Source organism: Rhinoderma darwinii, unplaced genomic scaffold (genome assembly GCF_050947455.1).
Source record: "Rhinoderma darwinii isolate aRhiDar2 unplaced genomic scaffold, aRhiDar2.hap1 Scaffold_1588, whole genome shotgun sequence".
Classification (NCBI taxonomy): domain Eukaryota; kingdom Metazoa; phylum Chordata; class Amphibia; order Anura; family Rhinodermatidae; genus Rhinoderma; species Rhinoderma darwinii.
In genome coordinates, this window is record NW_027461991.1 from 164,710 (window position 1) to 236,798 (window position 72,089).

Sequence of the window (72,089 nt, forward strand, 5' to 3'; positions counted from 1 at the left end):
CTATTCACTAACCGCAAGCAGACATCTTGAAAATGGCGATGAATTGAAACACATAGAGGGGAATTTATAAAGCAGTGGAGGACACCCCTTCATGACAAATCCTTGCTGCCCTGGGGGTCTCCCTGCCTATAAACCACGTCTCTGCTGGACTGCACTGAAGTATATACTATAGATTATAATGTCCTCCATCGATATCATTCACATGCAGGGGCGTAGCTATAGGCGGTGCAGACGTTTGGTCCGGGCCCTGAGGAGCTCTTGACCCTTCTGCCTTGTAAATGGCCACTAGATGCTTATAACCCTAAATGTAGTAACATTTCCGCACTCCATGTTCCTATCTCATTACTGGTTCCCCCGGGAGCCCCCACAGATGCAGCTTTGTTACTGATGATAATTACATGGTGTAATTTATGTCATGGATTTACTTTGGAGTAACCTAGAGCTGTGTTAATCCTGAGCAAACAGAATGACAGAACTACAGTGAAGACTGACACAAGCAGCACAGAGGAATCAGTAAGATGTAACGCTTAATGTGGATGTATATACATCTCCGTGTGATCAGCTGCTGAACAGAATATTAATAAGACGGGATTCATAGCGGCTCCAGGTCAATGATTTGCTTTGTTGGGGGATACAGGACTTTGTAGAGCTGTGTGGTCGTCTCTATTACATCTGTCTGATTGCCAGCAGAGGGGAAATCTCTTTATTCATACATTCCTGATATAAACCAGTGAATCCTGCAAATCTAAAAACGAGGCCAAAGACGGTGGGAATGAAGTGCGATGTTCATATCACTGAGGAGCATGGGAGTGATGGGAGAAGAGAATCAGCTGCATCCAGAGGTCACTGCGGAGCCGCCATCCACACGTGGGTCATCGCAGGCTGCGTGCTAAAGATGAGAGGCCCTGCTGGGGGTTGTAGTGTTCTATGTATACAGTAAAATAGGATTGTGTAATGGTCCTGTCCAGTGGTCTTGCCATGTTGAGGGTTGTAGTGTTCTATGTATAGAGTATAACAGAATTTTACTTTGATCATGTCCAGTGGTCAGGTCATGTTGGGGGGGTCATAGTGTTCTGTGTATACAGCATAATACGACTGTATTGCTGTCATAGTGACGGGTGAGAGCTGCTGCTGCCAATGATGGGGATGTTTATAGCGTGAGGTCAATCACTCACTCCCCTGTGTAGGAAACATTCACCTGTATAGCGCGATTCCTCCAATTGTAACCAGAAAAGAAATGACCTAATCGTTTATTAGGTGATGAGGACTCTGCAAGTCACCCACAACTGGGCGGAAACAGACCGTATGGACAACAAGAAGTGGTGCGCACGTCCAATCCTTACATTGCCGCTAGGCAAAAATATAACAAATGTGCAGGAGCTTCTTAGTAGACATTCTGATCAAACCGCAAGCTCATTTAGGGGGCCCCAACTGTATTAGGTACAGCACTGCCTGACAGCCACCGCGATACAGTGCCTGCAAGGGAGATCTGTACGGTAGAAAAAAGGGAGATCGACCCAGAGACCCAACCACCCCTGCCGCCAGGTTAAGCCACCATGGATCTAGGGTATGTCCCCCCACAGAGCCACACCGACTCCTACGCAGCCACACCAACGTGAACTGATCAAAAAAGTGCGCAATTTTACTGCAACCCTCATATTCATGTTTATAGACTTTGCTTGGCAGCAATAGATGAATGTATAAAGAATGAACGTGCAAATCCAGGGATGACAATGGAAGTGGAGCGCCGAATGTGGAACTGGACCTAAAGGGCTTGTCCACTACTGAACTGATGACCTATCCACCGGATAGGTCATCCTTATATCATCGGTGCAGGTCAGACACCCGGACCCCGCACCGTTCAGCTACTCCGGCTATCTCCGGGCACCGGATGTTATGGCCCATTATGCGATGTACGGAGCTGGAAGCGATTGGCTCCGGTCATGGAATAGCGGCAGAACTGCAGCTCTGCTCCTATTCACTATTCCTATTCAAAGCTCGCTGCTATTCTATGACCGGAGCCAACTTCTTTCGGCATTTACGTCCGGTGCTCAGAGGCAGCCAGAGCGGCTTAACGGTGGCGGTGTCGGACCCCCACAGATCATGTACTGATGACTTATCGGTCATCAGTTCAATAGTGGACAGCCCATTTAACTATTAAAAAACCTTTGACATGTGAATAGGTTTGATCAGCGAGCGCTCTGACCCTTGGTTTCTGGTCGGCTCCCGGATTTTTGTCCGTCAGAGAGAAGCAAGAAAATCTAGAAGAAAGTGACAAGAGATCGGTGTTCTCAAGAGGATCTGATGGTGAGGAGCTTCATGAAGCGCTACCCAGCAGTGACCACTGTGGAGGACAATGTGGCTACAAGCAGATTGTGCCACTAGTGCTAGCACTTTTACACTGGCGCCAGCGATGACTTATTGTTGATCATTCTCCTCCTATTATCCTGATAACTGACCCATGTAACTGTGGATATGGAGAAGCCTCCAGCTCATCAAGGGGCAGACCAGAAGTGCGCAGGGTTTGATGCTTGTAGAATAAAGTGTACCCCCCCATCTTTTCCATCTGTCCTCACTGTATCTGGTCAAGGCCTCCTGCACGTGGGATGGAAATGCTGCAAAATTTGTACGGAATTTCCATGCCGAAATTCTGCAGCTTTTACGCCAGATAAATTGACGCGCTGCAGTTTGAGAATCTGCACCACAGGTCAATTTCTTCACGTGTTTTCTGTAATTTTTTCTGCAGCATCTAAACATGTGGCTGCGGACACGTGTCTAATGTCATCTGACGTTATTCTCCGATCCCGTTGTTCGTACAAGACTGGCGCTAAGACTGAGTTCAACGTGTACACCCGGAAAAATCTGACGCAACGGCCGGCCATTGACTCCCATTATAAAAAAATAATCAAAGTACAGAATGCCCTTGTATTTGACATTGTACACATATGCCAACGGAAACCAAAAGGACACGCTATTGGCGTCCATCTGGCCCATCATAATCTATGGATACGGTCGGTGAATACGCCAGGAGCATTTCCTGCTGAATATGCACATCAAGCGCAGTCTAAACAGAGCCTAAGCCACTTTTATTGGAAGATTTGCCGCGCATTAAGATACTTTCGGTTGCTCCTTAGCAGGTGGCGTTAATAACAAGTGTCATCTGCTGCTGCGGATCAACTGTCAGCATTTTAAGAAGCAGCAAATGTCAGTGATAGTGGAGCCACAATAAACCACCATACAAAATCCCTGCGTAAATATTCAGTGTAACTGCCGAGCCCCCAGCACAGTGTCAGTTACTCTGCAGCGCTCGCCCGTCACTAATCTGAAGTGATGAGAAGCTGCTCCGCAAACACCATGTCCGCGCTCAAGTGCAGAGCAAATATTTAACTATTGACATTTTTCTGCAGAGGCATCTCCGGTATGGAGGACGGACGCACCGGGACTACAGCGTCAACGCAGCCAAGAATCCCAGGAAGACGTGTATCACGGTAACTGTATGAACGGTTTTTTATTCTAAATTAGTCAAATTCTGTTCATTTGTGACGTTGTATATCTTTATAGGTGTCAGAGCTGATGAAGAGCTCCATCCCCCCTGCATCCCTCCACACAGCCATAGAGAAAGGTGATAACCTGCTGACTAGGGGGCGCTCACTGCAGACAGATCGTACGTTGGACTCCATAATACAGCTGTATGCAGTGAGCTCCCCCTAGTGGTGACGTTATCATGTCACTGTCTGCACAGGAGGTTTGGAGCTCTGTATAGCGGTCGGAGCTTTGAGTTTCTGATAAAGATATATTACATAATTAACCAGTTCATGACAGGGCTATTTTGAGCCTTCAGGACCTGACACCGTTTAGCCATTTTTAGCACACGTTAGTTAAATGGCTGTAACTTTTTTTATTTGTTGGGCCAGTGACGTGATTTTTGCGATGTTTTTTCCGTAGACAATGTAGGATTCTTTTTTTTTTTTTTTATTTTTTTTTTTTTATGCACATCCTTTTTGCTATTTTAGAATTTTTATTCTTAAGTTTGAAAATAGTAAAAAATAAAAAAAAATTTGGGTAATATGGTTTTACCCTAAAATAGACATTTTATTTGTGATCGTCTGTCTATCGTAAATTTTAATATTACATGTCTATATTGGGGTAATTGGGTCAGCGCTAGCGTTACAACAATGATTGGCGGAGGGAACGGGTTTTTTCGGATGGGTTTTTTTTTTTGTATTTTTTTTGCACTTTACTTTTATTTTTTTATTATTATGGTCTGTCCCTCAAAGGTCAAAAAAGACCTTTGGGGAACTTGATGTATTTTTTTTCTTTTACACCATCTTTTCCACGGTAACTGGAGCTGCACAGCAGGGAAATCAGGCCTCTCATAGTGACGATTGTCATTAATAGGGCTGTGCTGGGTCTAGTAAGCACAGCCCAGTCACATGATCACCGGGAGGAATAGAGACAGCGTCGCGGCCTCCATTCCTATACACAGCGTTCATAGAGCGCTGTGTAAAAGAGATCGGAGAAGACAGAAGCAGTGAAAGCTTCTATCCTCTCCTCAGGGTCCCCGGCAGGAACTGACAGCCGGAGACCCGACATTCAGCTGCCCGATCGCTCGGGCAGCAAATTAAAAGCCGAGCCGTAAAAAGTCTGTGGTGCGGGTTTTAAGGGCCCTGACCGTAAAAACACAGCCAGTGGTCGGGATCCAGTTAATCAGCGGATCGTGTTGAGCTTTTTTATATAATGGATCCGGTGTCACTGGGATGTTCTGAGCAGATATATAAACCTGCATTATGTGATCACGTGACTGCAGGCACAAAACTACGTCCATTTTTAAGGGGCAAATAAATTAGCCGGATTAAGGCCATGCACACGGCAGTATTTTCATTATCCAGAAAAAATTACCGGAAATACCTATTTCATCCATATATACGGGTCCTTACAAGAAGAGGGAGGTTGCAAATGTCATCAACATGTTGCCTAGGAATGCCTCCGTAAATACGGACCCACATCTGTATCCGTCCGTATTTAGGGGAGATCCCATAGACTTCTATGGGAGAGTCCGTGCCATAATTACTGACAAGAATAAGACGGGTTCTATCATTTTTTTTCAGCACGGACACCCGTCAGTAAAAATACAGGAAGGTGTCCGTGGCCAATAGAAATGAATGGGTCCGTAATTACTGATGAGAAATACTGTCGTGTGCATGGGGCCTTACTAAGTTATGTGTAATGTGCCCACGGAGGATGTGACTCCCTGTGCCATAGGCGTTGGGACATAAGGCAGTGGATCCTACCGATAGTCTGTCTTTGGAGCCGGGTAGACCCCCGTGCGGGTTTTGCTGTCAGGGTCAAGTGGATGGATTCTCTCTTTTTGACCAGTTTATTCCTGTGGAGATCAGTGGCACCTGATGCATGATGGCCACTTATCTCCCCTGGAATGACAAGCACATTAATGGGAGAATCATGGCTGATAACTGCAGACAATCATTCAGCGGACTGTCCTGTGTGTGCGGCCCCCACTATGAAGATTATAATTATTCTCACACAGCAGATCCTGAGACCCCAGATAATCTGTATCCCCCAGTTCTGTCTGCCGTCACCTTCACATCACATGTCTGCGGCAGATCTAGTGTTTTATACGTGGGAGGGGGCTGCCAGCACTTGGGCGCAATCAGATGCTCATCACGTCTAAAGTCCTAGATCTCCCGAAAGAGAAGCGTGACACGGACAAAACTACTCGGCTGTTTTTACATTTTAAACCTCCCTCTGAGAGGGTCCGTCTACCAAAGACCGGGGTCCTATGCCTGAGGCGACACCATTGTAGTCTATGCAGGCGCAGTCAGCCGTTCTCTGTAAATTCTACAACGATCAAATATTTAAATTCTTCACCGGTTTCAAGATCTCTGCTTGCTATCAGTGAATGGGAACATGTATTGTTTACAATAAAAAAACAACAACCAACTTTCTGATCATGTGAAACTGACACAAGTGCATGGACTCATTAAAAGGGAAAACTGATACAATGTAACAAGAGCTGCAGCTGTCAGGTGCCCTTGCTGCAGGTGTAGATTCATCTCTTTTTGAATCTACTACTCGTTTTTGGCAACAACCATTTTCAAGACCTCTGCTTGCTAAGAATAGAAACACAAAGTCTACTAGAAGGTGACAGAACTTTTTCCTGATACAATCATTCAGGCTAAAGGACGACATAATGGGGTTCACCCCCGTAGACTGATTATCGGGGGGCACAGAACAGAAAGAAGCGGTTGCGGCTCAGATATAAGAAAACCTTTTATTCCAACATTTAATGCTCAAAATAGAAATTCCCAAATCTATAAAGTCTGATATGAAATCTGTAGAAAACTCTCCGGTTACAGCAGGTTGCGTCATCCGCCCGTCAGGGTTTAACTATTGCATCACCGCGGCCACAAAACCGATAATAATAATAATAATAATATAATAAGTGTTCACTGTAGAGAAGGTGCAGAGTGCTGTAAACAAGCGCCCTCCAGGGGATAAGTGCTGAGCGCCCCCGACAACCGCGCTCCCACGACCCTCCCGACAACGTAGCCAGCTCCTCAGTGTCCATAGTCACCAGTGTCCGGCAGCTGATATATTCCACCAGGGAAGTTCATGGGAGGGTCTAGGGGTCAGCAGTCTCCTCTGTACCCTTCGCTGGCTCCTGAGTGGCCCCCGGGGCCCCTGTGATTGTCTCTCTAGCACCTCCCCGTGGCCTCGGGCGGCAGCTGCTTGAAGAGGTTGCGCAGGGTGCCGAGCTCCCGGGACAGCTGCTCCACCCGCTTCTGTAGCCGCTCGTTCTCCGCCGTCAGCTCCAGGACCTTGTGCTGCGTCTCCATGTTGCGGATCTTCGCCTTGTCCCGGCTCTTGCGCACGGCGATGTTGTTGCGCTCTCGGCGCTGCTTGTACTCGTCACTGTGTTTGTCCAGCGACTTCTTGTGTTTGGATCCGGACGCTGAAGCTTGTCCCCGGGGTGCGGGGCTGGGGGTGCCCGGGGGGCTGCAGGACGAGCCGCTGCTGAGGTTGCCGCTGCTCCCGGACGGTACAGCGTGGAAGGATAAGAAGGAGCGCATGGCCGGCGGCTCGTCCTTCCCGGGGGAGTCTCGGTACGTGTCCAGTGGGTGTAGCACCGGCTCCGCTTTGGGCTCTCCCGGGTACCGGTAGTGGGAGGCCCCCAGCTCGCACAGCAGCTCCCCGCACTCCGCTTCCAGGTACGGGCTGAAGTCTATGGCTCGCTCGTGTTCCGGCAGGGGCCCCCGGCGCTGCGCTTTGGCCCCCAGGCTTTCGTCGTAGTAGAAGTTGGCAGCTTCCATGGGTCTAATAGCCGCACATCCTGGCAGATCCCAGGGCGGCAGCAGGCGGTGCATGAGGCGGCGGGGATCTGTCTTCTCCCCGGACTCTGCTCGCTCGCTGTTGGTTCTGATCTGAGGCAGCGGCCGCCGGGAGCCGCCTTTATAGCCTCACTGAAGTCCCGGAGATTGTAGCGACCTGCTGTCATGGCAACGCGTGACGTCATCGCTGTTTATACTGAAACTTTATTGAAGTGACAGTTCTGAGGAGGAAACAAAGTAACGATATGTGAAGAGAGCCGGCTGAGTCACTACCACTCCCAGCATGGGGTGACACTACTACTCTCAACATGGGGTGACACTACTACTCCCAGTATGGGGTGACACTACTACTCCCAGCATGGGGTGACGCTACTACTCCCAGTATGGGGTGATGCTACTACTCTCAGCATGGGGTGACGCTACTACTCCCAGCATGGGGTGACGCTACTACTCTCAGCATGGGGTGACGCTACTAGTCCCAGCATGGGGTTGACGCGACTACTAGTCCCAGCATGGGGGTGACGCTACTACTAGTCCCAGCATGGGGGTGACGCTACTACTAGTCCCAGCATGGGGGTGACGCGACTACTAGTCCCAGCATGGGGGTGACGCTACTACTAGTCCCAGCATGGGGGTGACGCGACTACTAGTCCCAGCATGGGGGTGACGCGACTACTAGTCCCAGCATGGGGGTGACGCGACTACTAGTCCCAGCATGGGGTTGACGCGACTACTAGTTCCAGCATGGGGGTGACGCGACTACTAGTCCCAGCATGGGGGTGACGCGACTACTAGTCCCAGCATGGGGGTGACGCGACTACTACTCCCAGCATGGGGGTGACGCCACTAGTCCCAGCATGGGGGTGACACTACTAACCCAGCTAAGGCCGGCCTTAGCATAAATGGCGCCCCGTGCGAAATTATCTTTCGGCGCCCCACCCCCATCCTAAAAAAAAAAGCCCCATTAAAAAAAAAGTATAATGCCCCCCACAGCAAATGCCCTTTATAATGCCCCCACACAGTATAATATTTAATAATAGAATATATTATAACCCCCGCAGGGACACAATATCTTGTCCTCGAATTGTGCCCCCTATGTGCAACACACAGTATAATGTCCGCTTGGTGGCCTCCACACAGTATAATGCCCCCCTCCTCTTGCTGCCACACACAGCCCCCCTTTGTAGATTTTGCCATAATCCCCCACCTTTCTCATGTAGACAGTGCCCCCCCCCCCCCAAACAAACAAAAAAAATTGTACTCACCTAGGCCCCGTTCCCAAGAAGAACTGAGCTGCTCCACGCCTAGTACAGAGTTTCCCAACCTTTTTCGGACTCGAGGCAGCACTGGAAAAACAACATTTCCTTAAGTCCCCAACCAAAAATTGTTTCCAGAAAGACCGAAAACAGCTAAAAACAAGCACTACACTCGTAGGGTACGTTCACACAGCGTTTTTGGTAAGCCAAAAAAAAAATGACTCAAAATTCCTTCAGGAATGGTCAGCGGTGTTTGACCTTTTTTTCAGGTTTTTTTTAAGCCGTTGAAACGAATGCAAAAGACGCAGGAAAAAAAGCTCCAAACGGGTGACGCAGGTGTTTCTGCCTATTATTAATAATTTCAATTGGAACTCAGAGGAGGAAACCGCTTGAAGACCATCAGCCCCCCCCCCCCCCCCCCCCGTCACAGTAAAATTACCATCAGCCCCCCCGTCACAGTAAAATGAACATCAGCCCCCCCACTCACAGTAAAATGACCATCAGCCCCCCCACTCACAGTAAAATTACCATCAGCCCCCCCACTCACAGTAAAATTACCATCAGCCCCCCCACTCACAGTAAAATTACCATCAGCCCCCCGTCACAGTAAAATGAGCATCAGCCCCCCCCGTCACAGTAAAATGAGCATCAGCCCCCCCCACTCACAGTAAAATGACCATCAGCCCCCCCACTCACAGTAAAATTACCATCAGCCCCCCCACTCACAGTAAAATTACCATCAGCCCCCCCACTCACAGTAAAATGACCATCAGCCCCCCCCCCCCCGTCACAGTAAAATTACCATCAGCCCCCCGTCACAGTAAAATGAGCATCAGCCCCCCCGTCACAGTAAAATGACCATCAGCCCCCCCGTCACAGTAAAATGACCATCAGCCCCCCCGTCACAGTAAAATGACCATCAGCCCCCCCACTCACAGTAAAATGACCATCAGCCCCCCCACTCACAGTAAAATTACCATCAGCCCCCCCACTCACAGTAAAATTACCATCAGCCCCCCCACTCACAGTAAAATTACCATCAGCCCCCCGTCACAGTAAAATGAGCATCAGCCCCCCCGTCACAGTAAAATTACCATCAGCCCCCCCCACTCACAGTAAAATGACCATCAGCCCCCCCACTCACAGTAAAATTACCATCAGCCCCCCCACTCACAGTAAAATTACCATCAGCCCCCCCAGCCACATTAAAATGACCATCAGCCTCCCCCAGCCACATTAAAATTACCATCAGCCCCCCGTCACAGTAAAATGACCATCAGCCCCCCCGTCACAGTAAAATGACCATCAGCCCCCCCACTCACAGTAAAATGACCATCAGCCCCCCCACTCACAGTAAAATTACCATCAGCCCCCCCAGCCACATTAAAATGACCATCAGCCCCCCCCCCCAGTCACAGTAAAATGACCATCAGCCCCCCCCCCCGTCACAGTAAAATGACCATCAGCCCCCCCCCCCCAGCCACATTAAAATGACCATCAGCCCCCCCCTCCGTCACAGTAAAATGACCATCAGCCCCCCCCCCGTCACAGTAAAATGACCATCAGCCCCCCCCAGCCACATTAAAATGACCATCAGCCCCCCCACTCACAGTAAAATGACCATCAGCCCCCCCACTCACAGTAAAATTACCATCAGCCCCCCCACTCACAGTAAAATTACCATCAGCCCCCCCAGCCACATTAAAATGACCATCAGCCCCCCCCGTCACAGTAAAATGACCATCAGCCCCCCCCCCCGTCACAGTAAAATGACCATCAGCCCCCCCCAGCCACATTAAAATGACCATCAGCCCCCCCCAGCCACATTAAAATGACCATCAGCCCCCCCAGTCACAGTAAAATGACCATCAGCCCCCCCACTCACAGTAAAATTACCATCAGCCCCCCCACTCACAGTAAAATTACCATCAGCCCCCCCACTCACAGTAACATTACCATCAGCCCCCCCAGCCACAGTAACATTACCATCAGCCCCCCCCCCCAGCCACATTAAACTGACCATCAGCCCCCCCAGTCACAGTAAAATGACCATCAGCCCCCCCCCCCAGTCACAGTAAAATGACCATCAGCCCCCCCCCCAGCCACATTAAACTGACCATCAGCCCCCCCAGTCACAGTAAAATGACCATCAGCCCCCCCCCCCAGTCACAGTAAAATGACCATCAGCCCCCCCCCCGTCACAGTAAAATGACCATCAGCCCCCCCCCAGCCACATTAAAATGACCATCAGCCCCCCCACTCACAGTAAAATGACCATCAGCCCCCCCACTCACAGTAAAATGACCATCAGCCCCCCCACTCACAGTAAAATGACCATCAGCCCCCCCACTCACAGTAAAATGACCATCAGCCCCCCCACTCACAGTAAAATGACCATCAGCCCCCCCACTCACAGTAAAATGACCATCAGCCCCCCCACTCACAGTAAAATGACCATCAGCCCCCCCCCAGTCACAGTAAAATGACCATCAGCCCCCCCCCCAGTCACAGTAAAATGACCATCAGCCCCCCCCCCAGTCACAGTAAAATGACCATCAGCCCCCCCCCCCAGTCACAGTAAAATGACCATCAGCCCCCCCCCCAGTCACAGTAAAATGACCATCAGCCCCCCCCCCAGCCACATTAAAATGACCATCAGCCCCCCCGTCACGGTAAAATGACCATCAGCCCCCCCCCAGCCACATTAAAATGACCATCAGCCCCCCCCCCGTCACAGTAAAATGACCATCAGCCCCCCCGTCACAGTAAAATTACCATCAGCCCCCCCCCAGCCACATTAAAATGACCATCAGCCCCCCCCCAGTCACAGTAAAATGACCATCAGCCCCCCCCCAGCCACAGTAAAATGACCATCAGCCGCCCCCCGTCACAGTAAAATGACCATCAGCCCCCCCCCAGTCACAGTAAAATGACCATCAGCCCCCCCAGTCACAGTAAAATGACCATCAGCCCCCCCAGTCACAGTAAAATGACCATCAGCCCCCCCAGTCACAGTAAAATGACCATCAGCCCCCCCAGTCACAGTAAAATGACCATCAGCCCCCCCCAGTCACAGTAAAATGACCATCAGCCCCCCCCCAGTCACAGTAAAATGACCATCAGCCCCCCCCCCAGTCACAGTAAAATGACCATCAGCCCCCCCCCCAGTCACAGTAAAATGACCATCAGCCCCCCCCCCCCGTCACAGTAAAATGACCATCAGCCCCCCCCCCCGTCACAGTAAAATGACCATCAGCCCCCCCCCCCCGTCACAGTAAAATGACAATCAGCCCCCCCCCCCGTCACAGTAAAATGACCATCAGCCCCCCCCCAGTCACAGTAAAATGACCATCAGCCTCCCCCCCCCCCCGTCACAGTAAAATGACCATCAGCCCCCCCCCCCCAGTCACAGTAAAATGACCATCAGCCCCCCCCCCCCGTCACAGTAAAATGACCATCAGCCCCCCCCCCCCCCGTCACAGTAAAATGACCATCAGCCCGCCACTCAGATTCCCCGTTGTAGGTAGTGCGACATTCCCTTGATGTCTCTGTCCATATATGGAGGGTCGGCAACGCTGTGGCCTGGGATTCTGCTTCAGGAGCTGCCCCTGATGTCACTGTCCATATATGGACAGAGATATCAAGCAGAGCGCTCCAGGAGCGGAATCCCCGGCCACACGGGGATTCCGCTCATTCGGGGAGCTACAGTGGCGCTAGTAGATAGCAGAGCAGTGAGATGCCTCCCTGCTCTGCTAAAGTGGCATCGGTACCGCCGTAGCAGCCATGGGGAGGGCACCACGGGCACCCTCATGCCCGGTGTCGTCGCTATGGCTACTACCCATGGTAGCGACCCCACTGAGTGAAGTAGCACCCGGGCGGAAAAGCGGCTGCTGAATCGCCGGGCCTGGGCGCTTTTGAAACCAGCAGGGGAAGGGAGCCAGCGCAGCACCCCCTTCCACCTGCTTGAGTGATGCGCCCTGTGCAATGGCACAGGTCGCACACCCGAGGCCGGCCCTGGTCCCAGCACGGGGTGACACTACGTCTCTCTTTGATTCCTGTGACACTTTAAGCTGTTCTGTAAAGAGACTGGTGCCCAGATGTAGCAGAGCTCATCTGAATCCCAGGATGTGTTCTACTCGAGTCACATCCAAAGCTGCACTCTCACTTCTGCTGTTTTCTGTACAATATTCTCGTGACTGCATTGTATAAATGACATGAGGTCACCAGTCATTGTATACGAGGTGTGGCGGGGACAGCAGTATAATGCGGTTTTGATACATGTGGGGGGATATAATTATAATGTTCGCCTCTTGGAATAGTTGAAGCAATAACTTTCCCTAGATAAATAGTCAGCTACGTTTTTTGAATAGATTTGTCGGTTGTTGCAGCGGATGTCAGGAATCTCTGAAGGTGACGAGAATCTCAGGATTATTCCAGGATCCACAATGTAAGAAGACCTGTGAAATGTTTCTATGCACCAGATGGATAAGGCGGCGTTCACATCTGCATTAGAGGCTCCGTTGCAGATTTAGGCAAAAATACCAGAAACTATAGCGCAGCATGCCACGGCCTCCAGGATAGAAAGTCAACGGAGCCCATTAAAGTCAATGGGTTCTGTCGGCTGTCGATGTTGTTCGTGATGTAACAGAATTGGCGCTTCCAATTATTCCCTTGTTCTGCTCCTCTGATAGCAGAATACCGACATGTACTAGCCCGACAGGGGCCACACGGGCTCTCTAATGGCCTCCATCAGGAGAATGACGCCGTATGGATGTGTTTGGCGTACATGACTGGAAAACCTCCCAGCGAATACGTCAAACATAGGGCTCAAATACGATGTAAACAAACCCGTGTGGGTGGGTGTCCCTTATATCGATCACCCTAAGAAATACGCAGATTTAAACCCAAAATACTAAATGTTCTAGCATAGGGAGAATTAAACAAAATACTTTTATACGAGCCGCTGATGCATTATAACACCTCCAGCTATGTACAGACCCAGCCAGATATAACCGTTCTCCTACAAGTGCAGAGCCGTATATGTCTCCATTGGGGGCAGTATTAGATTATTGTCTGTAGGGGGCAGTATTAGATTGTCTATAGGGGGCAGTATTATAGTAGTTATATTCTTGTCTATGGGGGGCAGTAATATATTCTTGTCTATAGGGGGCAGTATTATAGTAGTTGTATTCTTGTCTATAGGGGGCAGTATTATATTTGTCTATAGGGGGCAGTATTATAGTAGTTATATTCTTGTCTATGGGGGGCAGTAATATATTGTCTATAGGGGGCAGTATTATATTAGTTGTATTGTCTATAGGGGGCAGTATTATATTCTTGTCTATAGGGGGCAGTATTATATTGTCGTCTCTAGGGGGCAGTATTATATTGTCGTCTCTAGGGGGCAGTATTATAGTAGTTGTATTCTTGTCTCTAGGGGGCCGTATTATAGTAGTTGTATTCTTGTCTCTAGGGGGCCGTATTATATTAGTTGTATTCTTGTCTCTAGGGGGCAGTATTATAGTAGTTATATTCTTGTATATAGGGGGCAGTATTATAGTAGTTATATTCTTGTATATAGGGGGCAGTATTATAGTAGTTATATTCTTGTATATAGGGGGCAGTATTATAGTAGTTATTTTCTTGTATATAGGGGGCAGTATTATAGTAGTTATTTTCTTGTATATAGGGGGCAGTATTATAGTAGTTATATTCTTGTATATAGGGGGCAGTATTATAGTAGTTATATTCTTGTATATAGGGGCAGTATTATAGTAGTTATATTCTTGTATATAGGGGGCAGTATTATAGTAGTTATTTTCTTGTATATAGGGGGCAGTATTATAGTAGTTATATTCTTGTATATAGGGGGCAGTATTATAGTAGTTATATTCTTGTCTATGGGGGGCAGTAATATATTCTTGTCTATAGGGGGCAGTATTATAGTAGTTATATTCTTGAATCTAGGGGGCAGTATTATAGTAGTTATATTCTTGAATCTAGGGGGCAGTATTATAGTAGTTATATTCTTGTATATACGAGCAGTATTATAGTAGATATATTCTTGTATATAGGGGGCAGTATTATAGTAATTATTTTCTTGTATATAACTACTATAATACAGCCCTCTATATACAAGAATATAACTACTATAATACTGCCTCCTATATCCAAGAATATATCTACTATCATACTGCCCCTATATACAAGAATATAACTACTATAATACTGCCCCCTATATACAGGAATATAACTACTATAATATTGCTCCTATATACAAGAATATAACTACTATAATACTGCCCCCTATATACAGGAATATAACTACTATAATACTGCTCCTATATACAAGAATATAACTACTATAATACTGTTCCCTATATACAAGAATACAACTACTATAATACTGTTCCCTATATACAAGAATACAACTACTATAATACTGTCCCTATATACAAGAATACAACTACTACAATACTGCCCCTATATACAAGAATACAACTACTATAATACTGCCCCCTATATACAAGAATATAACTACTATAATACTGCTCCTATATACAAGAATATAACTACTATAATACTGCCCCTATATACAAGAATATAACTACTATAATACTGCCCCCTATATACAAGAATATAACTACTATAATACTGCCCCCTATATACAAGAATATAACTACTATAATACTGCCCCCTATATACAAGAATATAACTATTATAATACTGCCCCCTATATACAAGAATATAACTACTATAATACTGCCCCTATATACAAGAATATATCTACTATAATACTGCTCCCTATATACAAGAATATAACTACTATAATACTGCCCTCTATATACAAGAATATAACTACTATAATACTGCCCTCTATATACAAGAATATAACTACTATAATACTGCCCCTATATACAAGAATATAACTACTATAATACTGCTCCCTATATACAAGAATATAACTACTATAATACTGCTCCCTATATACAAGAATATAACTACTATAATACTGCCCCTATATACAAGAATATAACTACTATAATACTGCCCTCTATATACAAGAATATAACTACTATAATACTGCCTCCTATATACAAGAATAGAACTACTATAATACTGCCCTCTATATACAAGAATATAACTACTATAATACTGCCCCTATATACAAGAATATAACTACTATAATACTGCCCTCTATATACAAGAATATAACTACTATAATACTGCCCCTATATACAAGAATATAACTACTATAATACTGCCCTCTATATACAAGAATATAACTACTATAATACTGCCCCTATATACAAGAATATAACTACTATAATACTGCCCCCTATATACAAGAATATACCTACTATAATACTGCCCTCTATATACAAGAATATAACTACTATAATACTGCCTCCTATATACAAGAATATAACTACTATAATACTGCTCCTTATATACAAGAATATAACTACTATAATACTACCCCTATATACAAGAATATAACTACTATAATACTGCCCCTATATACAAGAATATAACTACTATAATACTGCCCCTATATACAAGAATATAACTACTATAATACTGCTCCCTATATACAAGAATATAACTACTATAATACTGCCCCTATATACAAGAATATAACTACTATAATACTGCCCCTATATACAAGAATATAACTACTATAATACTGCCCCCTATATACAAGAATATATCTACTATAATAATGCCCCCTATATACAAGAATATAACTACTATAATACTGCCCCCTATATACAAGAATATATCTACTATAATACTGCCCCCTATATACAAGAATATAACTACTATAATACTGCCCCTATATACAATATAACTACTATAATACTGCCCCTATATACAAGAATATAACTACTATAATACTGCCCCTATATACAAGAATAGAACTACTATAATACTGCCCCCTATATACAAGAATATAACTACTATAATACTGCTCCTATATACAAGAATATAACTACTATAATACTGCCCCCTATATACAAGAATATAACTACTATAATACTGCTCCTATATACAAGATTATAACTACTATAATACTGCTCCTATATACAAGAATATAACTACTATAATACTGCTCCTATGTACAAGAATATAACTACTATAATACTGCCCCCTATATACAAGAATATAACTACTATAATACTGCTCCTATATACAAGATTATAACTACTATAATACTGCTCCTATATACAAGAATATAACTACTATAATACTGCTCCTATATACAAGAATATAACTACTATAATACTGCCCCCTATATACAAGAATATAACTACTATAATACTGCCCCCTATATACAAGAATATAACTACTATAATACTGCCCCCTATATACAAGAATATAACTACTATAATACTGCCCCCTATATACAAGAATATAACTACTATAATACTGCTCCTATATACAAGATTATAACTACTATAATACTGCTCCTATATACAAGAATATAACTACTATAATACTGCTCCTATGTACAAGAATATAACTACTATAATACTGCTCCTATATACAAGAATATAACTACTATAATACTGCTCCTATATACAAGAATATAACTACTATAATACTGCCCCTATATACAAGAATATAACTACTATAATACTGCCCCCTATATACAAGAATATAACTACTATAATACTGCCCCCTATATACAAGAATATAACTACTATAATACTGCCCCTATATACAAGAATATAACTACTATAATACTGCTCCTATATACAAGAATATAACTACTATAATACTGCCCCTATATACAAGAATATAACTACTATAATACTGCCCCCTATATACAAGAATATAACTACTATAATAGTTTGGAATGAATAATACAAAACATTGTAGTTTATAAACTAAGTCAATGCCTATATATCTGCAGTCAGCAGTGTGGTTTTACATAGGACTGCAGCTGTTCTCTTACTATATAATTTGTACTCTGGATATATAAGCTTTGTAGCCCCAAAATGTTACTTTACCAATTCAGCTCTGCTAATCTGTACCTGCATTTGTTTATGTGACCAAGTGTATAACAGGTGATGGTGGGAGGTGTCAACCTTATGCTGCCAGAATGACCGTTGTCTGAACTGTCAGCACTGGATTTCAGTAGTAATGTAATTACCTTAACAATGCTGCCACCTGGTGGATGACTGAGCACTGAGTGGTCTGGGGCTCGGGTGTAAATTACTCATGTTGGAGGTTTTTGTTTTTTTAAATACTTAGAGGAGCTATGAATTCTGAGAGAACCCACAAACTGAGGATTGTCGGTATATGCCAGCTCCAGACACACTATTGTACCATAAATTATTTAATGAGCCATTCGCAGTTGCACTGTACCGGCCGTATCGAGGCGGCGGACGGATCCAATTTTAACAATGCGCATGTGTGGGATGAGCACTGCTGTTCTGAGGGTCTACAGACTAGAGAATTTAGCGCGCGCGCGTTTGCCACCAGATCGCATTGGTAAAAAATGAACACACCAAGCGGCCTGCACTTTTAATGAGGCGTCAGACTTGGTGTTAATTGATAAAATGCTTGAAATGTTTTCTAACCGATTTAAATATAAAAGCAATGACTGCAGAATGATGAGAAGCGTTTCCTTTACATATCAGCCCCTGGATATTGATGGCCTAATCTTAGGATAGTTCAACAACATCAGACCGGTAGGGGGTCCAACTCTCCCACGATCAGTGGAACAGAGCCCTGAGGCCCCTCCACTGTTGATCAGGCACAGCGCAGTACATTTTGTTAACTTTGTGTCGAGTATTGCAGCTCAGTCCTATTCACCCCCGCAGCTGATAAGTGGGGGTGCTGGGACTCTGACCCCCTGACCTCTGACCCCCATCGATCTATTGATTTGCCTATCCTTAGGACAGAGAAATCCCTTTAATTTACTAGGGAAGGAAGAGTAGAATGCTGCTTGTAAAGGGTTATTGTGCAAGAGGAGGAGAAGACTGCTGCAGTCACTGAAGAGAAAGTTGTGGCAGAATATACTTCTGCCTCCTCCACCTCCATAACTCACAGAAATCCGTCTCACAGGGCGGCTAACCCTACTACATCCAGCATGAAGTCAGATATCCTCAGAGCTCTCTCCTGTACACATGGGGCACTCTAACTCCCCCGCACACTGCACTCACAATGTCAGGAGACTGTTCACTCCTGTATGCGGAGAGAGTTCAGCTGACGTTGTCTCCCTCTCTGAAAGAGACTAAGCTTTTATTACTAAACTAGAGAGGATAGAAATATTTTTTTAGAGGTTTTATTATATCTATGAACACTTTGGATGTTAGAGGGGCTCTTTGTGTGAATGATCAATTTTCTTATTCATATCTCTTGAATAGTTTTCACAAAAATTATCTGAATAAATATTTAGGGTATGGTCACACTGGCCGGATATGCTGTGCAAAAATACACAGCGTATCCAACCTAGAACCTGCAGGGAATCCTGTCCAAAAAAAAACACTAATTGTGGTGCAGATTTTAGGCCAGAGCAGGGAAAATCTACTCGCCTCTGGGAGTGGCCATACCGTCTCGTCCTTCCGCTGCAGCAGTCACATGGGAAGACGCATCATCCCTGGAGGCCAGGCTGCACAGGGAACAGCCCGGGGGACCAAGAGCCGTCACTGTTCTTGTTTTTTTTTAAATTTTTATTAATTCAGAGTTGCGATTTTTGCAGCAGAATCGCGTCTTTTTTGACCAAATCGCAACCTTTGTTATTTGTTGTAGCTCTTACCTTCCCAATGAATTCAATGAGGAAACCCCACAACAGACGTGCAGCAATTCCACAACATAAATTGACGTTCTGTGGCTTAAAAAACGCACCGAGGGTCAATTTCTGAACGTTTCTCAGCTGACTTGTCCCGCAGTGTGGATGAGATTTGTTTTAGATCTGATCCACTTTACTACTACTGGAACACGCTGCAGATTTTTCACTATGAAATCAGTTGAGGAACATTCACAGCTAATCCGCCCAGTGTGAACAAACCCTCAAGGTCTCAATTACAGTAAATCCTGAACACGAGTTGGGACCTAATATTCTGTTAGGAACAAGAGACACTTCCTGGAGCAATGTACAACGTTTATTACTACAAATCTATCAACTCGTACAGGAGGAGTCAAAAGGAGGAACCGTCCCTCTAAACGGCGGACACTTGGCAGCTGTGGTTTTATAGTTTGGTCTCCCAGGAAGTGATGGAATATACAAGAAGCAGAGCGTCAGCGCAGTGACCTCCTGATTATATAGTCGTCTCTAATGTACACACTGCACAGGTGAAAATAGATCACAGGTCTTGTTTGGTCTCACACGAAAAAAAGTCAGTTCTTAACAATTTCAAGAGCTATTTTTGCAGTCAGTGAATAAAAACATTGAAGAGCTCTTGCGAGAGATCTGATACACAGTTGTGAGCAGGACAGGGATGTGGCAGGTATTCAGCTTCTGAATGCAGACAAGAATGTTCCCATTCACTGACAGCAAGCAGAGATTTATAATACAAAGTCTATTAAAAAGTTGCAGAATGTTTCAGTATGGCAGGACCACCCAATACGACTGGAGGAGCCCAATCTGCGCTGTGGAGAGGGAGCGCTGCAGTACTGATACACTGTCTGCTCTTTGAGCGTATCCCATCCGTATAGGGCAGACTTGATCAATGGACCTGGCAGGGACCGCTGGTGAACAATCACTTTTGGGGTGAACGTTGCAGCCTGATGATCTTCGGTCACGTTGGCTCGGCATTTCTTTAATGTGCACATTTAGATCCATCATACGATCGTCTCTCATTATAGTTCAGGACATGAGGACTCCTCTAAGACACGTAACCAGCAGAGCCAAGCCAAGAACCACACCGGACACATGACCCAATCCTACAAATCAGAGGACGTTTTCCATGAGTCTGGCAGCAGTGACCCGGATGTGGCCTCTGTTTTGGATTTAGTTCTGGAGGCGCAAACGACAAGATGCATTGAGGTCGGTGATTCCACGTCTCCCGCTAGATTCTTTACCAGAGAGAGGTGCACCGGTTGGTCGGCATCTGTAGGATCCAAATTGCAGCATTGTAAATAATTACTATACAAAAAATATGGTGAAATCCTGTTCCATGTAAAACCCCCTCAAAAAACAAGGGGGCACTCCCTCCGTCTGGAGAAAAAAAGGTTCAACCTGCAGAGGCGACAAGCCTTCTTTACTGTGAGAACGGTGAATCTATGGAATAGTCACCGCAGGAGCCGTCACAGCAGGGACAGTAGACACCGCAGGAGCCGTCACAGCAGGGACAGGAGACACCGCAGGAGCCGTCACAGCAGGGACAGTAGACACCGCAGGAGCTGGTCACAGCAGGGACAGTAGACACCGCAGGAGCAGTCACAGCAGGGACAGGAGACACCACAGGAGCCGTCACAGCAGGGACAGTAGACACCGCAGGAGCTGGTCACAGCAGGGACAGTAGATGGCTTTAAAAAAGGCTTAGATAATTTCCTAGAACAAAAAAATATTAGCTCCTATGTGTAGAAATTTTTTACTTCCCCTTTCCCATCCCTTGGTTGAACTTGATGGACATGTGTCTTTTTTCAACCGTACAAACTATGTAACTATGTAACTAAAATATTCAAAAGCGTCCACACCGCCGCAGCACGTCCCTGGCTTCCCCATGAAGGGACTGGAGCGCTTGGTCTGGTCGCTGTCTTTGTCCTGCAAACACTGCATCCTACAGCTGCTGCACAACACGGCGCACACGGCCTGGAACATGGACAAGTCTTTACTTATCACATGTAGGAAGTTTGGCTTCAGCAGCAGATATACCATGGGGTTGTAAAGAGTGGACGACTTGGCAAACATGGCTGCCAGGGCAAATGCTATAGGTGGCACATCCCTGGCATCACCAAAAGCTGCCAACATTGCATACGGTGTCCAAGCCAAGAGGAATCCAATGAAGACGGCAACGCTGAGCTGCAGAGACAAGAGGGAAATATACAACAAGCATCTGTTATATTATCGGTCGGACTCTTATGTCAAGTGCCATCAATATCTGTAGCGGCTGGATTCTTACATGCAGTGGAAAAATGTAAAGAAACTCCACTAAATAGATTCATTCTGTAACCTGCTGATCAGAGGTGGCCAGAAACCATAAGGGTCTATTCGCACGGACATCGGAAGTAAATTTCAGGAGGATTTCCTGACATCCACACGTCAAATGTATGTGAACGTATAGGTAAACAATGACATATGCCAACCATAGGCTTCTACTGTCAACACAAAAAAACATGGCTGCCTCTTATGGACTAGTTTAGTCTACAATGCTATTCCATTTACATAAGACTATGTATACCAACACAAAAAATGCTAATTGGACACTCGTGGCATCAGTCCGGTGAATGGGGCGGTGTATACATTCGGCTTATGCCCCAAGAAAATGGCAACATTGTCAAAGCAACAAATTCATAAACTCTGTCTCCAGTATGAAAAATAATGCAGAATCTAGAATCACTCGTTACAGCAAAATAAATTACCTTTAAATGTTCTACGCAGTACAGACATGGATCACTGGCGCTTTTTTCAGTTCTAATTACTTTTTGCTGAAATTCTAATGAGATCTGGATTGTAAGAAGCCATGTCCAGGGTCAGATCCTTTATGTGGCTTCTCATTATTAGATATGAGACTCTAACGGAGTGGACGCAGAACATGAGAAACACTCACCTACAATCATGAGGAGAATCATTGATCCTCAGTTACATCCTGTATAATACTCCAGAGCTGCACTCACTATTCTGCTGGAGTCACTATGTACATACATTACTTATCCTGTACTGATCCTGAGTTATATCCTGTATTATACTCCAGAGCTGCACTCACTATTCTGCTGGTGGAGTCACTGTGTACATACATTACCTTACTTATCCTGAGGTACATCCTGTATTATACTCCAGAGCTGCACTCCCTATTCTGCTGGTGGAGTCAGTGTATACACAGTGTTCCAAATTATTATGCACATTGGATTTAAGTGTCAAACATTTAATTATTAGTTTTTCAATGAAACTCATGGATGGTCTTGTGTCTTAGGGCTCTTTGGATCATTGTAATCAGTCTGACACCTGTGATAATTAGTTTGCCAGGCGTGCCCAATCAAAGGAAAACTACTTAAGAAGGACGTTCCACATTATTAAGGAGCCACAGGTTTCAAGAAATATGGGAAAGAAAAAGGATCTTTCTGCTGCCGAAAAGCGTGAAATAGTGCAATACCTTGGACAAGGTATGAAAACATTGGATATTTCAAGAAAACTTAAGCGTGATCATCGTACTGTGAAAAGATTTGTGGCTGATTCAGAGCACAGACGGGTTCGTTCAGATAAAGGCATAATGAGGAAGGTTTCTGCCAGACAAATTAATAGAATTAGGAGAGCAATGGCTAAAATGCCATTGCAAAGCAGCAAAGCGGTATTTGAAGCTGCTGGTGCCTCTGGAGTTCCGCGAACCTAAAGGTGTGGGATCCTCCAGAGGTTTGCAAGTGTGCATAAAGCTATTATTCGGCCACCCCTAAACAATGCTCACAAGCAGAAACGGTTGCAGTCGGCTCAGAAATACATGAAGACTAATTTTCAAACCGTGTTGTTTACTGATGAGTGTCGTGCAACCCTGGATGGTCCAGATGGATGGAGTAGTGAATGGTTGGTGAATGGCCACCATGTCCCAACCAGGCTGCGACGTCAGCAAGGAGGTGGCGGATGCATGTTTTGGGCTGGAATCATGGGGAGAGAGCTGGTAGGCCCCTTTAGGGTCCCGGACGGTGTGAAAATGACCTCTGCAAAGTATGTAGAGTTCATGACTGACCACTTTCTTCCGTGGTACAAAAAGAACCGTGCCTTCCGTAGAAAAATTATCTTCATGCATGACAATGCACCATCTCATGCTGCAAAGAATACCTCTGTGTCATTGGCTGCTATGGGCATAAAAGGACCCCCATGTTCCCCTGACCTCAACCCTATTGAGAACCTTTAGAGCATCCTCAACCAAAATATCTATGAGGGTGGGAGGCACTGGTAGGTGATATCAAAACAGAAGCTCTGGGAGGCGATTCTGACATCCTGCAAAGATATTCAAGCAGAAACTGTCCAAATACTAACAAATTCAATGGATGCAAGAATTGTGCAGGTGATATCAGAGAAGGGTCCTGTGTAACATGTAACTTGTCCTGTGCAGGTGATAGAGAAGGGTCCTGTGTAACATGTAACTTGTGCTGTGCAGGTGATATCAGAGAAGGGTCCTGTGTAACATGTAACTTGTGCTGTGCAGGTGATATCAGAGGAGGGTCCTGTGTAACATGTAACTTGTCCTGTGCAGGTGATATCAGAGAAGGGTCCTGTGTAACATGTAACTTGTGCTGTGCAGGTGATATCAGAGGAGGGTCCTGTGTAACATGTAACTTGTGCTGTGCAGGTGATATCAGAGAAGGGTCCTGTGTAACATGTAACTTGTGCTGTGCAGGTGATATCAGAGAAGGGTCCTGTGTAACATGTAACTTGTGCTGTGCAGGTGATATCAGAGAAGGGTCCTGTGTAACATGTAACTTGTCCTGTGCAGGTGATATCAGAGAAGGGTCCTGTGTAACATGTAACTTGTGCTGTGCAGGTGATATCAGAGAAGGGTCCTGTGTAACATGTAACTTGTGCTGTGCAGGTGATATCAGAGAAGGGTCCTGCGTAACATGTAACTTGTGCTGTGCAGGTGATATCAGAGAAGGGTCCTGCGTAACATGTAACTTGTGCTGTGCAGGTGATATCAGAGGAGGGTCCTGTGTAACATGTAACTTGTCCTGTGCAGGTGATATCAGAGGAGGGTCCTGTGTAACATGTAACTTGTGCTGTGCAGGTGATATCAGAGAAGGGTCCTGTGTAACATGTAACTTGTCCTGTGCAGGTGATATCAGAGAAGGGTCCTGTGTAACATGTAACTTGTCCTGTGCAGGTGATATCAGAGGAGGGTCCTGTGTAACATGTAACTTGTCCTGTGCAGGTGATATCAGAGAAGGGTCCTGTGTAACATGTAACTTGTGCTGTGCAGGTGATATCAGAGAAGGGTCCTGTGTGACATGTAACTTGTCCTGTGCAGGTGATATCAGAGAAGGGTCCTGTGTAACATGTAACTTGTGCTGTGCAGGTGATATCAGAGAAGGGTCCTGTGTGACATGTAACTTGTGCTGTGCAGGTGATATCAGAGAAGGGTTCTGTGTAACATGTAACTTGTCCTGTGCAGGTGATATCAGAGAAGGGTCCTGTGTAACATGTAACTTGTGCTGTGCAGGTGATATCAGAGAAGGGTCCTGTGTAACATGTAACTTGTCCTGTGCAGGTGATATCAGAGGAGGGTCCTGTGTAACATGTAACTTGTGCTGTGCAGGTGATATCAGAGAAGGGTCCTGTGTAACATGTAACTTGTGCTGTGCAGGTGATATCAGAGGAGGGTCCTGTGTAACATGTAACTTGTCCTGTGCAGGTGATATCAGAGGAGGGTCCTGTGTAACATGTAACTTGTGCTGTGGTGATATCAGAGAAGGGTCCTGTGTAACATGTAACTTGTGCTGTGCAGGTGATATCAGAGAAGGGTCCTGTGTAACATGTAACTTGTGCTGTGCAGGTGATATCAGAGAAGGGTCCTGTGTAACATGTAACTTGTGCTGTGCAGGTGATATCAGAGGAGGGTCCTGTGTAACATGTAACTTGTCCTGTGCAGGTGATATCAGAGGAGGGTCCTGTGTAACATGTAACTTGTCCTGTGCAGGTGATATCAGAGAAGGGTCCTGTGTAACATGTAACTTGTGCTGTGCAGGTGATATCAGAGGAGGGTCCTGTGTAACATGTAACTTGTCCTGTGCAGGTGATATCAGAGGAGGGTCCTGTGTAACATGTAACTTGTCCTGTGCAGGTGATATCAGAGAAGGGTCCTGTGTAACATGTAACTTGTGCTGTGCAGGTGATATCAGAGGAGGGTCCTGTGTAACATGTAACTTGTGCTGTGCAGGTGATATCAGAGAAGGGTCCTGTGTAACATGTAACTTGTGCTGTGCAGGTGATATCAGAGAAGGGTCCTGTGTAACATGTAACTTGTGCTGTGCAGGTGATATCAGAGAAGGGTCCTGTGTAACATGTAACTTGTCCTGTGCAGGTGATATCAGAGAAGGGTCCTGTGTAACATGTAACTTGTGCTGTGCAGGTGATATCAGAGAAGGGTCCTGTGTAACATGTAACTTGTGCTGTGCAGGTGATATCAGAGAAGGGTCCTGCGTAACATGTAACTTGTGCTGTGCAGGTGATATCAGAGAAGGGTCCTGCGTAACATGTAACTTGTGCTGTGCAGGTGATATCAGAGGAGGGTCCTGTGTAACATGTAACTTGTCCTGTGCAGGTGATATCAGAGGAGGGTCCTGTGTAACATGTAACTTGTGCTGTGCAGGTGATATCAGAGAAGGGTCCTGTGTAACATGTAACTTGTCCTGTGCAGGTGATATCAGAGAAGGGTCCTGTGTAACATGTAACTTGTCCTGTGCAGGTGATATCAGAGGAGGGTCCTGTGTAACATGTAACTTGTCCTGTGCAGGTGATATCAGAGAAGGGTCCTGTGTAACATGTAACTTGTGCTGTGCAGGTGATATCAGAGAAGGGTCCTGTGTGACATGTAACTTGTCCTGTGCAGGTGATATCAGAGAAGGGTCCTGTGTAACATGTAACTTGTGCTGTGCAGGTGATATCAGAGAAGGGTCCTGTGTGACATGTAACTTGTGCTGTGCAGGTGATATCAGAGAAGGGTTCTGTGTAACATGTAACTTGTCCTGTGCAGGTGATATCAGAGAAGGGTCCTGTGTAACATGTAACTTGTGCTGTGCAGGTGATATCAGAGAAGGGTCCTGTGTAACATGTAACTTGTCCTGTGCAGGTGATATCAGAGGAGGGTCCTGTGTAACATGTAACTTGTGCTGTGCAGGTGATATCAGAGAAGGGTCCTGTGTAACATGTAACTTGTGCTGTGCAGGTGATATCAGAGGAGGGTCCTGTGTAACATGTAACTTGTCCTGTGCAGGTGATATCAGAGGAGGGTCCTGTGTAACATGTAACTTGTGCTGTGGTGATATCAGAGAAGGGTCCTGTGTAACATGTAACTTGTGCTGTGCAGGTGATATCAGAGAAGGGTCCTGTGTAACATGTAACTTGTGCTGTGCAGGTGATATCAGAGAAGGGTCCTGTGTAACATGTAACTTGTGCTGTGCAGGTGATATCAGAGGAGGGTCCTGTGTAACATGTAACTTGTCCTGTGCAGGTGATATCAGAGGAGGGTCCTGTGTAACATGTAACTTGTCCTGTGCAGGTGATATCAGAGAAGGGTCCTGTGTAACATGTAACTTGTGCTGTGCAGGTGATATCAGAGGAGGGTCCTGTGTAACATGTAACTTGTCCTGTGCAGGTGATATCAGAGGAGGGTCCTGTGTAACATGTAACTTGTGCTGTGCAGGTGATATCAGAGGAGGGTCCTGTGTAACATGTAACTTGTGCTGTGCAGGTGATATCAGAGAAGGGTCCTGTGTGACATGTAACTTGTCCTGTGCAGGTGATATCAGAGAAGGGTCCTGTGTGACATGTAACTTGTGCTGTGCAGGTGATATCAGAGGAGGGTCCTGTGTAACATGTAACTTGTGCTGTGGTGATATCAGAGAAGGGTCCTGTGTAACATGTAACTTGTGCTGTGCAGGTGATATCAGAGAAGGGTCCTGTGTGACATGTAACTTGTGCTGTGCAGGTGATATCAGAGAAGGGTCCTGTGTAACATGTAACTTGTGCTGTGCAGGTGATATCAGAGGAGGGTCCTGTGTAACATGTAACTTGTGCTGTGCAGGTGATATCAGAGAAGGGTCCTGTGTAACATGTAACTTGTGCTGTGCAGGTGATATCAGAGAAGGGTCCTGTGTGACATGTAACTTGGCCTCGTAAGTTTCTTTTGATTGAAAGAGCTTTTGATGTCTGTAAATAGGACCTCCTGATGCTGCAAATTCAACAAATGACCATTTTAGTCTCTTTACAACCTTTACAATGTTTTGATCTTTGTTGTGTATAATAATTAGAAACAAAAAAATCTGTTATCATTAGGAGATTTGTTCAATAAAATTCTCATTATACTCCAACGGTTGATGCTGAAGATTATACTGACTGTCATTTGCATCGACTATTTAGGAAAGTCAGCGAAAAATAACATTTGCATAACAATTTGGAATGCGGTGTAGATATAATTTTAAAAGGCACAAGAAATAGGAAAGCAGCACTGCTCCAGTGGCTGGGAATCCCCCCAGGCTCAGGCTAAGAGCCATTGGTAATACAGCAAGCAAAAGAATTGAGGCAGTACTCCAGGCTTGACAAAAGATCTCATTAAGCTGGATCGAAACGTTGCCCGCCTGTGCGGTTATTAAACACATCACCGTTGTCATCCACTACTTTGAAGTGCTGCCTCAATTCTTTCGCTTGAGAGATGGTGTGTGTGTGTATATATATCACACTTTTTTTATTGCATTGTATCTCTCATATGACATTAGATTTTATTCTGTACTCTCTAGGTCGTGCACCTATTTGAATTCTCTCTTGTACTTATTTAGGTATTTTTACTTCTATTGAGACCAGTGATTTTACCAACTTGGTATTTAGCCGCTGACCCCATGTTCATACCGGCCAGCGGATCACAGTCCACCTGCGCACAGACAGTCTTTGGCGCTATTACGGAGCAGCTTCTGCGACACACTGTCCCATCTGTGGCCCCTATGACCCTATTTTAAGTACAATTCGCTCTGTACGTTTAGACATTTTTACATCTATTATCTTATCCGGTATTTATAAACCATAGTCTATCAGTCCACCAGACCCACTAACATTGGTGGAGCGTCTTCATCACCATGACCAGCAGTGCGTGATATTAGTGACCTCTTTATTAGTGCAGTTTGTGACATTACTGGTTTATCCACTATTTAACCCGACCACAGGGAATCTGCCTTTATAGCAGGGCATCCTATTGCCATGGCGATCAGCCCTATCTGGTCATTAATACTCACTATACTATACATGGACACTAACAGCTCTAAGGCCTCATGCACACTACCGTATTTTAATGTATCCCAAAATACTGCCCAAATATACGGATTCGTATATAGAGGGATGTCCGTAAATAGGGTCCGTATTGCATCCGTAAAAAAAAGGGAGGACGCAAATATTGTAATCCGCACGTTGCGCAGCAATGCTGACGTAAATATGGACGGTTTACGGATGCACATCAGTAGCAGTCTGCATTTACGGAAGCTCCCATAGACTTCTAGTCCTTGCTGTAATTACTGACAAGAATAGGACGGGTTCTGTAATTTTTTCAGCACGGACACCGATCAGCAAAAATACAGGAAGGGGTCAATAGAAATGAATGGGTCCGTAATTACTGATGAAAAATACGGTCGCGTGCATGAATTCTCTGCCTCACCCCTGAGGCAAAGTCTATGCCCTTTAAAGTCATGAACAGCATTTTGACACCCAGCAATCCCCGATCACACCAACAGGCCGTCATCCAGTTGCGCAGAGCGTCCCGTTGCCATGGCAATCAACCCTGATCAAATTTTAATACTCACTACCCCGTGCTCCTGCGGTGTTCTTGTCATGCCAATGTGCCGGCTGTGAAACCACGCGCAGCTTCCCGTTGCATGGCAACCATTAGCGATCAGGTAGTGGCAGCCGCTGCCTCATACACAGACAGATGTAAGCAACAGAGTCGTCTGTCCTCAGTTTCCCTAAAATATCTGGCACAGAAAGTAATTCAAGGTGGCCCGTCTGTTCTACATGGAGCGCAGCCCCCCAGCCCCGATGTATAACATACCCAGCACCCGCTTACAGCCCGTGTCCCTGTGTTGTAGTATTTGGCCACTCGCTTTATACTTTACTTTGCAGAGACTTCCATCATTTAGAATCCCCGATGCAGCGTTTTGCTCATGTCCACATGGCTCTTTTTTGCTTGGTTTCTGCTCGGCCTTCATATTATGCACACACTGTCGTTTTATTCTCCGGGGTTGTCTCTTATGTAACCCTCTGCTGTCCAGTACACCCTAATCTGGTGACGTCATGTTTAACCCCGCTCCAACCGCTCGTCCTGCACGTTTCCATTGTAATAGTTCCTCACTCATGTAACGCGGAGTGTTCTTCCAAGTGAAGCCTGTCTAGCTGATCTGCCAAGCTGCGTTTACTTTATTCCGTAGCGCTGATATACCTGTAATTTTATTATCTTGTACTGCCAGTCCTGATCCGCAACAGGTCCAGCAGCAGCAAAAGTCCATTTGCACCAAACTACCCTTCACGTCAGGGTCTCCATGAGGAATTTCAGGGCCCCATACAGCCAAATTATCTGGGGGCCACCACCCATTAACGGTACTCCATCCAGCACCACATCACACTCTGTGTGTGATACATAAAAAAACAAAACACTACTACAAATGCTACAGAACCAGCTACCTATTTAGAGACAGGTGGGAGCTTCAGGAGCACATCATAAGGGTAGGAACACACTAGGTGGATATAATGCGTAAAACCACAGCGTATCCGCCTTGGTAGCCACAGGGAATTCCGCCAGAAAAACCTGCATCAAATAGTGGTGCAGTTTTTCGGGCGGCATGTATACTTACCCCGGCCATAGTGCCTCTCTTCTGAGCGTAGCCCGGCCTCCTGTGATGATACTGTAGTCCATGTGACCGCTGCAGCCTTCGTCTTGCTGTAGCAATCACATGGGATGAAACGTCCTGACAGGAGGCCGGGCTGCGCTCAGACTAGAGGATCGCCTTGTCTAGACTACGGCCGGGGTAAGTATAAACTTTTTCTCATTTGTGACTTTTAGTGGCAGGATGGCAGCATTTCCGCTGCAAAAGTCACAGCACTTTTTTGCAAATTTTAAATCCCCATTGAATTCAATGGGGAAAACCTGCTACAGAGAAGCGATTCAGCAGCATAAATGGACATTCTGCGGCTTAAAACAAAAAACCACCGCAGGTCAAGGGCGTTTTTTTGGGCAGATTCTTTTCTGCTGTGTGTGGATGAAATTTGTTCAAGTCTCATCCACTCTGCGGCTACTGGACTGCGCTGTGGATTTTCCGCAATTAAATTTGTTGCATAAAATCTGCAGTGTTCACGCCTAGCGTGTTCCTATTCTAACAAGGCCCAGTTCACAGTATTCTGGCATTTATTTTGATGCTGAAACTGCGTTGGAATGTGCGCCAAAAAACTTCCTAAACCGCCTTACATTGATTTAATCTGAAATCAAAAGGAGCCATTCGCGGAGAAAAAAAAAAGTGCCATGTTCTTACTTGCAGTGGATCTGACCTCCCATTGACTTCAATGGGAGGCAGAAAAATAGTTTTTCACTGCAATTTTTGCAATCACTGCGGCCGAAAAACGCAAGAAAGTGCAGGCAGGTCAAAATCTGCTCAAAATTCCTTAAGGAGTTGAGGTAGATTTTTTTATTCTGTGTGAACAGGGCCTAATACTTATTCAGCACTTTACTTACGGTGTCAGAAGAGCTGCTGGCTCCCACTCCAGTCCTCGCTGTCCCACGACCAGTCCTTGTCAGGCAATGAATTTGGGCTCACAGGTCTTCCAGGTCGAGTCCTCTTCGCCCCAGAAAATGGTGGGGATTGGAGAACGCCCGCCGCCACTTTATAACTCTCCTTACGCAGCTACGCTATTATATTGACATGGGGGTCAGTAGAAGAGGGGGTGGGCAGGATGTATACCAACATGGGGGGGTGGGGTGGCGGCCCACGACTTTACTTTGGTGAAAAGAACGGGCCCTAGTGGGGCCTGTTATTTCTACCAAAGGCAAGCCGGTTGGGCAGGAAGGCTGTAGTAAGTGGCGGCAGTAGCAGCTGGTGGGCCCCCTTTGTTAGGTTTGTTCTAAGCCCCTTACAGCAGTACCGCTAGTACTGCCCTGATGGCGGCCAAGCTTCACGTTACGGTGTCTGGCCGACACAATCTCCCTAGGTGAGCGCACACATCGCCTCTGCACTTTATTCTTTTCTACATACTATTACGCCTTGGGGCGCTGTTTCTGTTTTAGTCCCTCAATAGTCACGTGGCGACCTCCATGGCGTGTGCAGGCGGCGGATCCAGCACAAGACACAATCCGTTAAAACGTAGCAATTCATCAGATACAACAAAGTATAACAGCAGCCACATTACCAAAACTTGAGGGAGAGGCAAATCCATAATGAAGACGCCCTCCACCCAGATCAAGTGTCAGAGAATCCCAGACATCCGTAAAGAGAAAATAGAAAGCCGATTGATACCTGGTAAATAATAATCATGAGAAGCGGTTAACGATAAGAGTTAAACTTATTTATACCCCTGAGACTCCGCGTCTCCATGACAACACAAAGTTACTTAACCACCGCGCAAAACAGAGGAAAACTATGGAGATAACCAGTATGGGCTATAGTCAAATCTCCTGTTTCAATTCCTCAACATTTCAAAAATCTCTGCTTGCAGTCAGTGAATGTAAAAGTTCTTGTTTACATTCAAAGGCTACTAACCTGGGCACAAGAAGTGGAGATCATTGTATCCAGTCAATGCTGTTAGGTAAATGCATCATCAACAGCTACACAAGTCTCCTAGTTGGTAGTTTGCTACAATGTATCAGTCTGGAGTACAGGCAGTTTAGCTCACATTGCTTAGACAGAATGCAATAGTATTCACTTCAGCTGAGAGCAGGACTAGGTCTAAATGTCATTATTCACGGACTGCAGGCGGAAAGTTTGAAAGCGGGTGCATAATTGAAACACTGTATATTAAAACATTACATACTTTTCAATTTGGATAAACCCCCATTAATCTGCTTGGTAATAGATATAGGGAGCAAGGAATGCATGACTACATAGAGGGGTATTCCCATATTATAATCTGGAGGTCCGGACTGCACGCTGCACAGCAACACTTATTTTAGGCTACTAAAGAGGGTTCTTGCGTTCCTTTTTCATGCCAAGTAGGCCTGAACGTTTTTCTGTGTTTCCAGGGGAGTAGCTCTGTACATATGGTAAAGCAGCACACGGCGGCTGTACACCAGTCCTTAAAGAGATTGTCCAGGCAAATTAAAAAAAAATTGTCGCACCCAATTTGGAAATTCTGGGTAATAGAGGGGGGGTCCTCTGTTCAGGATCCTCATCTCTTGGCCAGATTGGAGAGCGGTTATATAGATAGTCCGTCTCTCTCTCTGGAGGGAGGACCTGTCCTATATTACACAGACAACACATGGATATGAATGGACACTGTATACTTTTTCTCCTGTGGTGGCGCTGCAGGGAAACTGAGCACTTACTGCCAAGTTTCTCCATCAATCACAGCTGATTGCTGCAGGTCCCAGCAGAGAAGACATTGTGATCTGCCGATTGTCATGGGACCCTTCTAATAAGTAAAGATTATCCAAAGCTGAGGAACCCTTTTAAAGCTATTAATGCAGATTACAGAACACCCTACGGGTGCAGGGCTCGTTACAGTGTATTAGAACTCCGTTTAGTAATAAACCTTAAAAATTGTGTTGGACATAATATCTAGAGGCTGAAGACCGGGCCTAAAAAATTTAAATGTATCCAATCACTGACAACAAGCAGAGGAGATGTTCTATTGGTGAGGAATTGAAAAAGTATTTGACAAAGTTTCAGAACTTTATACAAGGATTAAGATGTTGTCATAACACTGGACATTGGGCCTTTATTAGGGTGAGCATGAAGTACAACTTTACATACAATTTGGAAACCGGAGCAGATTATTAGAAATATTGTAATTCATAAGTTCATCAGCAAATATGAGGCGACGTGGAGCGCAATGTAGCGGAAGCACCGCAATGGCAAATGCATCAGGCTCTAGGAATATGTGAAGTCACAGATAGTTGTCCCTCCCAAAAGGCAACTTTTAGAAGCTAAAACTTTAGCCAAACTTTTTTTTTTCTTTGCATATTGTATTGTACTGCGTCAATAATGAAGACGTGTCTTTGGCCAGATAATAGCGGGCTGTTCACTTTACACAATCCCCTATAAAGGGGTCAGAGATAATGGTGTTCCCCAGATAACCAGAACAGAAATAACCGTTCAATATGCAAATACAGTATAACACATTTCTAAAATCAACAAATCTTACCTGTCCGGCCTGTAATATACTCCATTTACCTGCCTGGTGCCGTTTCTGTTAGTCATTGTAGCCGCGCTGAGTTCTGGGGGTTCGAGGCTTAATAACTCTTCTTTGCTTGGTTTGTCTCCCCCTAGTGGCTGTACGCAGTTGAAATGCAGCTGACGTTTTGGCTCCTGTTCAGATGAACCGTTGCGTTCCAACTGCATATGGATTTAACGTGCAGACTAAAAGGGTTAAAAAGTAGGCTGCGACTTGGCAAGCATCCACACACACACAGATAAAACACCCATATGTACATCCTCGCTTCTATCGAGGGTCCCCTCCTCTGGACTGCTTCATTTGATGCCTTGTGAGAAAACTTTAAGGCCGGGTTCACGTGGGGTGGAATTGGATGCGATGTGTCATTTTTCACAAAGAAATCAGAGACTGCTGCTGCCTTTGCTCATACGGCCTCTGCCACGTGGGGGGTTTTCCCCTTTTAATTATTTTTTTTTTAGATCATTTTAATTTGCAAAAAACGGAACATATTTAATTAAATTTGTTTTCAATATATTAACAGATCAATAGCGGTCACGTGACCCAAACTCCCATCTTGCAGACGTGTATATCCAGCATGCTTATTTCGTCCTAAAATATACGTGCCGTGATCACAGAGGTCAAGAGCAGCGCGCTTTGCCATAGTGCGTGCGTGTGAACAGTGGAATATCCAATGCAAGTGTGGATGTCCACGGATTGCAAAGAGATATCAGAAGAAGTTTCATGGGTGATGTATTTCATGCTCGGGCTCCACGACACGACAATCACTTTTTGTTGCAGGTTAGTCATTGTTCCGTGAAATAAAACCCAAAACAGCCCAATCTTAAATGAGTTTATATTTACGGCCATCACAGCAAACCCATACAACGGATATTCACAAAAATAGCATGGATAGAACTGGAAACTCAACACAGGTCATCGCCTAGTCCTCTGTATGGCACTAGATATGCACGCCGTCCTGATCACTGGCGGATACGTGGCATCGCGGGCTCCACTGTGTGGTGCTGGATTTTCAGGTGGAGGGTCGGCTGCTAGAAGTAACATCACGCGTGATCAGCGCTGTACAGGTTATAAATGACATTCCTTATATACACGTCACATATGTACATCTATCCAATAAGTGCCATCATTTGGTATTCACATTATAAATTTACACACGGGGAGGTCGTCCGCTGCTGGTTTATAGTCCTTGTGCACACTCTGAAATGTCGCACCTGCAAAGAGACGCCCAATGTCACTGCAAGAGTTCAGTACTGGAGCGCAAATACAGAAGACGCCAAATGCAAAGTACAGGCCGGCCATGAGTCACTGGTGGATCTACGGCCCGAGTCCAGTGGAAGTGATTCTGTGGGGGGAGGGGCTGGCTGATTTACTGTAAACAAAACGTTATTGTATGATGAAAAGTCCGGCTTCTGTCGAATACTTTGTCACTCCATGAGTAATGTACAACATCACTGCTTGCTGTCAGGGGACTGGGATATTCATTTTCTGTATCCAACAGTTCAGTGTTTCAGGCTGGACTTTGAATAGAGATCTTGGCGGCTGCTGTGTTCAGCTCACAGAGTATTGTCTAAACTCACAATCCATAAGCTGTGTGAACAGGACTAGGTAAGGAAAGCCTTTACATGTAAATGAGAATTGTTCTAGTCAACGACAGTAAGCAGAGATCTTGAAAATGATGCGATATTGCTAAACAGTCTATGCATTGTAATTGATTAAGCGTCATTAACTGGACGAGGACTTTTAACTCACGGGCTCAGGTAAAGGACGAGCTCTCCAGCCTCCCCAGCAGTTACACAGGTATCTATAGATATTTGAGTACAGTTTTATTTTATGTTTCTTAGGTTTTTCTTCGGCCACTTTAAAAATTCTATATATAAATTAGGATATTTACATGTTGACCACCAAATCCCACCATACCATACACTGTGCGCTCACCTCAGGGGTCGGGGTACCATTTACACCTGTTCTACAGAGTGGGGGTCTGCAGGGTCTCCTAACAGTCTGGAGCTGCTGCTCAGCCTGTATATCTCTGGCAGTAACGTGTAAGGCGGCATGACTGACGGACGACACAGACGCAGCATGAGAAGAGATGATTATTTTTTTTCCCCAAGGGATCCAAGTGACACCTTAAACTGCTTGTTATAAAAAAAAAAAAAAAGGAAAAAAATCCTCCGTACACTCTGCACCGTAGACGCGAATGTTGTCAGGTTGGGGATTATTGCAGCAGTGACAGTTCAGCTCCTCCGATAATACACAGTGCCCCCTGTTGTCAGACCATAAACATGATACAGTTTATAATTCCATATATACAGTATATAATTCCTACAAGAAATATTTAGTTTAAAAGTACTTTTACATACAAAAAAATAATACGAATGAGTTTTTTCTTTGAATGCTGGTTAGATTTTTGGATGGATAGAAAAGGTGCAAATCGATAATGTATTTTGTGTGGGGGAAAAAAAAAAATACCCAAAACAACCCTATAAGCTTTATAAACAGTCTATATAGTGAGGATACACAGCACGTACCAGGACTGTAATGCTGACACCTACAGGTGGGGCAGGGGATTACAGCCTTAACCCTAATAATATAACAGATCACTTTATCTGCTGATCTACGAACTGAAGATTGAGATTTTAGGCTGATCATACAGGGAGCCATGTTGTAACCTCAGACAATTGTGCAGACATATCAGGCTCATTATTATGTGCATGTAGGAAAGTCTCCGCCATTAAGACAGAGTAGGAATTCATTTTAGGTTACACAACCTATCCCAGGGAGGACAGATCCCAGCTTTAATTTAAAGGGCAACGCTGCTGAAATGCATTTTTTTTTTTTTCTCGCCAGAAGATTTTGGGTTTAGTGTACACAGAGTTCGAGACCTATAGAGGACAACAGTCCTAATAACTCAGTAATCAGTGGGGGTCCCAGTTCATAAACCCCCAGAGAGGTCGTCATCTGCCTTGAAATTAAGGGAAATTTTCAAAACACACTCCCTACAGATTATTTATTAGACATGCCATAAAAAGGTGTAAGCAGAGGGGTCCAACTCCTGGGAGACACATTGATGCCAATACTATGGGACCTAAGCAGAGGTGGCCTCATGCATGTTCACTCTGTATTAGACAGGACATATCGGAAATCTCCCATTCACTTAATGAGCAGGTAAGGCCACCTCTCCCCAGGAAACAGGAAACCTGCATTCTTGAGATATGTGCGGGATCCCAGTAGTCAGACCCCCCCCCCCCCAATCTCACTTTTATAGTATATCCAGATAAATAGGAAAGCGTATGGAGGAAAAATATTGAATTCGTTAAGCTTTAAAGTGAATCATGTTATTTTTTGGTCCAAAATTCCATGCCAATTAGTTTCTAAATATATCTTTATAGCAGTTGGAGCTCAGTTTCTCTGATACAAAGCTCCAAATCCCCTGCATAAACAGCTACATAATAAAATCATATCTGCCTGCAGCCACCACTAGAGGGAGCTCACTGTATAAAGATGTAGTTTAGAGTTCAATAGATAAACAGTATGCAGTGAGCGCCCTCTAGTGGTGGCTGCAAGCAGATATGGGGTCTCTGTGGTGGACTCAACACAGACCTGTAATATCCTGTTTTTCAGAATGTGCAAGACTGCATTTTTGACTGCCTACTATAGACATTGATTGCTCCCCATCTGTCTCCCCCTATCCTTACTAGCTTTTATGCACATGGGATTTTAGAGGACACTAGGGTGCATCATATTGAAACCCATTGGGGCTAAGAAAGTGTATTTAATCTATGTGGGTAGCAAATATAGTCTGTATCCTACCTTCTATACTCTTTATTCAGTACTTTCCGTGTTGAGTGCTATATAACCACAGTGTTAGTACTAGAGTCTTATATCTAGATGTTTTTAAATGTATGTCATTTTTTGTAATAAAGTTGTTATATTCTTATATACTCTGACTATGAGCTCTATTCTTTTGGTATGGTTCTTATGATTTTATCATGTAACTATGTAGGGGATCTGGAGCTCTATATTAGAAAAAGAAGGCTCGGACATTAAGAAACTAATCAGCACAGAATTTGGAATCTGATTGGTCCAAGGCCGGACATTCACTTGAAGGTCTAACTATACACTAAAAAAAAATGTAAGAAAGAAATTGCAACTTAACACAAAGCACTAGCACAGAGGAGCAGCTTAATGCATCGGCAAAGAAATCTTAATCCGATTTTATTTAGGATTTTCAATACGTTGATAAATTTCTCTGAAACAAAAGTCCGAACACGACATAAATAACCATTTTATAGAGGAATCTTGAAATTCACACACCGTCCTTTTCTGCGATGTAACAAACGTCCTGCATTTACTGGAAAAATAAAATATATACTTCTAACCCCACTTACCTACAGTATACACAGTAACACTGCCATAGATCAGAGAACAGGGCACCACCTTCTCAGGACAAACAGCCACGCACTGAATCTGGCAGGGTCACTGCATGCAAACCAGACATGAACTACTGAGTAAAAGAACTGGATCAAGAAATTTAACAAATTTAGAATTTGGTTTGTACAGTTCTAAAAAATTTCTGGGAACCCCCCCAAAAAAAAAAAGTAAGAAATTTGCATTGCGGGTGGAGACGATTTGTCAGACTTTCAAATACAAATTTGCAAAATGAAAGCCAATTTGTACCGGTTAGAATAAAGCATCGTTTCACGCGACGTTCTAACCGGACGAATCCTCGGAATTACTCGCTTGCTCTAGACATTGGCATTTGGAGCTGCGCGGGGGAGGGCTAAGAGCTTTTTGTTTTGATGGTTCAACCAACAAACTTCTATTCTCAGAATCCAGACCATACAATGGCTTTTTGTATATACAGAGATCGCTCTTTCTGAACAGATTTCATCTCCTGCTTTTAAGGATTTTAATTTCATCAGCAAGCCTAAGGATTTATTGCACCATGGTATAGCAGCAACGTCTGTGTGTAACCACAAAACACTGATTGAATCTCCGCCATCAACCCTTCCTTGTGGTGTTTGTTCTAGCGGTCAGTGGGATATACCAGTTCAGAGGTCCTGTCCTTTAGCCCTTTATTCAAAAGAAAGGGGGGGGGGGGGGGATGAATAAAAATAAAAATGTGCACGTTTATCTGTACACCAGGTGGGACAGTTGAGAGGATTTATAGTTTAGCTGATTGTTTGGTGCAAACCTGTGGAAATCGCTTTTTCGACAGCAATATTCATGGGAGTAAGCAACAATGCAGGCATCGCACGAAACTTTGGAGCACACTGCACAGGTGTTGGACGCTCCGGCTCGGTTGCAGAAGCCGCAGCGCAGCGCGGTGGAAGGTTTCATTTTAGCGGTCTGCTGAGAAGCGCGGTCCTGGGACGGTGTCCCGTATGAAGACTTCTCTCGCAGCGCTGAGCCAGAGGAGTAGCTGTCGTTCTGTACGGTAGTTTTGATTGACAGGTTGTTCTGTTTGAGCAGAGAGCCGTCAGGTCTGTAGATGAGCATACTGTCACACTTATGGCATACGGAGCTGCCGGAGGATACGCCGCAGTTTTGGCACTTCATGAATACGGTCTCTTTGGCTACGTGCGAACGCTTGTGATAAGATGGGGTCATCTTGTTATCAAACTGCCAAGAATCGGGCTTGACCAGCTCCTGCCTCTTGACATTTAGTAATCTAGAATCCATGTCCGTGTACAAGTCTACATCATCTTCATTGGGGAAGTAGCCGTATGTAGCGCTGGCTCGTAAAAGCCCATTGGGGTTAGAGGAAAGATTCAAAAACTCGTCAGAGCAGCCGTGCAGAGAGCTGGACATGGACTGCAGGGAGTGTGGGGGACGTATGATTTCGTCTTTGAGGTCATCTTCCGCGTCTACCAGGATGGGCTCCTTGCGCAGGCTCAGAGAGACGGGAAGCAGCGGCGGCGGCGGTTTGTTCTTGCTGTCCCAGTAGCTCTCGTAGGTGTCTACGGACTTGGACGGTTTTGTTACTTTCTGCTTGAAGTAATCCTTGGATGGAGCCCTCTCGCTGGCAGATTTCTGAAGCACCATCCTCGACATGGATATGTTCAGGGTTTCCTTGCATTCCACGCGTCTCTTCATTTCGTCCGTGCAGCCCCTGACGTCTTCGTTGCTGTTCTTACGCTCGTTTACCACATCCACTTCTAAGTAACCTTTATCCTTTACCTGCAGGTAGATTTCCAGGAGAAGTTCACATTCAACTCGTGCTAGAAAAAGTTCAAAAGACACTCTCTTGACTTGTGTGGTGTCCACATGGTCTTTCAGTCTGTAGACAGTCCCTTGTTCTTGTAAATAACCCATATGGTTCAATATGTGCCGGATGTCGTCATCTATTAAAGCAGCTCTGACATAATATACAAATGGCCCAGTGTATGTCTGGTAAGGAGACAAAAGACAAGCGTTAGTGCTGGACAGAATAATGATATAAGGCTCTGTTCACATTACATCAGAGGAAAACGTTGAGGATTTTCCTAAATGACGGAAGGCTGTGACGTATCCCATTGTATTAGCACCACAAAAAAAAAAAAAGTTACTGTGAAAAAGTAGATTAAAAAAAAAAAAACTATACAAATTTGGTATTGCTATAATTTTATAAGCCTATAGATGATCTGTCGGCTCTCCCGTGTGGTGTAGTATAGAGGAGCCGTCGGCTCTCCCGTGTGGTGTAGTATAGAGGAGCCGTCGGCTCTCCCGTGTGGTGTAGTATAGAGGAGCCGTCGGCTCTCCCGTGTGGTGTAGTATAGAGGAGCCGTCGGCTCTCCCGTGTGGTGTAGTATAGAGGAGCCGTCGGCTCTCCCGTGTGGTGTAGTATAGAGGAGCCGTCGGCTCTCCCGTGTGGTGTAGTATAGAGGAGCCGTCGGCTCTCCCGTGTGGTGTAGTATAGAGGAGCCGTCGGCTCTCCCGTGTGGTGTAGTATAGAGGAGCCGTCGGCTCTCCCGTGTGGTGTAGTATAGAGGAGCCGTCGGCTCTCCCGTGTGGTGTAGTATAGAGGAGCCGTCGGCTCTCCCGTGTGGTGTAGTATAGAGGAGCCGTCGGCTCTCCCGTGTGGTGTAGTATAGAGGAGCCGTCGGCTCTCCCGTGTGGTGTAGTATAGAGGAGCCGTCGGCTCTCCCGTGTGGTGTAGTATAGAGGAGCCGTCGGCTCTCCCGTGTGGTGTAGTATAGAGGAGCCGTCGGCTCTCCCGTGTGGTGTAGTATAGAGGAGCCGTCGGCTCTCCCGTGTGGTGTAGTATAGAGGAGCCGTCGGCTCTCCCGTGTGGTGTAGTATAGAGGAGCCGTCGGCTCTCCCGTGTGGTGTAGTATAGAGGAGCCGTCGGCTCTCCCGTGTGGTGTAGTATAGAGGAGCCGTCGGCTCTCCCGTGTGGTGTAGTATAGAGGAGCCGTCGGCTCTCCCGTGTGGTGTAGTATAGAGGAGCCGTCGGCTCTCCCGTGTGGTGTAGTATAGAGGAGCCGTCGGCTCTCCCGTGTGGTGTAGTATAGAGGAGCCGTCGGCTCTCCCGTGTGGTGTAGTATAGAGGAGCCGTCGGCTCTCCCGTGTGGTGTAGTATAGAGGAGCCGTCGGCTCTCCCGTGTGGTGTAGTATAGAGGAGCCGTCGGCTCTCCCGTGTGGTGTAGTATAGAGGAGCCGTCGGCTCTCCCGTGTGGTGTAGTATAGAGGAGCCGTCGGCTCTCCCGTGTGGTGTAGTATAGAGGAGCCGTCGGCTCTCCCGTGTGGTGTAGTATAGAGGAGCCGTCGGCTCTCCCGTGTGGTGTAGTATAGAGGAGCCGTCGGCTCTCCCGTGTGGTGTAGTATAGAGGAGCCGTCGGCTCTCCCGTGTGGTGTAGTATAGAGGAGCCGTCGGCTCTCCCGTGTGGTGTAGTATAGAGGAGCCGTCGGCTCTCCCGTGTGGTGTAGTATAGAGGAGCCGTCGGCTCTCCCGTGTGGTGTAGTATAGAGGAGCCGTCGGCTCTCCCGTGTGGTGTAGTATAGAGGAGCCGTCGGCTCTCCCGTGTGGTGTAGTATAGAGGAGCCGTCGGCTCTCCCGTGTGGTGTAGTATAGAGGAGCCGTCGGCTCTCCCGTGTGGTGTAGTATAGAGGAGCCGTCGGCTCTCCCGTGTGGTGTAGTATAGAGGAGCCGTCGGCTCTCCCGTGTGGTGTAGTATAGAGGAGCCGTCGGCTCTCCCGTGTGGTGTAGTATAGAGGAGCCGTCGGCTCTCCCGTGTGGTGTAGTATAGAGGAGCCGTCGGCTCTCCCGTGTGGTGTAGTATAGAGGAGCAGTCGGCTCTCCCGTGTGGTGTAGTATAGAGGAGCAGTCGGCTCTCCCGTGTGGTGTAGTATAGAGGAGCAGTCGGCTCTCCCGTGTGGTGTAGTATAGAGGAGCAGTCGGCTCTCCCGTGTGGTGTAGTATAGAGGAGCAGTCGGCTCTCCCGTGTGGTGTAGTATAGAGGAGCAGTCGGCTCTCCCGTGTGGTGTAGTATAGAGGAGCAGTCGGCTCTCCCGTGTGGTGTAGTATAGAGGAGCAGTCGGCTCTCCCGTGTGGTGTAGTATAGAGGAGCAGTCGGCTCTCCCGTGTGGTGTAGTATAGAGGAGCAGTCGGCTCTCCCGTGTGGTGTAGTATAGAGGAGCAGTCGGCTCTCCCGTGTGGTGTAGTATAGAGGAGCAGTCGGCTCTCCCGTGTGGTGTAGTATAGAGGAGCAGTCGGCTCTCCTTTGTGGTGTAGTATAGAGGAGCCGTCGGCTCTCCCGTGTGGTGTAGTATAGAGGAGCCGTCGGCTCTCCCGTGTGGTGTAGTATAGAGGAGCCGTCGGCTCTCCCGTGTGGTGTAGTATAGAGGAGCCGTCGGCTCTCCCGTGTGGTGTAGTATAGAGGAGCCGTCGGCTCTCCCGTGTGGTGTAGTATAGAGGAGCCGTCGGTTCTCCCGTGTGGTGTAGTATAGAGGAGATGTCGGCTCTCCCGTGTAGTATAGAGGAGATGTCGGCTCTCCCGTGTAGTATAGAGGAGCTGTCGGCTCTCCCGTGTAGTATAGAGGAGCTGTCGGCTCTCCCGTGTAGTATAGAGGAGCTGTCGGCTCTCCCGTGTAGTATAGAGGAGCTGTCGGCTCTCCCGTGTAGTATAGAGGAGCTGTCGGCTCTCCCGTGTAGTATAGAGGAGCTGTCGGCTCTCCCGTGTAGTATAGAGGAGCTGTCGGCTCTCCCGTGTAGTATAGAGGAGCTGTCAGTTCTCCTGTGTGGTGTAGTATAGAGGCTCTGTCAGCTCTCCTGTGTGGTGTAGTATAGAGGCTCTGTCAGCTCTCCTGTGTGGTGTAGTATAGAGGCTCTGTCAGCTCTCCTGTGTGGTGTAGTATAGAGGATCTGTCAGCTCTCCTGTGTGGTGTAGTATAGAGGATCTGTCAGCTCTCCTGTGTGGTGTAGTGTAGAGGAGCTGTCAGTTCTCCTGTGTGGTGTAGTATAGAGGATCTGTCAGCTCTCCTGTGTGGTGTAGTATAGAGGATCTGTCAGCTCTCCTGTGTGGTGTAGTATAGAGGATCTGTCCGCTCTCCTGTGTGGTGTAGTATAGAGGCTCTGTCAGCTCTCCTGTGTGGTGTAGTATAGAGGATCTGTCGGCTCTCCTGTGTGGTGTAGTATAGAGGATCTGTCGGCTCTCCTGTGTGGTGTAGTATAGAGCATCTGTCAGCTCTCCTGTGTGGTGTAGTATAGAGCATCTGTCAGCTCTCCTGTGTGGTGTAGTATAGAGGATCTGTCCGCTCTCCTGTGTGGTGTAGTATAGAGCATCTGTCAGCTCTCCTGTGTGGTGTAGTATAGAGGATCTGTCAGCTCTCCTGTGTGGTGTAGTATAGAGGATCTGTCAGCTCTCCTGTGTGGTGTAGTATAGAGGATCTGTCAGCTCTCCTGTGTGGTGTAGTATAGAGCATCTGTCAGTTCTCCTGTGTGGTGTAGTATAGATGATCTGTCAGCTCTCCTGTGTGGTGTAGTATAGAGGATCTGTCCGCTCTCCTGTGTGGTAGTGATTTGATTAATTTGCTTACCCTTGTGGTGTCCTCTCTGCCCAGTTCTTACCTTAATATTTTTGTACTCTTTCTTCCAAGGGTAAAGGAAGAGGTTAATGCCAATAGTCTCCAGCATAGCTGCCGCATTGTGTAGGGAGCGCAGATTGGATGTCCGCAGGGCTTTCAGGGAGTTCTCACAGACTTCGTAAAACCTGATCAGCCGGAATCTATAAATGGGATCAATTTTCGGCAAGCTGAGTAAGGCCGATGCGGCGGTGCGGAGATACTCATCGCTGATGGCTCGCTGTTTAGTATCAGAAGCTTCCAGTTTGGATTCGTGGAACTGTACATATTTTCTAAAGAGATCTTCCTTGTACTTTGTATCCATTGAAATGTGGCTCTGGTCGCAGGTCTGTAGTTACCTCATCCCATCCATGGCTTTTCTGTGGCGTCGGGATTCGTGAGGTGATGATCAGTCATTCCGCTGATAGTCAGGAATCTACAACACAGAGATTATCAGCATCAATAACGTCCATCATAACAAGCTTTATGCCCAGAATAGAAGAAGACGACTGCAGGCACATCCAGAGGACGGACCATGTTGTGCGACTCCAGAGATGATCAAAACTTGCAGTTTGCTGCATATCTGACATCTCCCAACAGTTGCATTGCAATGGGAACCATTGAAATCCAGCAACATTTCCCACTCATCTATTGGATCTAGAGTCAAACAGGGGAAATGCTACCAAATAAAACACAACAGCCGCATCATGTGACATATCTAAATTACATAACTGAAGTCATAGTCTATTCCTGGCCTTATACAGGCAAACATGATCCGCTCAAACAGCATTTCCCCTAAAATAAAACATCCCCAGTAAACAGAAAACATTGTACGCTGGAGATGTACTTCATTAAAATTACCTTCCTGTCGTAATCCACCGGTGTCTCCATGGTTACAGACTACAAACAAACGGTGTAGTCTGATTCGTAGTCATACTTCCTTTCATCTGTCCACTACTTTTTGCTAATCTTAAAAATGTAGAAGACTCTCTGATGAAAGGGGATCAGACTACGGGGTTTGTTTGTAGTCTAACTGTGGAAACACAGTCCTGCACAGGAGATTGGTTATGCAATTTTAGATGCATTGGATTCAAAAAAGAAAAAAAGTAGTTACAATGGTGGACATAACTTTTATATATAGTGTAATACAAAAAAGATTAAAAAAAACTTCCAACCACAACAGCATTCCATAAATGACCAGCAGAAAATGGACCCGAACATGGGGAGATATAAATCCTGGCGTGTAAACATTGTGGGCAGCACTAAGGTCCTGGGTTCGAATCTAGGACAAAAACTGCGTGAAGTTAGTATATTCTTGTGTGTGGGTTTTTCTCTGAATTCTCGCCTTTCCTCAAAAACAGAGATAGGGAATTTAGATCGGGAGTCCCAATGGGTTCAGTGATAACTAATGTACAGCGCCGCAGAATATGCTGGTGCTATATAAGCAATAGAAATAGAGATCAGACAGAAGTCCAGGTAACCGCGGGACTTCTACATGATTGCACCTTATATCCCTATATGTACAGCAGCCGAACCCTGAAGCTAGAATCCACTGAACCAGAACACAATAGTCTTTCCTGAATCACACGCCGGGGGTGTAAACCACCTGAAAATCCCCAACTGCTGCTCCAAACATCTGTCAAAGCAAAACCTCTGATAAGGTCATACAGCAAGGAAACACATAGAAGAACATGGCCCCCACATCATAACTACCACGCTGCCCTTACCTAACATGCTGCCCCAAAAGCAGTTATCAGAAAATAGTGCAATCGTCTTCATATAACCCGGCCAGTCGGTGCAGGGACGGACAGGGCAGGTGGAGACAGGGCAGGACAAAATAGAATATTACATCACGTTCTGATTGCTGCCTATGGATCTGCATTTTAGGGCAGTAGGCAGTATAATCATACATCTATCATTATATATCATTATTATACACCAGTGCAGAGTCTATAGGGAATAATGTACAGTACAGGGGTATAATCATCCATTATATATAGTTATTATACACCAGTGCTGAGTCTATAGGGTATAATGTACAGTACAGCAGTATAATCATCCATCTATCCATTATATATCATTATTATATACCAGTGCTGAGTCTATAGGATATAATGTGCAGTACAGCAGTATAATCATCCATCTATCCATTATATATCATTATTATATACCAGTGCCGAGTCTATAGGATATAATGTGCAGTATAATCATCTATCCATTATATATCATTATTATATACCAGTGCTGAGTCTATAGGATATAATGTACAGTAGTATAATCATCCATATATCCATTATTAAATACCAGTGCGGAGTCTACAGGATATAATGTGCAGCACAGCAGTATAATCATCCATCTATCCATTATATATCATTATTATATACCAGTGCTTAGTCTATAGGGTATAATGTGCAGCACAGCAGTATAATCATCCATATATCCATTATATATCATTATTATATACCAGTGCTTAGTCTATAGGGTATAATTTACAGTACAGGGGTATAATCATCCATATATCCATTATTATATACCACTGCGGAGTCTATAGGATATAATGTAAATTACAGCAGTATAATCATCCATCTATCATTATTATATACCAGTGCTGAATCTATAGGATATAATGTGCAGTATAATCATCCATATATCCATTATTATATACCACTGCGGAGTCTATAGGATATAATGTACATTACAGCAGTATAATCATCCATCTATCCATTATTATATACCAGTGCTTAGTCTATAGGGTATAATGCACAGTACAGCAGTATAATCATCCATCTATCCATTATATATCATTATTATACACCAGTGCTGAGTCTATAGGATATAATGTACAGTACAGCAGTATAATCCTCCATATATCCATTATATATCATTATTATACACCAGTGCTGAGTCTATAGGATATAATGTGCAGTACAGCAGTATAATCATCCATATATCCATTATATATCATTATTATATACCAGTGCTGAATCTATAGGATATAAAAGTACAGTGCAGCAGTATAAACATCCATATATCCATTATTATATACCAGTGCTGAGTCTATAGGGCATAATGTGAAGTACAGCAGTATAATCATCCATATATTCATTATATATCATTATTATATACCAGTGCTGAATCTATAGGATATAATGTGCAGTACAGCAGTATAATCATCCATATATTCATTATATATCATTATTATATACCAGTGCTGAGTCTATAGGGTATAATGTGCAGTACAGCAGTATAATCATCCATCTATCCATTATATATAATTATTATATACCAGTGCTGAGTCTATAGGGTATAATGTACAGTACAGGAGTATAATCCTCCATATTTCTATTATATATCATTATATACCAGTGCTGAGTCTATAGTTTATAATGTACAGTACAGTATAATCATCCATATATCCATTATTATACACCAGTGCAGAGTCTATAGGGTATAATGTACAGTACAGCAGTATAATTATCCATCTATCCATTATATATCATTATTATATACCAGTGCCTAGTCTATAGGATATAATGTGCAATACAGCAGTATAATCCTCCATATATCCATTATATATCATTATTATATACCAGTGCTGAGTCTATAGGATATAATGTACAGTACAGTAGTATAATCATCCATCTATCCATTATTATATACCAGTGCTGAGTCTATAGGGTATAATGTACAGTACAGCAGTATAATCCATATATCCATTATATACCAGTGCTGAGTCTATAGGGTATAATTTACAGTACGGCAATATAATCATCCATTATATATCATTATTATATACCAGTGCTGGGTCTATAGGGTATAATGTACAGTACAGTAGTATAATCATCCATCTATCCATTATTTTATACCAGTGATAACTCTATAGGATATAATGTGCAGTATAATCCTCCTTATATCCATTATATATCATTATTATATACCAGTGCTGAGTCTATAGGATATAATGTACATTACAGCAGTATAATCATCCATCTATCCATTATTATATACCAGTGCTTAGTCTATAGGATATAATGTACAGTACAGCAGTATAATCCATATATCCATTATATATCATTATTATATACCAGTGCTGAGTCTATAGGATATAATGTAGAGTACAGCAGTATAATCATCCATCTATCCATTATATATCATTATTATATACCAGTGCTGAGTCTACAGGATATGTACAGAACAGTATAATCATCCATATATCCATTATTATACACCAGTGCAGAGTCTATAGGATATAATGTACAGTACAGCAGTCTAATCATCCATATATCCATTATATATCATTATTATACACCAGTGCTGAGTCTATAGGATATAATGTACAGTAGTATAATCATCCATATATTCATTACATATTATATACCAGTGCTGAGTCTACCTGGAATAATGTACAGTACAGGGGTATAATCATCCGTATATCCATTATTATCTACCAGTGTGGAGTCTATAGGATATAAAAGTACAGTGCAGAAGTATAAACATCCATATATCCATTATTATATACCAGTGCTGAGTCTATAGGGCATAATGTGAAGTACAGCATTATTTTTCATCCATATATCCATTATATATCATTATTATATACCAGTGCCAAGTCTATAGGATATAATGTACAGTACAGCAGTATAATCATCCATCTATCCATTATATATCATTATTATATACCAGTGCTGAGTCTATAGGATATAATGTGCAGTACAGCAGTATAATCATCCATATATTCATTATATATCATTATTATATACCAGTGCTGAGTCTATAGGATATAATGTACAGCAGTATAATCCTCCATATATCCATTATATATCATTATTATATACCAGTGCTGAGTCTATAGGGTATAATGTACAGTACAGCAGTATAATCCATATATCCATTATATACCAGTGCTGAGTCTATAGGGTATAATTTACAGTACGGCAATATAATCATCCATTATATATCATTATTATATACCAGTGCTGAGTCTATAGGGTATAATGTGCAGTACAGCAGTATAATCATCCATCTATCCATTATTATACACCAGTGCCAACTCTATAGGGTATAATGTGCAGTACAGCAGTATAATCCTCCTTATATCCATTATATATCATTATTATATACCAGTGCTGAGTCTATAGGATATAATGTACATTACAGCAGTATAATCATCCATCTATCCATTATTATATACCAGTGCTTAGTCTATAGGGTATAATGCACAGTACAGCAGTATAATCATCCATCTATCCATTATATATCATTATTATACACCAGTGCTGAGTCTATAGGATATAATGTACAGTACTATAATCATCCATTATATTTCATTATTATATACTAGTGCGGAGTCTATAGGGTATAATGTACAGTACAGCAGTATAATCATCCATCTATTATATATCATACACTAGTGCGGAGTCTATAGGATATAATGTACAGTACAGAGGTATAATCATCCATATATCCATTATATATCATTATTATATACCAGTGCTGAGTCTATAGGATATAATGTACAGTAGTATAATCATCCATATATCCATTACATATTATATACCAGTGCTGAGTCTACCTGGAATAATGTACAGTACAGGGGTTTAATCATCCGTATATCCATTATCTACCAGTGTGGAGTCTATAGGATATAAAAGTTCAGTGCAGAAGTATAAACATCCATATATCCATTATTATATACCAGTGCTGAGTCTATAGGGCATAATGTTAAGTACAGCATTATTTTTCATCCATATATCCATTATATATCATTATTATATACCAGTGCTGAGTCTATAGGATATAATGTGCAGTATAATCATCCATCTATCCATTATATATCATTATTATATACCAGTGCCGAGTCTATAGGATATAATGTACAGTACAGCAGTATAATCATCCATCTATCCATTATATATCATTATTATATACCAGTGCTGAGTCTATAGGATATAATGTGCAGTACAGCAGTATAATCATCCATATATTCATTATACATCATTATTATATACCAGTGCTGAGTCTATAGGATATAATGTACAGTAGTATAATCATCCATATATCCATTATATATCATTATTATATACCAGTGCTGAGTCTATAGGGTATAATGTGCAGTACAGCAGTATAATCATCCATCTATCCATTATTATACACCAGTGCCAACTCTATAGGGTATAATGTGCAGTACAATCCTCCATATTTCCATTATATATAATTATTATATACCAGTGCTGAGTCTATAGGATATAATGTGCAGTACAGCAGTATAATCCTCCATATATCCATTATATATCATTATTATATACCAGTGCTGAGTCTATAGGATATAATGTACAGTACAGTAGTATAATCATCCATCTATCCATTATTATATACCAGTGCGGAGTCTATAGGGTATAATGTACAGTACAGCAGTATAATCCATATATCCATTATATACCAGTGCTGAGTCTATAGGGTATAATTTACAGTACGGCAATATAATCATCCATTATATATCATTATTATATACCAGTGCTGAGTCTATAGGATATAATGTGCAGTACAGAAGTATAATAATACATCTATCCATTATATATCATTACTTATATACCAGTGCTGAGTCTATAGGGTATAATGCACAGTACAACAGTATAATCATCCATCTATCCATTATTTTATACCAGTGACAACTCTATAGGATATAATGTGCAGTATAATCCTCCTTATATCCATTATATATAATTATTATATACCAGTGCTGAGTCTATAGGATATAATGAGCAGTACAGCAGTATAATAATACATCTATCCATTATATATCATTATTATACACCACTGCTGAGTCTATAGGATATAATGTACAGTAGTATAATAATCCATCTATCCATTATATACCAGTGCTGAGTCTATAGGGTATAATTTACAGTACGGCAATATAATCATCCATTATATATCATTATTTTATACCAGTGCTGAGTCTATAGGGTATAATGTACAGTATAGCAGCATAATCATCCATCTATCCATTATTATATACCAGTGCCAACTCTATAGGATATAATGTGCAGTACAGCAGTATAATCCTCCATATTTCCATTATATATTATTATATACCAGTGCTGAGTCTATAGGGTATAATTGACAGTACGGCAGTATAATCATCCATCTATCCATTATATATAGTTATTATATACCAGTGCGGAGTCTATAGGGCATAATTTACAGTACGGCAGTATAATCATCCATTATATACCAGTGCTGAATCTATAGGTTATAATGTACAGTACAGCAGTATAATCCTCCATCTATCCATTATTATATATCAGTGCTGAATCTATAGGGTATAATGTACAATACAACAGTATAATCATCCATATTTCCATTATATACACCAGTGCTGAGTCTATAGGGTATAATGTACAGTAGTATAATCATCCATCTATCCATTATATATCATTATTATACACCAGTGCTGAATCTATAGGATATAATGTGCAGTACAGCAGTATAATAATACATCTATCCATTATTATATACCACTGCTGAATCTATAGGATATAATGTACAGTAGTATAATCATCCATATATCCATTATATATCATTATATACCAGTGCTGAATCTATAGGATATAATGTACAGTACAGCAGTATAATGATCCATCTATCCATTATATATCATTATTATATACCAGTGCTGAGTCTACAGGGAATAATGTACAGTACAGTAGTATAATCATCCATCTATCCATTATATATCATTATTATATACCAGTGCTGAGTCTATAGGGTATAATGTGCAGTATAATCATCCATATATCCATTATTATATACCAGTGCTGAGTCTACAGGATATAATGTACAGTACAGCAGTATAATCATCCATCTATCCATTATATATCATTATTATATACCAGTGCTGAGTCTATAGGGTATAATGTACAATACAACAGTATAATCATCCATCTATCCATTATATATCATTATTATATACTAGTGTGGAGTCTATAGGGTATAATGTACAGCAGTATAATCATCCATATATCCATTATTATATACCAGTGCCGAGTCTATAGGATATAATGTACAGTACAGCAGTATAATCATCCATCTATCCATTATATATCATTTATATACCAGTGCTGAGTATATAGTGTATAATGTACAATACAACAGTATAATCATCCATTATATATCAGTGCTGAGTCTATAGGGTATAATGTACAGTATAATCATCCATATATCCATTATTATATACCAGTGCTGAGTCTACAGGGTATAATGTACAGTACAGTAGTATAATCATCCATCTATCCATTATATATCATTATTATATATCAGTGCGGAGTCTATAGGGTATAATGTACAGTACAGGGGTATAATCATCCATATATCCATTATTATATACCACTGCGGAGTCTATAGGATATAATGTACAGTACAGCAGTATAATCATCCATCTATCCATTATATAACATTATATATCAGTGCGGAGTCTATAGGGTATAATGTACAGTACAGGGGTATAATCATCCATATATCCATTATATACCACTGCTGAATCTATAGGATATAATGTACAGTACAGCAGTATAATCATCCATCTATCCATTATATATCATTATATACCAGGGCTGAGTATATAGGGTATAATGTACAGTACAGCAGTATAATTATCCATCTATCCATTATATATCATTATTATATACCAGTGCTGAGTATATAGGGTATAATGTACAATACAACAGTATAATCATCCATTATATATCAGTGCTGAGTCTATAGGGTATAATGTACAGTATAATCATCCATATATCCATTATTATATACCAGTGCTGAGTCTATAGGATATAATGTACAGTACAGTAGTATAATCATCCATCTATCCATTATATATCATTATTATATACCAGTGCTGAGTCTATAGGGTATAATGTGCAGTACAGCAGTATAATCATCCATCTATCCATTATTATATACCAGTGCTGAGTCTATAGGATATAATGTACAGTACAGTAGTATAATCATCCATCTATCCATTATATATCATTATTATACACCAGTGCAGAGTCTATAGGATATAATGTACAGTACAGCAGTATAATTATCCATCTATCCATTATTTATCATTATTATATACCAGTGCGGAGAATATAGGGTATAATGTACAATACAACAGTATAATCATCCATCTATCCATTATATATCATTATTACATACCAGTGCTGAGTCTATAGGATATAATGTACAGTACAGCAGTATAATTATCCATCTATCCATTATATATCATCCATTATATACCAGTGCTGAGTCTATAGGGTATAATGTGCAGTACAGCAGTATAATTATCCATCTATCCATTATATATCATTATTATATACCGGTGCGGAGTCTATAGGGTATAATGTACAGTACAGCAGTATAATCATCCATCTATCCATTATATATCATTATTATATACCAGTGCTGAGTCTATAGGGTATAATGTACAGTACAGCAGTATAATTATCCATCTATCCATTATATATCATTATTATATACCGTGCGGAGTCTATAGGGTATAATGTACAGTACAGCAGTATAATCATCCATCTATCCATTATATATCATTATTATATACCAGTGCTGAGTATATAGGGTATAATGTACAGTACAGCAGTATAATTATCCATCTATCCATTATATATCATTATTATATACCAGTGCTGAGTATATAGGGTATAATGTACAATACAACAGTATAATCATCCATTATATATCAGTGCTGAGTCTATAGGGTATAATGTACAGTATAATCATCCATATATCCATTATTATATACCAGTGCTGAGTCTATAGGATATAATGTACAGTACAGCAGTATAATTATCCATCTATCCATTATATATCATTATTATACACCAGTGCTGAGTCTATAGGATATAATGTGCAATACAGCAGTATAATCCTCCATATATCCATTATATATCATTATTATATACCAGTGCTGAGTCTATAGGATATAATGTACAGTACAGCAGTATAATCATCCATATATCCATTATATATCATTATTATATACCAGTGCTGAGTCTATAGGGTATAATGTACAGTACAGCAGTATAATCATCCATCTATCCATTATATATCATTATTATATACCAGTGCTGAGTCTATAGGATATAATGTGCAGTACAGCAGTATAATCATCCATATATCCATTATATATCATTATTATATACCAGTGCTGAGTCTATAGGGTATAATGTACAGTACAGCAGTATAATCCATATATCCATTATATATCATTATTATATACCAGTGCTGAGTCTATAGGATATAATGTACAGTACAGCAGTATAATTATCCATATATCCATTATATATCATTATTATATACCAGTGCTGAGTCTATAGGATATAATGCACAGTACAGCAGTATAATCCATCTATCCATTATATATCATTATTATATACCAGTGCTGAGTCTATAGGATATAATGTGCAGTACAGCAGTATAATCATCCATCTATCCATTATATATCATTATTATATACCAGTGCTGAGTCTATAGGATATAATGTGCAGTACAGCAGTATAATCATCCATATATTCATTATATTTCATTATTATATACCAGTGCTGAGTCTATAGGGTATAATGTACAGTACAGCAGTATAATCCATATATCCATTATATATCATTATTATATACCAGTGCTGAGTCTATAGGGTATAATGTACAGTACAGCAGTATAATCATCCATATATCCATTATATATCATTATTATATACCAGTGCTGAGTCTATAGGGTATAATGTACAGTACAGCAGTATAATCCATATATCCATTATATATCATTATTATACACCAGTGCTGAGTCTATAGGGTATAATGTACAGTACAGCAGTATAATCCTCCATCTATCCATTATATATCATTATTATATACCAGTGCTGAGTCTATAGGGTATAATGTACAGTACAGCAGTATAATCCATATATCCATTATATATCATTATTATATACCAGTGCTGAGTCTATAGGATATAATGTACAGTAGTATAATCATCCATCTATCCATTATATATCATTATTATATACCAGTGCTGAGTCTATAGGGTATAATGTACAGTACAGCAGTATAATCCATATATCCATTATATATCATTATTATACACCAGTGCTGAGTCTATAGGGTATAATGTACAGTACAGCAGTATAATCCTCCATCTATCCATTATATATCATTATTATATACCAGTGCTGAGTCTATAGGATATAATGTACAGTACAGCAGTATAATCCATCTATCCATTATATATCATTATTATATACCAGTGCTGAGTCTATAGGATATAATGTACAGTACAGCAGTATAATTATCCATATATCCATTATATATCATTATTATATACCAGTGCTGAGTCTATAGGATATAATGCACAGTACAGCAGTATAATCCATCTATCCATTATATATCATTATTATATACCAGTGCTGAGTCTATAGGGTATAATGTACAGTACAGCAGTATAATCATCCATCTATCCATTATATATAGTTATTATATACCAGTGCTGAGTCTATAGGATATAATGTACAGTACAGCAGTATAATCCATCTATCCATTATATATAATTATTATATACCAGTGCTGAGTCTATAGGATATAATGTACAGTACAGCAGTATAATCATCCATCTATCCATTATATACCAGTGCTGAGTCTATAGGGTATAATAATACAGAATGACACAAATATACCCGGTATAACACGGCGGGCTCCCCGTCCCCCTGTCAGGCTCTCGCGGGCTCAGACCTCGGGTATCCGGGGACGCCGCAGCTCCACACGCCGGTATCATGTATTCATTCCCGGGCAGGTGTTGAGTCCGGAGCAGAGGTGCTGCCCCCTGCCCGGCACCCTGTTACTCTCCACCCCCTGACAGGAGACATAATACACCCAGCACCGGCCTATGGGCGTGTGGGAGCAGAACACCCGCTTCATCCAAAACAGTAAACCCTGCACCGCCCCTCATACACACCCAAGCCGGGAGAAGCAGGTACAGAGCCGGCAGCAGCACTCACTGTCACATCCCGAGCCACGGCTTCTCTCTCACCTCCGCCATTATGGAAGAACGCTTCACTTCCTCCTTCATGTGACGTCAACACGCAGACAGCGATGGGCGCGCGCGTCGGCGTGGACCGGTCAGCAGACGCGTCCCCGAGCCCCTGTCAGCAGACGCGTCCCCGAGCCCCTGTCAGCAGACGCGTCCCCGAGCCCCTGTCCTGGCTTGTGCGCATGCTCATCACTTCCAGCTGTTTGGGCGCGCATTTGCTGCCGGTTGTGGCGTCTTCCTGTGTGACTTGTCTGACAGGAAAAATCATCCCTGTGACCAGAATAAAGACCAGATTACATTAAAGGGGCGATGAGTAGTCATAATATAATATTAGGCCGGGGCTCCACCGTGTGAGGGTATGTTCACACGCAGAGTCAAAAACGTCTGATTTTCAGAATTTTTTTGAGCAACTCGCGTTTTCGCTGCGTTTTTTATGGCCAAAAACATCCCAAGAAGTGTCCTTCACTTCTTTGACGCGGGCGTAATGTTACGCAACGTCTTTTGACAGCGACGCGTAAAATAATGGAGCCGTTTTTTCAGGCGTAATTCGAGGAGTAAAACGCCTGAAAATAGGTTGTGTGCACATACCCTTAGGCCATGTTCACACAAGTTTTTTGCAGGAAGTTTGAGGCAGATTTTCCTCTCTACACGACGACTTTCGCGCCGTTTTTCGCCTGTGGCCATTGAGCGCCGCTGGCATAAAACACAGCGAAATACGCTTTCTCTGCCTCCCATTAATGTCAATGGGAGGTCAGAGGCGTAGACGCGCGAAGATAGGGCATGTCCCTTCTTTCTCCCGTGAGACGGTTTTACCGCTCGTGGGAAAAAAAATGACTCCGCCTCCCATTGAAATCCATGAGAGGCATTTTAGGGCCGTTTTTGATGAGTTTTGCGGCGCGGTTTCCACGTCAAAGAACTCAGTGTGAACATAGCCTTAGGGTATGTTCACACGCTTAACAAAAATCGTCTAAAAATACGGACCTGATTTCAGATAAAATAGCCTCTGATTTTCAGGCGTTTTTGAAGCTGAAAATTAAATTTGGAGCTTCTTTTCAGGCGTTTTTCACAGTGTTCAATGGAAAATCGGCTCCAAAAAACGCCTCAAGAAGGGACCTGCTACTTTTTTTTACGGAGCGTCTTTTTATGCTCCGTTTTTTAAACAGAGGCATAAAAAGACGCCCCGTGTGAACTAAATGCTGTTTTTCCCATTGATTTCAATGGGCAGATGTTTGTAGGCGTTCAGCTTCCGTTTTTTCAGGCGTTTTTCGAGGCGTAAACGGCCCGAAATACGCCTGAAAACACTACGTGTGAACATACCCTAATAAGGCTGTGTTCACACGGAATTTTTTGTAGGCGGAAATTCTGCCTCAAAATTCTGTTTGGAAGTTTGAGGCAGATTTTCCTCTCCCTGCACACCGATTTTCGCCCGCGGCCATCGAGCGCCGCGGGCATGAAACACTGCGAAATACGCTTTCTCTGCCTCCCATTGAAGTCAATGGGAGGTCAGAGGCGGAAACGCCCGAAGATAAGGCATGTCCCTTCTGTTTCTCGCGAGGTGGTTTTACCGCTCGCGGGAAAAAGACGCCTCCGCCTCCCATTGAAATCAGTGGGAGGCATTTTCGGGCCATTTTTGACGAGTTTTGCGGCGCGGTTTCTGCGTCAAAAAACTCAGTGTGAACATAGCCTTATAGCTCCAGCAATGTACGCAGCGCAAACTTACACGCCACACTTGAACCACGTTTGGCGTAACACGGCGGAGGGGACTGTAATGTGAATAAAAAAATACCCTAAATAAAATAATAATTAGCGGACACACGACATGCAGGTAGTAATGTGATGTCGTGGGTTCCTGTAACTTTCCATTACGATATTTCAATATGGCGCATTAAACGCCGTGGAAGCATCTTGTATGAGGCAGCCTTCAAAAAGAGATCCTAAGGGCTTAGGCGCAAATACATACCCAATATTTCTTACGTTGGCGCACGTTTTTTCTGTCAGACTCCACATAAATCCAACGAGTTATAATGGTGGCATGTCTCAGCGGACGCGGTAATACAGCGGTATAAGGAAGCATCGCTGTCAGAGGAACCGCCATACAGCGGGTCATGACATGTCTACGGCTCTAGTATGTAGACGACGAGACCCTTACAGCCACCGTGCTGCGCCCTGCGCATTAAAGGGGACGTCCCATGAAGACAACCGCTCTCCATAACCCCTATCAGGACATATAGCCGCCATAAGCCAGGCCGGAGAGACGCTCTCTTTCTGGCGGTTTCGAGACGTTCCTTTTATTCAACATATTGGCCACCATCTTATACTACCCTCTAGCTAAATCAGCTGATCGCCGCCATGACTGCAATCTAAAAGGGATTGCCTCTAGTGACAGGCGATATTGTTCTATTCCCGCCATTTCTGGCCCAGTCATAGTATATGTCATAAAGAGATGGCCGCACGTGGACAGTCCCAATTGTTGTCTAAGAGACACATGTGAGCGACCCCGGACTGGTGATAGCCTTCTCTTTCCATTATAGAGATACAAATGTCAGACTTGTGGAACCCCCACCGATTTAAAGAACTGTCCGCCATTATTGACGGAGAGGCGGTTTATGGAGGAAGAACAAATAATGCGGTTCCACTTCTTAGACGGCGTTCATAACAGCGCAGGAGCCTCCGTCAGAGATCCGACCGGGAATACCGGAAAAAATAGCGCAACATGATGCACCATTGTTTCCAGTAAAACCACGGACACCTTGACGGTACCCAATAAAGTCAATGGGTTCCAGCGGCCACCGGTTGTGTCCATGCAACGGAATCGGTGCTTCTGGTTTTTCGGTTCTGCTCCTCAGTCGGGTGAGAACCCGGCACCTGAACACTGTACACATTGTGCTCCGTGAGACGTGCTGCTCATTCAGTTTTTAATTTCACAATTTTAACCATTGATGTCAATGTAGAAAAATTGCAACAGCGTTGCAAAATATTGTGTTCTAGGGGCGACATTTCTCCCACATTGACTGTCACAATGAAGCCCTAACCTCATATATATATATATAGATACTGGACCTCAATAGTGACTGTCGCCATGAAGCCCTAACCTCATATATATATATATAGATACTGGACCTCAATAGTGACTGTCACCATGAAGCCCTAACCTCATATATATATATAGATACTGGACCTCAATAGTGACTGTCACCATGAAGCCCTAGCCTCCTATATATATATATAGATACTGGACCTCAATAGTGACTGTCACCATGAAGCCCTAACCTCATATATATATATAGATACTGGACCTCAATAGTGACTGTCACCATGAAGCCCTAACCTCATATATATATATATAGATACTGGACCTCAATAGTGACTGTCACCATGAAGCCCTAACCTCATATATATATAGATACTGGACCTCAATAGTGACTGTCACCATGAAGCCCTAACCCCATATATATATATAGATACTGGACCTCAATAGTGACTGTCGCCATGAAGCCCTAACCTCATATATATATATAGATACTGGACCTCAATAGTGACTGTCACCATGAAGCCCTAACCTCATATATATATATAGATACTGGACCTCAATAGTGACTGTCACCATGAAGCCCTAACCTTATATATATATATAGATACTGGACCTCAATAGTGACTGTCGCCATGAAGCCCTAACCTCATATATATATATAGATACTGGACCTCAATAGTGACTGTCGCCATGAAGCCCTAACCTCATATATATATAGATACTGGACCTCAATAGTGACTGTCGCCATGAAGCCCTAACCTCATATATATATATAGATACTGGACCTCAATAGTGACTGTCACCATGAAGCCCTAACCCCATATATATATATAGATACTGGACCTCAATAGTGACTGTCACCATGAAGCCCTAACCTCATATATATATATAGATACTGGACCTCAATAGTGACTGTCACCATGAAGCCCTAACCCCATATATATATATAGATACTGGACCTCAATAGTGACTGTCGCCATGAAGCCCTAACCTCATATATATATATAGATACTGGACCTCAATAGTGACTGTCACCATGAAGCCCTAACCTCATATATATATATAGATACTGGACCTCAATAGTGACTGTCACCATGAAGCCCTAACCTCATATATATATAGATACTGGACCTCAATAGTGACTGTCGCCATGAAGCCCTAACCTCATATATATATATAGATACTGGACCTCAATAGTGACTGTCACCATGAAGCCCTAACCCCATATATATATATAGATACTGGACCTCAATAGTGACTGTCACCATGAAGCCCTAACCTCATATATATATATATAGATACTGGACCTCAATAGTGACTGTCACCATGAAGCCCTAACCTCATATATATATATAGATACTGGACCTCAATAGTGACTGTCACCATGAAGCCCTAACCTCATATATATATATAGATACTGGACCTCAATAGTGACTGTCGCCATGAAGCCCTAACCTCATATATATATATAGATACTGGACCTCAATAGTGACTGTCACCATGAAGCCCTAACCTCATATATATATATATAGATACTGGACCTCAATAGTGACTGTCGCCATGAAGCCCTAACCTCATATATATATATATATATAGATACTGGACCTCAATAGTGACTGTCGCCATGAAGCCCTAACCTCATATATACATATAGATACTGGACCTCAATAGTGACTGTCACCATGAAGCCCTAACCTCATATATATATATATATAGATACTGGACCTCAATAGTGACTGTCACCATGAAGCCCTAAGCTCATATTTATATATAGATACTGGACCTCAATAGTGACTGTCACCATGAAGCCCTAACCTCATATATATATATAGATACTGGACCTCAATAGTGACTGTCGCCATGAAGCCCTAACCTCATATATATATATAGATACTGGACCTCAATAGTGACTGTCACCATGAAGCCCTAACCTCATATATATATATATATATAGATACTGGACCTCAATAGTGACTGTCACCATGAAGCCCTAACCTCATATATATATATATATAGATACTGGACCTCAATAGTGACGGTCACCATGAAGCCCCAACCTCATATATATATATAGATACTGGACCTCAATAGTGACTGTCACCATGAAGCCCTAACCTCATATATATATATAGATACTGGACCTCAATAGTGACTGTCACCATGAAGCCCTAACCTCATATATATATATATATATATAGATACTGGACCTCAATAGTGACTGTCACCATGAAGCCCTAACCTCATATATATATATATATATAGATACTGGACCTCAATAGTGACTGTCGCTATGAAGCCCTAACCTCATATATATATATATATATATATAGATACTGGACCTCAATAGTGACTGTCACCATGAAGCCCTAACCTCATATATATATATAGATACTGGACCTCAATAGTGACTGTCGCCATGAAGCCCTAACCTCATATATATATATATATATATATAGATACTGGACCTCAATAGTGACTGTCGCCATGAAGCCCTAACCTCATATATATATATATAGATACTGGACCTCAATAGTGACTGTCACCATGAAGCCCTAACCCCATATATATATATATAGATACTGGACCTCAATAGTGACTGTCACCATGAAGCCCTAACCTCATATATATATATAGATACTGGACCTCAATAGTGACTGTCACCATGAAGCCCTAACCTCATATATATATATAGATACTGGACCTCAATAGTGACTGTCACCATGAAGCCCTAACCTCATATATATATATATAGATACTGGACCTCAATAGTGACTGTCACCATGAAGCCCTAACCCCATATATATATATAGATACTGGACCTCAATAGTGACTGTCACCATGAAGCCCTAACCTCATATATATATATATAGATACTGGACCTCAATAGTGACTGTCACCATGAAGCCCTAACCTCATATATATATATATAGATACTGGACCTCAATAGTGACTGTCGCCATGAAGCCCTAACCTCATATATATATATATATATATATAGATATTGGACCTCAATAGTGACTGTCACCATGAAGCCCTAACCTCATATATATATATAGATACTGGACCTCAATAGTGACTGTCGCCATGAAGCCCTAACCTCATATATATATATATATATATATATATATATATAGATATTGGACCTCAATAGTGACTGTCACCATGAAGCCCTAACCTCATATATATATATAGATACTGGACCTCAATAGTGACTGTCGCCATGAAGCCCTAACCTCATATATATATATATATATAGATACTGGACCTCAATAGTGACTGTCGCCATGAAGCCCTAACCTCATATATATATATATATATATATATATATATAGATACTGGACCTCAATAGTGACTGTCACCATGAAGCCCTAACCCCATATATATATATAGATACTGGACCTCAATAGTGACTGTCACCATGAAGCCCTAACCTCATATATATATATAGATACTGGACCTCAATAGTGACTGTCACCATGAAGCCCCAACCTCATATATATATAGATACTATACCTCAATAGTGACTGTCACCATGAAGCCCTAACCTCATATATATATATATAGATACTGGACCTCAATAGTGACTGTCACCATGAAGCCCTAACCTCATATATATATATATATATATATATATATATATATATATATATATATATATATAGATACTGGACCTCAATAGTGACTGTCACCATGAAGCCCTAACCCCATATATATATATAGATACTGGACCTCAATAGTGACTGTCACCATGAAGCCCCAACCTCATATATATATAGATACTGGACCTCAATAGTGACTGTCACCATGAAGCCCTAACCTCATATATATATATATAGATACTGGACCTCAATAGTGACTGTCACCATGAAGCCCTAACCCCATATATATATATAGATACTGGACCTCAATAGTGACTGTCGCCATGAAGCCCTAACCTCATATATATATATATATATATATATAGATACTGGACCTCAATAGTGACTGTCACCATGAAGCCCTAACCCCATATATATATATAGATACTGGACCTCAATAGTGACTGTCACCATGAAGCCCTAACCTCATATATATATATAGATACTGGACCTCAATAGTGACTGTCACCATGAAGCCCTAACCTCATATATATATATAGATACTGGACCTCAATAGTGACTGTCACCATGAAGCCCTAACCTCATATATATATATATATATATATATATATATATAGATACTGGACCTCAATAGTGACTGTCACCATGAAGCCCTAACCTCATATATATATATAGATACTGGACCTCAATAGTGACTGTCACCATGAAGCCCTAACCTTATATATATATATAGATACTGAACCTCAATAGTGACTGTCACCATGAAGCCCTAACCTCATATATATATATATATATAGATACTGGACCTCAATAGTGACTGTCGCCATGAAACCCTAACCTCATATATATATATATATATATAGATACTGGACCTCAATAGTGACTGTCACCATGAAACCCTAACCTTATATATATATATAGATACTGGACCTCAATAGTGACTGTCACCATGAAGCCCTAACCTCATATATATATATAGATACTGGACCTCAATAGTGACTGTCGCCATGAAACCCTAACCTCATATATATATATATATATATATATATAGATACTGGACCTCAATAGTGACTGTCGCCATGAAGCCCTAACCTCATATATATATATATAGATACTGGACCTCAATAGTGACTGTCACCATGAAGCCCTAACCTCATATATATATATAGATACTGGACCTCAATAGTGACTGTCGCCATGAAGCCCTAACCTCATATATATATATATATAGATACTGGACCTCAATAGTGACTGTCGCCATGAAGCCCTAACCTCATATATATATATAGATACTGGACCTCAATAGTGACTGTCACCATGAAGCCCTAACCTCATATATATATATATATATATATATATATATATATAGATACTAGACCTCAATAGTGACTGTCACCATGAAGCCCTAACCTCATATATATATATAGATACTGGACCTCAATAGTGACTGTCACCATGAAGCCCTAACCTCATATATATATAGATACTGGACCTCAATAGTGACTGTCACCATGAAGCCCTAACCTCATATATATATATATATATATATATATATATAGATACTGGACCTCAATAGTGACGGTCACCATGAAGCCCTAACCTCATATATATATAGATACTGGACCTCAATAGTGACTGTCACCATGAAGCCCTAAACTCATATATATATATATAGATACTGGACCTCAATAGTGACGGTCACCATGAAGCCCTAACCTCATATATATATATAGATACTGGACCTCAATAGTGACTGTCACCATGAAGCCCTAACCTCATATATATATATATAGATACTGGACCTCAATAGTGACTGTCGCCATGAAGCCCTAACCTCATATATATATATATAGATACTGGACCTCAATAGTGACTGTCACCATGAAGCCCTAACCTCATATATATATATAGATACTGGACCTCAATAGTGACTGTCGCCATGAAGCCCTAACCTCATATATATATATAGATACTGGACCTCAATAGTGACTGTCGCCATGAAGCCCTAACCTCATATATATATATAGATACTGGACCTCAATAGTGACTGTCACCATGAAGCCCTAACCTTATATATATATATAGATACTGGACCTCAATAGTGACTGTCGCCATGAAGCCCTAACCTCATATATATATATAGATACTGGACCTCAATAGTGACTGTCGCCATGAAGCCCTAACCTCATATATATATAGATACTGGACCTCAATAGTGACTGTCGCCATGAAGCCCTAACCTCATATATATATATAGATACTGGACCTCAATAGTGACTGTCACCATGAAGCCCTAACCCCATATATATATATAGATACTGGACCTCAATAGTGACTGTCACCATGAAGCCCTAACCTCATATATATATATAGATACTGGACCTCAATAGTGACTGTCACCATGAAGCCCTAACCCCATATATATATATAGATACTGGACCTCAATAGTGACTGTCGCCATGAAGCCCTAACCTCATATATATATATAGATACTGGACCTCAATAGTGACTGTCACCATGAAGCCCTAACCTCATATATATATATAGATACTGGACCTCAATAGTGACTGTCACCATGAAGCCCTAACCTCATATATATATAGATACTGGACCTCAATAGTGACTGTCGCCATGAAGCCCTAACCTCATATATATATATAGATACTGGACCTCAATAGTGACTGTCACCATGAAGCCCTAACCCCATATATATATATAGATACTGGACCTCAATAGTGACTGTCACCATGAAGCCCTAACCTCATATATATATATAGATACTGGACCTCAATAGTGACTGTCACCATGAAGCCCTAACCTCATATATATATATAGATACTGGACCTCAATAGTGACTGTCACCATGAAGCCCTAACCTCATATATATATATAGATACTGGACCTCAATAGTGACTGTCGCCATGAAGCCCTAACCTCATATATATATATAGATACTGGACCTCAATAGTGACTGTCACCATGAAGCCCTAACCTCATATATATATATATAGATACTGGACCTCAATAGTGACTGTCGCCATGAAGCCCTAACCTCATATATATATATATATATAGATACTGGACCTCAATAGTGACTGTCGCCATGAAGCCCTAACCTCATATATACATATAGATACTGGACCTCAATAGTGACTGTCACCATGAAGCCCTAACCTCATATATATATATATATAGATACTGGACCTCAATAGTGACTGTCACCATGAAGCCCTAAGCTCATATTTATATATAGATACTGGACCTCAATAGTGACTGTCACCATGAAGCCCTAACCTCATATATATATATAGATACTGGACCTCAATAGTGACTGTCGCCATGAAGCCCTAACCTCATATATATATATAGATACTGGACCTCAATAGTGACTGTCACCATGAAGCCCTAACCTCATATATATATATATATATAGATACTGGACCTCAATAGTGACTGTCACCATGAAGCCCTAACCTCATATATATATATATATAGATACTGGACCTCAATAGTGACGGTCACCATGAAGCCCCAACCTCATATATATATATAGATACTGGACCTCAATAGTGACTGTCACCATGAAGCCCTAACCTCATATATATATATAGATACTGGACCTCAATAGTGACTGTCACCATGAAGCCCTAACCTCATATATATATATATATATATATATATATAGATACTGGACCTCAATAGTGACTGTCACCATGAAGCCCTAACCTCATATATATATATATATATAGATACTGGACCTCAATAGTGACTGTCGCTATGAAGCCCTAACCTCATATATATATATATATATATATAGATACTGGACCTCAATAGTGACTGTCACCATGAAGCCCTAACCTCATATATATATATAGATACTGGACCTCAATAGTGACTGTCGCCATGAAGCCCTAACCTCATATATATATATATATATATATATAGATACTGGACCTCAATAGTGACTGTCGCCATGAAGCCCTAACCTCATATATATATATAGATACTGGACCTCAATAGTGACTGTCACCATGAAGCCCTAACCTCATATATATATATATATAGATACTGGACCTCAATAGTGACTGTCACCATGAAGCCCTAACCCCATATATATATATAGATACTGGACCTCAATAGTGACTGTCACCATGAAGCCCTAACCTCATATATATATATATAGATACTGGACCTCAATAGTGACTGTCACCATGAAGCCCTAACCTCATATATATATATATAGATACTGGACCTCAATAGTGACTGTCACCATGAAGCCCTAACCCCATATATATATATAGATACTGGACCTCAATAGTGACTGTCACCATGAAGCCCTAACCTTATATATATATATATAGATATTGGACCTCAATAGTGACTGTCACCATGAAGCCCTAACCTCATATATATATATAGATACTGGACCTCAATAGTGACTGTCGCCATGAAGCCCTAACCTCATATATATATATATATATATATAGATATTGGACCTCAATAGTGACTGTCACCATGAAGCCCTAACCTCATATATATATATAGATACTGGACCTCAATAGTGACTGTCGCCATGAAGCCCTAACCTCATATATATATATATATATAGATACTGGACCTCAATAGTGACTGTCGCCATGAAGCCCTAACCTCATATATATATATATATATATATATATAGATACTGGACCTCAATAGTGACTGTCACCATGAAGCCCTAACCCCATATATATATATAGATACTGGACCTCAATAGTGACTGTCACCATGAAGCCCTAACCTCATATATATATATAGATACTGGACCTCAATAGTGACTGTCACCATGAAGCCCCAACCTCATATATATATAGATACTATACCTCAATAGTGACTGTCACCATGAAGCCCTAACCTCATATATATATATATAGATACTGGACCTCAATAGTGACTGTCACCATGAAGCCCTAACCTCATATATATATATATATATATATATATATATATATATATAGATACTGGACCTCAATAGTGACTGTCACCATGAAGCCCTAACCCCATATATATATATAGATACTGGACCTCAATAGTGACTGTCACCATGAAGCCCCAACCTCATATATATATAGATACTGGACCTCAATAGTGACTGTCACCATGAAGCCCTAACCTCATATATATATATAGATACTGGACCTCAATAGTGACTGTCACCATGAAGCCCTAACCCCATATATATATATAGATACTGGACCTCAATAGTGACTGTCGCCATGAAGCCCTAACCTCATATATATATATATATATATAGATACTGGACCTCAATAGTGACTGTCACCATGAAGCCCTAACCCCATATATATATATAGATACTGGACCTCAATAGTGACTGTCACCATGAAGCCCTAACCTCATATATATATATAGATACTGGACCTCAATAGTGACTGTCACCATGAAGCCCTAACCTCATATATATATATATAGATACTGGACCTCAATAGTGACTGTCACCATGAAGCCCTAACCCCATATATATATATAGATACTGGACCTCAATAGTGACTGTCACCATGAAGCCCTAACCTCATATATATATATATATATATATATATATATATATATATATATATATATATAGATACTGGACCTCAATAGTGACTGTCACCATGAAGCCCTAACCTCATATATATATATAGATACTGGACCTCAATAGTGACTGTCACCATGAAGCCCTAACCTTATATATATATATAGATACTGAACCTCAATAGTGACTGTCACCATGAAGCCCTAACCTCATATATATATATATATATATAGATACTGGACCTCAATAGTGACTGTCGCCATGAAACCCTAACCTCATATATATATATATATATAGATACTGGACCTCAATAGTGACTGTCACCATGAAACCCTAACCTTATATATATATATAGATACTGGACCTCAATAGTGACTGTCACCATGAAGCCCTAACCTCATATATATATATAGATACTGGACCTCAATAGTGACTGTCGCCATGAAACCCTAACCTCATATATATATATATATATATATATATAGATACTGGACCTCAATAGTGACTGTCGCCATGAAGCCCTAACCTCATATATATATATATAGATACTGGACCTCAATAGTGACTGTCACCATGAAGCCCTAACCTCATATATATATATAGATACTGGACCTCAATAGTGACTGTCGCCATGAAGCCCTAACCTCATATATATATATATATAGATACTGGACCTCAATAGTGACTGTCGCCATGAAGCCCTAACCTCATATATATATATATAGATACTGGACCTCAATAGTGACTGTCACCATGAAGCCCTAACCTCATATATATATATATATATATATATATATAGATACTAGACCTCAATAGTGACTGTCACCATGAAGCCCTAACCTCATATATATATATAGATACTGGACCTCAATAGTGACTGTCACCATGAAGCCCTAACCTCATATATATATAGATACTGGACCTCAATAGTGACTGTCACCATGAAGCCCTAACCTCATATATATATATATATATATATATATATATATATAGATACTGGACCTCAATAGTGACGGTCACCATGAAGCCCTAACCTCATATATATATAGATACTGGACCTCAATAGTGACTGTCACCATGAAGCCCTAAACTCATATATATATATATAGATACTGGACCTCAATAGTGACGGTCACCATGAAGCCCTAACCTCATATATATATATAGATACTGGACCTCAATAGTGACTGTCACCATGAAGCCCTAACCTCATATATATATATATAGATACTGGACCTCAATAGTGACTGTCGCCATGAAGCCCTAACCTCATATATATATATATAGATACTGGACCTCAATAGTGACTGTCACCATGAAGCCCTAACCTCATATATATATATAGATACTGGACCTCAATAGTGACTGTCGCCATGAAGCCCTAACCTCATATATATATATAGATACTGGACCTCAATAGTGACTGTCGCCATGAAGCCCTAACCTCATATATATATATAGATACTGGACCTCAATAGTGACTGTCACCATGAAGCCCTAACCTCATATATATATATATAGATACTGGACCTCAATAGTGACTGTCACCATGAAGCCCTAACCTCATATATATATATATAGATACTGGACCTCAATAGTGACTGTCAGCATGAAGCCCTAACCCCATATATATATATAGATACTGGACCTCAATAGTGACTGTCACCATGAAGCCCTAACCTCATATATATATATAGATACTGGACCTCAATAGTGACTGTCACCATGAAGCCCTAACCTCATATATATATATATATATATATAGATACTGGACCTCAATAGTGACTGTCACCATGAAGCCCTAACCTCATATATATATATATAGATACTGGACCTCAATAGTGACTCTCGCCATGAAGCCCTAACCTCATATATATATATATAGATACTGGACCTCAATAGTGACTGTCACCATGAAGCCCTAACCTCATATATATATATATAGATACTGGACCTCAATAGTGACTGTCGCCATGAAGCCCTAACCTCATATATATATATAGATACTGGACCTCAATAGTGACTGTCGCCATGAAGCCCTAACATATATATATATAGATACTGGACCTCAATAGTGACTGTCGCCATGAAGCCCTAACCTCATATATATATATATATAGATACTGGACCTCAATAGTGACTGTCACCATGAAGCCCTAACCTCATATATATATATATAGATACTGGACCTCAATAGTGACTGTCACCATAAAGCCCTAACCTCATATATATATATAGATACTGGACCTCAATAGTGACTGTCACCATGAAGCCCTAACCTCATATATATATAGATACTGGACCTCAATAGTGACTGTCGCCATGAAGCCCTAACCTCATATATATATATAGATACTGGACCTCAATAGTGACTGTCACCATGAAGCCCTAACCTCATATATATATATATAGATACTGGACCTCAATAGTGACTGTCACCATAAAGCCCTAACCTCATATATATATATAGATACTGGACCTCAATAGTGACTGTCACCATGAAGCCCTAACCTCATATATATATAGATACTGGACCTCAATAGTGACTGTCGCCATGAAGCCCTAACCTCATATATATATATAGATACTGGACCTCAATAGTGACTGTCACCATGAAGCCCTAACCTTATATATATATATATAGATACTGGACCTCAATAGTGACTGTCACCATGAAGCCCTAACCTCATATATATATATATAGATACTGGACCTCAATAGTGACTGTCACCATGAAGCCCTAACCTCATATATATATATATATAGATACTGGACCTCAATAGTGACTGTCACCATAAAGCCCTAACCTCATATATATATATAGATACTGGACCTCAATAGTGACTGTCACCATGAAGCCCTAACCTCATATATATATAGATACTGGACCTCAATAGTGACTGTCGCCATGAAGCCCTAACCTCATATATATATATAGATACTGGACCTCAATAGTGACTGTCACCATGAAGCCCTAACCTTATATATATATATATAGATACTGGACCTCAATAGTGACTGTCACCATGAAGCCCTAACCTCATATATATATATATATAGATACTGGACCTCAATAGTGACTGTCACCATGAAGCCCTAACCTCATATATATATATAGATACTGGACCTCAATAGTGACTGTCACCATGAAGCCCTAACCTTATATATATATATATAGATACTGGACCTCAATAGTGACTGTCACCATGAAGCCCTAACCTCATATATATATATATATAGATACTGGACCTCAATAGTGACTGTCACCATGAAGCCCTAACCTCATATATATATATATAGATACTGGACCTCAATAGTGACTGTCACCATGAAGCCCTAACCTCATATATATATATATATAGATACTGGACCTCAATAGTGACTGTCACCATGAAGCCCCAACCTCATATATATATAGATACTGGACCTCAATAGTGACTGTCGCCATGAAGCCCTAACCTCATATATATATATATAGATACTGGACCTCAATAGTGACTGTCACCATGAAGCCCTAACCTCATATATATATATATATAGATACTGGACCACAATAGTGACTGTCACCATGAAGCCCTAACCTCATATATATATATATATAGATACTGGACCTCAATAGTGACTGTCGCCATGAAGCCCTAACCTCATATATATATATAGATACTGGACCTCAATAGAGACTGTCACCATGAAGCCCTAACCTCATATATATATATATATATATAGATAGATACTGGACCTCAATAGTGACTGTCACCATGAAGCCCTAACCTCATATATATATATAGATACTGGACCTCAATAGTGACTGTCACCATGAAGCCCTAACCTCATATATATATATAGATACTGGACCTCAATAGTGACTGTCACCATGAAGCCCTAACCTCATATATATATATAGATACTGGACCTCAATAGTGACTGTC

At 42.3% G+C, this 72,089-nt stretch overlaps 3 protein-coding genes across 5 annotated transcripts; all 3 read right to left on the reverse strand.

Annotated features, from left to right (window-relative positions):
* Nucleotides 1-6,270: 6,270 nt before the first annotated feature.
* On the reverse strand, nt 6,271-7,458 carry LOC142699470 (CCAAT/enhancer-binding protein beta-like). The gene has a single exon (XM_075848068.1). It carries the CDS (start codon nt 7,380-7,382, stop codon nt 6,714-6,716), a length of 669 nt encoding a protein of 222 aa, XP_075704183.1. The 5' UTR covers nt 7,383-7,458; the 3' UTR covers nt 6,271-6,713.
* A 12,909-nt stretch (nt 7,459-20,367) lies between these two features.
* LOC142699467 (uncharacterized) lies at nt 20,368-34,009 on the reverse strand. The gene is made up of 3 exons (XM_075848064.1): nt 33,842-34,009; nt 21,214-21,578; nt 20,368-20,699 (listed from the first exon to the last, which is right to left on the reverse strand). The coding sequence occupies exons 1-3, from the start codon at nt 34,007-34,009 to the stop codon at nt 20,498-20,500; spliced, it is 735 nt and encodes a 244-aa protein (XP_075704179.1). The 3' UTR covers nt 20,368-20,497.
* Nucleotides 34,010-34,656: 647 nt separating this feature from the next.
* Nucleotides 34,657-56,066, reverse strand: LOC142699468 (spermatogenesis-associated protein 2-like). Of its 3 annotated transcripts, none has more exons than XM_075848067.1 (3): nt 55,959-56,066; nt 43,891-44,319; nt 34,657-40,232 (listed from the first exon to the last, which is right to left on the reverse strand). In XM_075848067.1, exons 2-3 carry the CDS (start codon nt 44,206-44,208, stop codon nt 38,973-38,975), a joined length of 1,578 nt encoding a protein of 525 aa, XP_075704182.1. In that variant the 5' UTR covers nt 44,209-44,319; nt 55,959-56,066; the 3' UTR covers nt 34,657-38,972. The 3 variants fall into 3 exon arrangements, with proteins under 3 accessions (XP_075704182.1, XP_075704181.1, XP_075704180.1); XM_075848066.1 differs by having other exon boundaries at nt 55,927-56,066; XM_075848065.1 differs by having other exon boundaries at nt 55,884-56,066.
* Nucleotides 56,067-72,089: the final 16,023 nt, after the last annotated feature.

Excerpts from the sequence above, each read along its gene's own strand:
- LOC142699470 (XM_075848068.1), bottom strand. The coding sequence starts at position 7,382 with ATGCACCGCCTGCTGCCGCCCTGGGATCTGCCAGGATGTGCGGCTATT.
- LOC142699467 (XM_075848064.1), bottom strand. The coding sequence starts at position 34,009 with ATGCAGTTGGAACGCAACGGTTCATCTGAACAGGAGCCAAAACGTCAG. Across the intron at positions 21,579-33,841 it reads ACAGAAACGGCACCAGGCAG|CTCAGCGTTGCCGTCTTCAT; the intron begins GTAAATGGAGTA and ends TTGTCTCTGCAG. Across the intron at positions 20,700-21,213 it reads TTTAGTTACATAGTTACATA|TAATTATTTACAATGCTGCA; the intron begins GTTTGTACGGTT and ends TTTTTTGTATAG.
- LOC142699468 (XM_075848067.1), bottom strand. The coding sequence starts at position 44,208 with ATGGATACAAAGTACAAGGAAGATCTCTTTAGAAAATATGTACAGTTC. Across the intron at positions 40,233-43,890 it reads AAGAGTACAAAAATATTAAG|ACATACACTGGGCCATTTGT; the intron begins GTAAGAACTGGG and ends TCTCCTTACCAG.